The 72,089-nt window shown below is 39.8% G+C and overlaps 2 protein-coding genes across 16 annotated transcripts in view; one reads left to right on the forward strand and one right to left on the reverse strand.

Moving 5' to 3' along the window:
* MIER3 (MIER family member 3) overlaps window positions 1-12,764 on the reverse strand; it is a 29,061-nt gene extending 16,297 nt beyond the window's left edge. For 2 of the 8 annotated variants that reach the window (XM_014056142.2, XM_014056141.2), the window contains exons 1-3: window positions 12,695-12,764; window positions 1,003-1,148; window positions 301-435 (exon numbers count right to left, since the gene is read on the reverse strand). In XM_014056142.2, coding sequence (XP_013911617.2) covers window positions 301-435; window positions 1,003-1,148; window positions 12,695-12,746 — 333 coding nt within the window. In that variant the 5' untranslated portion in view covers window positions 12,747-12,764. Of the gene's footprint in view, window positions 1-300; window positions 436-1,002; window positions 1,149-2,995; window positions 3,209-4,562; window positions 4,748-5,108; window positions 5,262-5,494; window positions 5,523-12,694 lie in introns of those variants that run through there. The other 6 variants (XM_014056143.2, XM_087715522.1, XM_087715521.1 and 3 more) reach the window with 6 other exon arrangements.
* A 7,255-nt stretch (window positions 12,765-20,019) lies between these two features.
* Window positions 20,020-58,721, forward strand: GPBP1 (GC-rich promoter binding protein 1). 8 transcript variants are annotated; one of them, XM_087715523.1, is made up of 13 exons: window positions 20,020-20,169; window positions 21,186-22,091; window positions 23,394-23,456; window positions 45,968-46,084; window positions 47,575-47,698; window positions 48,123-48,346; window positions 49,231-49,297; window positions 51,128-51,315; window positions 52,550-52,687; window positions 52,838-52,996; window positions 54,790-54,977; window positions 56,309-56,411; window positions 57,853-58,721. In XM_087715523.1, the coding sequence occupies exons 4-13, from the start codon at window positions 46,022-46,024 to the stop codon at window positions 58,006-58,008; spliced, it is 1,410 nt and encodes a 469-aa protein (XP_087571649.1). In that variant the 5' UTR covers window positions 20,020-20,169; window positions 21,186-22,091; window positions 23,394-23,456; window positions 45,968-46,021; the 3' UTR covers window positions 58,009-58,721. The 8 variants fall into 8 exon arrangements, with proteins under 8 accessions (XP_087571649.1, XP_013911622.2, XP_087571655.1 ...); XM_014056147.2 differs by having other exon boundaries at window positions 54,808-54,977; XM_087715526.1 differs by having other exon boundaries at window positions 20,032-20,169; window positions 21,822-22,091.
* Window positions 58,722-72,089: the final 13,368 nt, after the last annotated feature.

The raw sequence follows: 72,089 nt of genomic DNA on the forward strand, positions 1-72,089 counted from the left end.
TAACTGTGCACTGGTAATACATTTTTAAAACTTTACAGTAATACAGATATATCCATTCTTCATTTTAAATTCTGCTATTCTACTTAAAACTAGGCTTGTTCACATACTTGTCCCACCGTTTTTGCGGAAATGGCAAAATTTCGACGGGTTGAATAACAACCCACTGAAATTTAAGGAATAATCAATGTCAGATTCATGGTCAGATAATAAAAGAATGTAATCTCTCAGTGAAATGAAGTCATGGTAATAATAGAAGCTAGGAATCTCCTGCATTTTAGGGCAACATATAAACTTACTTACTTTATCCAAAGTCATGTCTGGAAGCTCATCTGCAAGTTCGCTTGGGGAACTATCTGCGCTGGAACTTGCTATAACAGGAATGGTAGATTCATAGCCATAGAATGCTAGCAAATCTTCTAATGGCATGCTTCCTTCCTGAGTTTTTTAAAATAAATAAACAAAGAGAAAATAGATTGCCATTTGTAGAAGACAATATAATTTTGCACACATGTTGAGGAACAAAGTAGCTTAAATAATTAAAAAGAAATTATGCTATTGGTAAAAATATTTATTAACGCTTCATTGTTTATTGAAAGTGATAATCCCCTTAACAATTTGAACTATTAATTTACAATCTAGCGTGCATCATTAAAATTGAAATACAAAGTATTCTCTTAACAAACAAGAGAGCTGAAGGCAGTGCCACAAAGCAATCAATGTTTCATTACATGCAAATTATATAATAATTAGATTTATCTTTGGAGCTAATACTTCATTCCAAAAAGAAGTCGTACTAACATTACTTTCCCTCATTTATATTGCTAATGTAAATAGGTTTTCCAGTTATTTTTAAAATAGCATTTCCCAGAAATTATTTTTTGAACTGATTTATATCACTATAGTGGTGTACATAGTTGCCACAAAAGTTGTAGAATGCAGCACTCTCAAACGATGTTTAAGAACAAACCTCTAGATGCATTCTTTCGGGAGGGGGAGTCTTACCTTTTCTAAGTCTTCAATCTCAGAACTGAAATTTTTGCCTTCATCCATCATTTCTTCCTCTTCCAGAGTTCTTTCATCATCATAATCATGTACCAACATTTCAGCTGTAGGGTCAAAGTCATGATCCTCAGAAGATAAAGAGCCAACTATAAAAAGATAATTTGAATCTCTTTAGCAAAAGGTACCAATATCTTAAATTTTACATTACCAAAATTCAACAATTAAATGCCCCAAACAAGCATGTATCAACCATGGCATGAATTTTAAGCACGGCTGTAGATTCTGCAGAGTAAATCTAATACAATATTAGATTAATGCTTCTTATTTTAAAACAATTCTATAGGAGTAGGAAGGGAGTTCCTTGGAGCAAACACATTCAACGGGCATAGTAGAATGATTTCATTACAGCTTTTGTCAAAAGCACTAAAATTGAAATAATCATATTTGCACTTATACTGTACTAGTATTAGCTACACCAGTCCTAAACCCACTGTAGCTATACAATGTAGCTATTATTTTCATAGCTACTCGATTTTGATTTCATGGATTACTGAATGTGCTGAAACCGTTATAAGCATAATAGTTTGCATGTGAAAGCTCACAGAATCTGTTATCAGGAAAATAGCACTATTTCAGAATGCTAAAAAATGAAGAGATGGTTCAAATTCTAAAGCTAATACATTTTGAGGGAAGACCTAAAGCTACCTAAAAATTTTAGAACTGGTTTCTACAACTCATTGTGTTTATAGAACCGTCTCAGTACAAAGCATTATTTTTTAGACCCTGAATTGCTAGGAATTCTGGAAGATGTTGCTCCAATGGCTTCAGAATATCCCTTTGGGAAGATGGTTATAGACTGTTTTGCAGATTTAGAAAAACATATTTTGACAATGAATGGCAATTTTTAAATCATGCATATTGGCAGGTAGAAATACCTAGCTGATTATGGATGATTTTGACAAAGATAAGCAGAGTTTATACTTGGATGGGAAACCACCAAGAAAGCTCAAGACTGTAAGCTAGAGAAGAAGGTTGAAAAATGTCAGGAAAAAAGGCAATAGCAACCAAATTCCATCCTGTTGCCAGGAATGTAGCATGGATGGGCTCTTATAACCCTCAGGAGTCAGCTGGACTCGGGTGAATCTTTGATTTTTGTTTTTAGTACGTTGGAAGTTAACAGAATGCCTTCAAATTATACATTTCCATTAAAGAAAAGTATTTGCACTTGGACATAAAATGTATGTTATTTACCCGAAACTGTCAAAATTAACCATATAAACAAGCTGTAATTTTCAGTAATGTACATAAAATATAAAACAGCTTATTTTATTTTTGGAATGTTCTTTCTTTGAAAATGATTATGTATGGCACTTAACAGTTGTTTATTCAAATTAATAAAATATGTTCAATCATGATAGAAATGATTATGACAAAAATGTGACATTTAATAATCAAATTTCAAGAGTTTAAGCATTATAAAGTGCCTTTATTCTTGATTGAAAACATAAAATTAATGCAATCAATCATGCTTAACTTTAGCTGATTTTGCTCACTGTTTTTTTAAAATGATTCTTAGAATGAATATTAATCTTAAATAACATTTATACTGTAAATAAGATGGAAAAATCTTAAGTTACAATAAAATTGGATCATTATTATAAAGTTAATATAAACCTATGCCTGCCTTTATCAGAGCAAACCATAATGATTTCATGAAGCTTACTCCCTAAAAAAGTGATATTACAGTTCCAAAGATGAAATTTAAAGGAAGGGGAGTAAACATGGGTATCATGTGTCACTTCCTCAGTCTGCTAAATGGATGATAACAAGGCTACCGTCAAGCAGATGTAGCTGATTGGCTTGATCTACAGGGCCATTTTGGGAAATAAACCAGCTTTGGATTCAGAGAATCCAAGACTGATTTTAGACAAATGGCCAACATTTGGAACACAGCAACAGATCTATCACATTGTTTTTGCAAGGCTGTGCTTACTGTTGTGAGCCATCGTGGGGACCTTATCAATCCAATCAGGTGGATTTACTTCTGAAAAACATGGTGATCAAGTTAAAAAAGCTGGAATTTTCAACTCATTTCCCATAAAGAAAGTCCTATTGAACTGTAGTGAACTTACTTCCAAATAAGCATACTTAGTATCATACTTAGCAAGTGGAGGGAATCTTACCCATCCAAACTTGTGCCAGACATCAGATTTCTAGTGTAGCACTGCACTATAGTTACATTAGAAAGATGTTTTACCATTTTTTTAAAAAAATGTATTTGAGATACTTTTGAAATGGTTTTATATTTACATATTACATGTATTATTAAATATATATATTTAAGGAAGAAGACCTTGATAACATAGTTCTACTCAGAATTTATCCTAAATTCAAAGGGGCTAATTTCAAAATTATACCCAGAAACATTGTCAAATTAGTTAATATTTTAAAATATAATGTACTGTGTAACAAGTTGATCAAAAGCATGTTATAAGACGCTTCATACATTTTATATGTTGTAATTATCTGATAGTTTAATTTTGATTTTATTACAAGTTAATACATTGCACTTTATTTTCACTGACAAAAATAACTTCGCTTTTATTTCTCATAAAGTTATATTTCTATTTAGTTCATTAACATCCTGTAAAGAAAGACATTAATATTATTGCTTAAAACTAAAGAAGCATTATGATCAAGGATGAATGCTTCAAAATGCAATGGAACTTTCCTTAAGGCAATATACACAATTAAGGAATACATACAATCTATTCTAGCCAGGAATGGTTGGGTCCCATTATCATCAATGAAACTTACTTCCAAATACGATTATACTTGCTTTTATTTTCCTTTGAAGGAACAGCATATATTAGCTGAGCATCCCACTATTCCTGCAACTTTGTTCCCTAAACATACTCCAAAGAGTTGACAGAACTTCTGGAAGAGGATTGGGGAAGTATATAGGGTTGAAGGACACACAAAAATGACAAATTTCTACTAAGTGAACAGAAAACTGCTAATCAGTTCTCATTCCCTACTTTTATTGTATTATTTTTCTTTGTACCAATAAAATAATGCACTGTTAGAGGGTCTAAAGCCCATATTAACAATCTTATAGTAAGTCCAATTTACTTCTGAAAATATGGTAATCAAGACTGTGATTTTCACTTATGTTGCAAAATACAAATTAATGAAAATGGTTTACTTCCAAATAAGCATGCTTCATATCATGCTTAATAAAATAGCAGGAGGTCTGCAGATCACTGAAGCAACATACATTTTTATTCAGCAATTTTTTAAATTGAAGCTTCTTGCATATTCAATAAATGTTTGGAAAATCAAACAGAACAATTTGAAACTGATCACAAGAATTTCTATAGGGCAGAATGCCTCTGCAAAGAGCTTCATACTTTCAATAAGAACCAAACAGGTGATTTTAGGATAAAACAACTGAGCATGAACTACAGACAATGAAGAAGGAAGTAATCATTTTAACATCATCAAGAAAACACATAAAACATCTTTGATAGATGTGCCTGTACTCGGGCCCTTAGCCGTACCCAAAAGCTTCCCACTGCTGGAATCACAGAAGAAGGAACTGAACAGGACAAACCTGGGCTCGAACTCCCAAAGGAAGCCTGGAACAAGCAATGAGAGAGGGAGGGGGAAAAATAGATTACAAATAGCTTGGCCAGAGAGACTTGGAAAAAGTGGTCTTATAAAAGGGAAATGTTAAGGCAACCCCTCCTAATTATTCAATCTCTCTTTCTCTTAGACAAACACACTTCCCCATCTTTCCTCCCCCCCATTTCTCCCTCTAACTTCTTTCTTTCCCCTCCTTCGCCTCTCAGCATCCCTCCATCGCTTCCCCCCCCACCCGCACCCCCACCGCTCCCTCTTCTCGCCTCCCTTTTCCTCCGCATTCAGCCCCCAAGTTGTCTCTCTCCCTCCAACCTTCCTCTTTTCCCAACTCCTCCGCCTCGTCCCCGACGCGAGACCCGGGCCTTGACACTCGTCCCATCCCGGCAGGGCCCGCCCGAGAGGTGACAGGGGCAGCTTAAGAAGGAGAGACCAAAAGATCCGGGCTGCCCGTCGGAGAATCTCACCGCTCCGTCGCCTCCCTCCTCATCTCACCCCAGCCAAACCGTCTCCATCCCGGATTCCGACCCGCCGCGGAACCGGAGAAAAGAGACCTCTCCGCTCCCGGCCCCGGGACTGTGGGTGGAGACCGGTAGAGCGCTCAGCAGACAGCTATAGGCAGACGGACCGACGGACGGACGGAGGCAGCCGCGGCCTAGTCGCTTAGGCTGCGCTTCTCCGCTTCAAGTAGCCTGAGGAGCCCCCAGCCGCCCCCCAAGACCTCTTTGCTAGGGCTCCGACCCCCGGGAGGGAGTTATGGGGGTGCCGGAGCGGCCTGAAGGGGCCGCCCTGCCGCGAAATTCGACCAGGAACCGGCCGGACCCCAGCGCCCCTACCCGCTTTCCCCACTCACCTCCGCCATATTGGGAGCGCTCGGGCTGAGCAGCAGCGATGCGCCAAATGCCCGGATGGGGCCGCTAAGCCAATGGCAGCCCGGCCGGGACTGGGGCTACAGCCGGGTGGGGAAGGAGCGGGGAAGAAAGCGGCCTCTCTGCCTTGCCGGGCGGCGGGGTAGAGGCGGAGAAAAGGGCGCCGATGCTCCGTCCATCCTGCCGGAGACTTTGGCTACGCCGCAGCCCCGGAGGAACGCCGGGAGGAAGGAAAGGAAAGGGGAAGGTGGATGGGAACTCCCCGCTCGCAGTCCGGCCATGGGGATGAAGCCTTCGCCTCATTCGCGAAGTTTGATGGGACCTCTCTTAAGCGCCGGGATAAAAGAACCGCGGCAGCGGGAGGGAAGGGTTCCCACGGGACTAGTCCACCTGGTCGGGCAGGCACGGTAGTTCGAGCACCGCGCTAAAAACGCCTGGCCGCGATTTGCTTAGATAGCAGCACCGAGTAGCTGCAGCGACAACAGTTGGAAGGGGCCGTTTGGGCCGTCGCCACTAGCCGCCTGGCCACTGTGGGGTTCCCCACATTATAGGTCTCCGACAGACGCCTGAACGCCGCCTCTAGTTGAGGCGAGGATCTCTGGGAAAGCGGTGCTAACTCGCAATGTTTTCCAAGCATCTCCCGAGCCTACTGGTAACGCGTTCGTCCATCCCAGTGTCGCTACTAAACCAATCGCGCTGTGGCTGAGGATGATGCCAGACGCTCAGCCATTAATTCTTGGCTACAGACTTCGAGAAGAGAGAGGGTTTGGCCACAGGGATCCCTGGGTTCACCAATCTAACAAGTTTTTAAAAGTTAATTTCCAGCTTTTTTTTATTACGGTTGCTTCACTGATGGGACTTTTACCAGAAAAGTAGGGGTCATCATTTTCCACTTAGAACCCTCTTGTATTTTCCCCATTCGTATTTTTCCCCACAAAAAAATTATTAAGAAATAATAGAATAGATGCACACAATATATTCTGACAGATTGGGCTAAGAGCCTTCTTTGGCAGGCACCAATGAAAGTAGTGAGATTAATTAATCGTTTTATATGCCTCCAAACAACTTTGAACAAATAAGAGATGAGGAAGGAATTGCTGGTAAAAACTGTTTAAATACATAATAAAAGTGTTATCTAGAAATATCTTAAATTCTGCTGGATTAATACTTGTTGCCAAATGATGTAGCTAGGTTGTAGTGGGATGCATAAGTTATTTTCAAATAAATATGCATAAGACAGCTGGCTGATTTCCATATTCAATATACTCCATTTTCCCAGATGAAATATATGCATACATACATACTCATTAGACTATTCCATTTCAAGGTAAGCAACATTATATAGAGTGTGGGAAAAGAATATGAAAAGGAATGAAAATGTAGCCAATACAGTAGTAGTGTACACAAACACCATACTTATTTCTCCATACTTTTCAATACTTGCAAGTTATAATTAGTTTAACCTCATCCATATACTGCTTCATATATATTGGGTTTTTTTCACACTTAAAATCTCTTTTCTTTTTTGTGGGTGTCTTTGAATCAGTATCGACTATTTTCTTGGCAAGATTTCAGAAGTGTTTTGCCATTGCCTCCTTCTAGGGCTAAGAGAATGTGCCTGGCCCATAGCCATCCAAGGTTTGTGGCCTAGACCACGGTCCAGAGGTTTCTATTCTGATGCCTTAATTTCCACATCATTCTCTCTCTCTCTCTCTCTCCCCTCATCTCATCAAATCCATCAAAGGATGGCTTTCTCGTTATTCTTCTCATTTATTATTCCTCCATATATTTGTTCTACATTTCACTCCTCATTCTTTCTGTACGACCATACCCCTTCAGTATACTTCTTTCATATTGGTCATTCATGTCCTTCTGTACCGATCCACATTCAACTCAGAGTACTTAGTTATTTTTGACCCTTCTCTTTTTGTTTGCCTACTTATATTGAAGTATCCTATTTCCACTGAAATCAATGGATTGTTATGATTCTCTTAACATATCCACCTCATTTCCATTTAACAATCGATAGAAGCCACTCTATGAAGATATTTTTGCTTCTTTCAACAAATGTTCTTCACTGCCAACAGGCTGAATATTAACCACTATAATTCTTCCAGAATTTACACATTCAACATTTCTTCTTCCATTTCCTATTTTTTCTCAATATTTTTCCAAAATACACGAATTCATCTATTTACTCTACTTGTTTTACCATTTATATATAACTTGTAATAATGCTATTTTCCCTGTCAGGCACAGCTACCTATATTTTTGACAGTCATTTTCAGATCCTATTCCTTGCTGTGTCATACACTTCCTCTAATATTCATTGCAGGTCTTTCAGGTTCTCAGTCAACAATTCAGCATTATCTGTACACAAAAGCATATGTGAATTCCTGTTCCCAGCCAATACACTTCTGACATCATCACAAATATTCCTTATATATTTATCCATTAGCGTGTTAATCCAACCAAGGGGACATCACATATCCTTGTAGTTCTGCTCATTGAATATTCTGTTTATTCCCCTACATTTTTATTTTCACCAGAATATGGTATTTTTTTCTTTCCACAAAAATTGAGGAAAGACAAGACAGAATAGTTGCCTAATGTATTTTCACAGGAGCTCCTTGAAACCCCAGTCTAAAAGCACAATGGAAGTGATGGGAAACTACAGATTTTGGATCTCTATAATAAACATAACTTATTAAACAGATTACAATGCAATTGTGTATGTAAACATTTTGAACAATTTATTTTATTATTTTATTAAATTTTTAGGTTGCCCATTTCCCCTGTAATGTGATAACGCACTAGCTAATTAGAAGGTAAGGTAGTATTGATCCCAGACACACTGACTTTCCCTATGCAGTACTCAAAATTTTCATGTTGGGTGCTTCACTTGAGATCCTGGTTTCGTTTTACTAAATAATGATGCAATACAGCCATTCAGCTCAGAGTTCACCTGAATCCAATGCACTCTTCAAATTCCCAAAATAACTTTATGAAACATGAAAATCTTGACTTCGTAGTTTATCCAGATATGTCACTGGATCAAAATAATGTAGATAATGGGCATATGAAAGATAGTTCATATGTAGATAGTTGCATATGAAATTTTAGGCACCATTTTCAAATATGTGTGTTTTAATGAATCTGTAAATGAATGGATGTAGACACATCTACATGGTATAAAGTTATTTATACATTGCATATTTCTATAAATGTGAATAGTAGTTTACTCTATATGAGTAGTTGTTTACAGATTCAGAATTAGAAAACAGTGAATATGATAGGTACATATGCTTACATTCTCTCACTTTTTAATTCCTCCCTTGACAAAAATAAATCTTCCAAGTGTTTTCTGCTCCTGGTGATCAAGTCTTTCTATTGCTATATTTAGATTTTCTTCCTCTCTTGTTCTTGGTATAATTCTTCTGGCTCAGAGATATTAAGCCTTTTGCTTTTACTATATTTTTATTTATTTATTTATTGATCAATCAATCACATGTATACAGATGTCCATCTCACAAGAGGACTTTTTGTAATATTCTAGACTGGGAACTGTGGAGGCTATACTGCACCAAGACCATTATTTTTCTTTCTTGTAATTCGTGGTTGATTTGTTGACATTTGGAGTGTTACCGAAATATCTGCATCTTTTCAGCTCCAGTTTGTTCAATGAATATAGATCTTAGCTTCTAGGACATGCTGTCATTTAACTGAATCCATTCTTCCTACCATTTGTATAGTATCTTCTGTGCTGCCCTACAACCACAAAGAATAATAGAACCACTCTGGTGCTTGATGGTTGGCTTTTTTTCTCCAAATGTATGTGATTGTGGCCTATCTCTTTTAACTCATCAGTCCAAGCACTTTGTTCCAAACATTTCAGTTCTCTACTACATACTCTAGAGCCTAGACAATGAGTTTTGTGATACAATGGAAAGAGAGGAAGAAAGGTTTCCTTCTGAGAAACATTCAATGCAAATCATTGTTGTAAAAACATTGCTGTGCTGTAGACTTGCAGAAAACTACTCCACCGTCAGTTAAGCTTTTCAGTGGGTAGCTTGCAGTGATTTGTGAGTTCTGTTTTGCCAAACTGACTAGTTTTTAGGCAGTTCTAGCCAATTTTTCCTTCTTCTTGGGTCTTTCAGGTTTTGTCTTTGGCAGTTCCGTTTAACTTCCATTTCTCACTATGTTCTTCACAATAGAAATTGCTAGCTGAAATTGTTTCTGTATTTTATAGTTTTCCTACTATAGGAGTGAGCAATCTCCAAATGCTCTTAGAGAACCCCATGGCTGTTGAACATAGCACACAATCATATCCTAAAAGGCTAAAAAGATTATTTAGCCAATTTATCTGCCAATAACAGAAATGCGTATCACTAGCCAAGAGAGCAGAGGAGACAGCCAATTTGGCCTCTTTGGCAAGGAGATGCTTGGATACTGTCCAGAGAAGGTGTAGCTACTTAAGAATAAGAAAATCATAGTGAGACAATTACTTTCAAGCAAGAAAAGGGAAAGAAGAATGAGTTGGTACATTGCAATTGCCCATCAGGTTAATAGATGGATGGCAAACCAACCCTGCTAACAGGCCACCTCAAAACATTTTCATCTATCTTGGTAATATGTACTTTGCTTCTGAGTAAATAATAGTCATTATCTTTGAATGTGTATACACATATCAGCATAAACATATATAGTATATGGAATCCATTTGTTTATACATACATGTACTTCAGACTTATTTAAATCTGGGAAGAATTATAATTCATTTTCTTAATAGGGAGGAAGGTAGAAATAATCCTCCTGGGATTCCTAAGGTACAGCTGTAAAGAAAAACTTCTTGTCCTTGTCAAGTCTGTTCTCTGTCCATTACACATTCTAAGTTTCAAACCTTATGGTACAGCAGTTGCCTAACTCCTTTGCATTCCAGTTTAATGGAGTGTAAACACCTTCATTTGATATAGATGGAAATCATTTGAAACTTAAGAAGAGTTAACTTCCTATTCCTTCAGCAATGAGCTCCTGGTTCATGTAATAAAGATTTGTAGAAATGTCAATTATTCAGAATACTGGCCAATACAAAAAGAGGAAAGAGAGGAATAATGAGTTTGTGTTTTCGAACTCAATCCTTTTCATCATCTCTCCCTTTTCTGTCCAATAAGGGAAAAACACTTAGATGCATTAACTGAGCAGAAATATTTAAGCAAATGGAGGTTTATTAGTACTTGGACTAGAATTCTAATTTCTACCCTAAACCAAGAAGTCAAAAGAAATCCTAGAATAGGGAACTGCTTCCATACTTTAAGAAAACAACATAAATACATTAATCAAGTTACCAGTATTTGTGTTTAACTCAAAGGAGATTGTAGTGTTTAAGCCATCTTCTGAATTCAAGAACTAATGCAATTTAACATAGCTAAAATTAGTGTTTTTTTTAATTTTAAGAGCTTTCATTAATAACGGATTTCCATTTCCAAACATCTGTGGCTTCTCTGATGGATACTATAAATGTTATTACTTCAAATTCTCCATGAGAACAAAAACCTCACAAATAGTCATTATTAACCTCTCTATCCATATTGGGTTTAAGTTTGGATTACCATGGGATTGATGGAAAGGCCCTTTTAAATGCGTAACAACATCCTTTTAATTAGAATACATACAAGTCATGGCATAAGCATAACAAAACTGGTACTTGTTCATAGTAAGCTTACTAAACTGTTGACATAGGATGCAGAATATCAACAAGTATTGGGAGCTTGCGGTTACTTGTTTGACCTAGGTTAAACACTTCAAAATAATGTGAGTGAAATGTTTTCTGAGCTGCCTACACCTTGGCACATCAAGTTATTTGTCAGCTAACTGAAGTACTATGTTACAACATTAGTGTAGGTTGACATATAAAACTAATTCTTTGATACTCCAGTGCATAACATATTTTTGGATTAGAAAGACTCAGAAACCAGCAGAAAGTAGTGATTTAAATAAAGCACAAAAGCAGAGGGTACATTCCACATTATGGGAAATAAAATGCAACATCCAGGGAACAGCTAGTTTTAGACTTTCACTTAAGAAGTGCTGGAAGTTTTTAATCCCTGGTATTTCTAATCTCACAAGAATGGTTGAACTATAAATCCTCAGCAATTTTAAGATGCAGGGACTTCATGTCCCAGAATTCCATTGCATGCTGGCTGGAGGATTCTGTGAGTTTCAAGCCCACACATCTTTGTCGCAGAAGGTGAGAAACATCGGACTATAGTAAATGGTGGATTGTTAAATCCCATGTTACTTTCCAATAGGATGACTCTCTTAAAATAGGCAAGGACACCGGAAATGCGGGCTGTAAATGAAAAGCTTCGCCCACTGGATCGCAACCCTTTTTACAGGCGCCATTTACCAGCCCAGTTTTCGTCGCCAATATGAAAGTCAGCGGAAAAGTTTCATTCTGTCATTCTGTGCCAGATCCTCGGGTCCAAATAGAGACAATAAAGGCGCCCCCCCCCCCGCCCTCCTTTAAAACTAACCAACCAATCCCCAAAAGAAAATACCGTTTTAAAAGCTACTGGATGGAATGGAATGCTAGGTTACTAATCTGGCTTTCCAAACCCTAGCTAAATTGCGCAACCCCTTTTCCAAGTGCGTGCCCGCGACGGACACCATCTCTTCTCGGGTCCGGACGGCGCCCGATCCGAAGGACGCTCGAGACCTGCTTCCGGGGAGCGGGGGGAGGAAGGGGCCTTGGACCTGTCCATTCCGAACCATAAAGTTTAGAACAGGCCTCTCTCGCCTTCGTTCATTGAGAACAAACGCACTATATACTGTATATCTTTGGCGCGGCGCGTAAGATTCACCCGTTAACAATGGCTTGAAACCCTTCTGAGTGGTTGAAGTTTAGGACGGGGCTTCTTTGTTTCCCTCGCACCTTCTGACCCATCAAAAATAGGGGGGGGGAGGCGCCTTTTCTTGCGTCAGGGCTGGATCCGTCAGGTTCCGAATCTCCTTCCGCTCATCTCTAAAGACCCCTCCGGCGCCGTAACCTCTCCGAAACAAGAGGAAGGGGAGAGATCGGTGGGTTTTCTAAACCCACCCTTGATTCTCCTTCTGCTACAGCATTTAATCCCCCCCCCCCCGCAACCCCAGGTTTTGCTTCCACTTTCATACTTGGAGAAACTTACGGTCTTTTCCCCGCTTTCTCTTCTGCTTCTCTGCAGCGCCGCGGGTTTGCATCCTGGGAAATGAAAGCGAAAGTCCCCTGCCAGCTGGTTGCAAGGGGGAACGTGAAGGAACGCCCGGCAGAGCCGAGAAACTTCTGGGGAGGGAGGGGGGTGTCTTTTAACAGGAAGTTGCGCGCGTTTCTACAAAGAACTTGGTCGGCAGTGGGGAAAAGGGATTTTCTTGGGAAAATGTCTTGGAAAAAATGCATTCAAAGGTTGGAGGAAAATAAACCCCAACACCAATAAATCTGCGGGCTAAGCAGTTTGAAATGCTCTGCCTCTCTTTTTCGTTTGTGTGAATTTATCTGCTATCTAGCAAAAACTTTTATCACTAGTTGCAGGCAAAAAAAAAAAAAGTCAGCTAAACACATTTCACTTCCCACACATGATAAATATCAAGTTGCTGCTCTTTTCTGAACATCTTTCTATTATACGCAGAAAGAGAATACATCTTTCTAATGTATGCAGATACTCTCCTGGATTGGGTAGCAGGTGTACAAAATACAGCCAACATTCTTGAGGTAATGTATGAAACCCAAGGACCATATTTTTTCTTACAGGCAAAGCCACTGTCTGGAGAATCATGATGGGAAAATGCAAACCTACATTTAAGGAACTATGTTTTTGGTTAACCGAAGATTCACAAAAAAATTGGGAGTGATCAAGTTTCTAACAATACATCAGACATGAGAGTGAAAAGATGGTAGGAAAACAGGAGCAGACTAGGGAAGAAGACTATTTAATCATCATCAGTTACCTCCCTACTTTTCCACAGGTATTTAAAAATCCTTCTTGATGAGTTTGTAACTATTAGAACTATTAGTAAATAGGATGGTCTCCTTTTTTGGCTTGCATGCCATAAACAAGGAGAGCGCAGGGGGGCAGTGCGTGGGCGTGCCAGACTCATAATGCAATGTGTGAGCCCCCCAGCCCGCATGTGCGCATGACAGGCACTTCTCCCCCCCCCATTTTTTGCATGCTTTTTTCGCCTTCCCCAGGCTCCAGAAGCTTTATAGGAACCTGGGGAGGGCGAAAAATGGCCTGTGCGCTGGCCAGCTGACAGGGCAATGCCTTGCATGCCCTGAGAAATGGCTCTGCGTGCCACCTGTGGCACGCGTGCCATATGTTCACCATCCTGGCTCTAGGTTCTTGATTCTAGGTCAAAGTCTCCTGCTTCTGGTAATCCCCCTCCCCTCCCGATTCTTGATGTGGCAGAGACTTTTGGATTCTCCATCAGGAAGGTCCAGACCTGGTACATTTATGACATTATGGATGAGATGCCCATTTTGCTGCAGTATATATTACAACTGAAACATCCCAGCATCTTTCACACTATCTTTGAAGAAGGAATGTAACAAGAATGCTGCTGGATTATTCCAACCAACAAACTTGTTTAGTCCAGCATTGTGAACTAGATTGTACTTTGCATATACCAAGAGCTGTGGCGAAGCAGTGGTTAGAATGCAGTATTGCAGGCTACTTCTGCTGACTGCCAGCTGCCAGCAGTTCGATAGTTCAATTCTCAACATTTCAAGGTTGACTCAAGGTTCCTTCCTTCCAAGGTCATTAAAGGGAGGGCCCAGATTGTTGGGGCAATATGCTAACTCTGTACACCGCTTAGAGAGGGCTGTAAAGCACTGTGAAGTGGTATATAAGTGCTATCTATCATCTATCTATCTATCTATCTATCTATCTATCTATCTATCTATCTATCTATCTATCTATCTATACACATATATACACATATATACACATATATACACATATATACACATATATACACATATATATATACATACATACATACATACATACATACATACATACATACATACATACATACATATAACTATATATAGTTTCCATAATACTCAACAAGAAGATATCTCTGGGAGGTTGATAGTCCAGACAGAGTAACAATTCCCTTTCCACCAACTTACTTTCAAAACCAGGCTACTTTTGATCTGAAACACCAAAACTATCATAAGTAGTTATAGGAAAATGCAATTCATTTGATTAGTGGCACAAAAAATATTTTACAGTCTCTCAACTATTACATGAGAATAATGCATTTCTTATATCGAGATATTCTTTATCAATTATTTACCTGGTAGTCTAATAATCACTATGTATGGTGGTGTGAAGGTGTACCATGTTCTTGTTTATTTGAAGACCAACTGATAAGAATACAAATAACATTTTATGTAATAATAATATTGGACGGACAGACAATACTATATTGTTTTAGAAGTACATCAACATTCGCTTCTCTCAGTTGTCCGCTTATTTTCTTTCTAAGATATAACCTTTGGATTGCTTTAGGAGAATAAAGTCCTGTACTAAATTTAAGGCTTAACAGATCATACCCAACTAGACACATTTCACTATAGCAGATCCACTGCTGTGGACAGCAGGTGATGTAATGATTTGTATCTATATTTATCTCAGTAATATTTTTAAGTCTACCCAAGCAAATCATTTCAGTAGGATAGGACCTATAGGATTACCTGCGGTCTGCTCTATGCATTGCTAGAGCATTCCTTGGCTCTTCCTGTGTTCATGCCATTAGCCCCCTCCCAATAGGCGTTTTTGATAGGGAAAAAAAATAAATGTAGGATATTTCGACAGACTACATTAACTAATGCTTCTTTTTTTCTCCTCCGCCTTCTCAATCCATTTTGTCTTAGTTTAGGAATTATTATGAAGATTCTGCTGCAATCTAAATCTACAATCTAGAATCTCAAAGAGAGATGACTGAGACTTACTGCAACAATGTATCCAGATCCAACATTCCCTGGGAATGTTTTGACTTCCTGGGGCTTTTTAAAAGTATTCTCCACACTCCATTCCCATCTGTTCCAATTTACAGAGTGGGTTTATGCGTCATGCTGTGTTTTATTGAATTAATCACAACTGGTTAGGTACTCATATATAGCATCCTATTTAGTGTTAGCACTAAATGTTTTAAATATTTTTAGATATCATTTCTTACAATGAAATGTTATTTATATACTCTAAGGCTTTTTTTTGGAAAGCAGTAAATTGCATGTTAGAAATATGTTAAAAATATATAAAAAAACAATACAGGTAATCCTTGACCCACAACTATACAATATTTGTAACTGTTTAAAGTTATAACAGAATTTAAAAAATGACTTACAACCGATCCACATATTTTTAACCATGGCAGTATTCCCTCCTCCACCCGTGTAATCAAAATTCAGGGGCTTGGCAACTGGCATGTATTTATGATAGCTACAGTATCCTGTGATCACCATTTGTAGCCTCTCAGCCAGTTACCAACAAACAAAGTCAATCAGGGGAGCTGCAGTGATTCAAATTAACAGCTATGGCAAAAAAAAAGTAATAAAATCAGACACAGCCCATTTAACTACCTTGTTAGCAATGGGACATCTGGTCCCAGTTGTGGAACTACCTGTATTAAATAAAACATTCATTAAAAGGGGTAGAGAAAACGACCAACGTTCATACCAAGAAGGCCTGGTGTTCAGGTGAGTTTTCCGTGACCCGTCAAAACCGCGTTCCACAAAAGCGCGGTCGACGAAATCGCGTATGTGACGTCATCACAGCGCGATGAAAAAGATCGAAAAATTGAAATAAAAATTAAATTACAGCAAGCCGATTCACATAAAGGTAAGCGTTAGGTTAAGGGTTAGGGTTAGGGTTAGGTTAAGGGTTAGGGTTAGAGCATTAGCGTTACGTTTAGCATTAGGTTAAGGGTTAGCGTTAGGTTTTTCGTTAGGTTAAGGGTTAGGTTTAGGGTTAGGTTTAGGGTTAGGTTAAGGGTTAGGTTTAGGGTTAGGTTTAGGGTTAGGTTTGGGGGGGTTAGGGTAAGGTTTTCGCTTTATTTTTACATTTTTCGATCTTTTTCGTCGCGCTGTGATGATGTCACATACGCGCTTTCGTCGACCGTGATTTTGTCGTCCGCGGTTTTGTGGTGGAACCGAGTTTTCAGCTGGTGTCTACAGCAAGTGATGGTAGGAGCTTCCTGAGTTTACGGGTGTGGTTGAAAGGATTCCAGAGTTCCACTATCACTACAAAGGTGACTGCTGATGTGCAGCTGCTACAGGCATTCAGTGGGTTGGGTTTGTTTGTTTTTTAGTGGGACTTCCTGCTTGGGTTCTTACAGGTGGATCTATTATAACAAAAGCAAATGCATAACTATGACTTATAATCTTAAAACACAACATGATTTAGAAACCACAGCTGCTGGACTTACAAACATGCAAAGTCCAAACTAGATATCCCACATTTTTCCTGTGTGCTCACATACTTTAAGAAAGTGCTTTTGCTTTTGTTTTTAAAATGCAATGTTTAACAGGTAGTCCTTGCTTACCGATTGTTAGTTAGTTAGTTAGTTTATTGGATTTATATGATTATTCAGCAACAGTTCAAAATTACACCCATGCAGAAAGAGGTGATTTATGACTGGTCCTAGTGACAGAGTTGCCAGTCCCAACTGTGGTTAATAAACGAGGACCACCTCTTATGGTTAAGGGTAGGGCTAAGATGAAGACAGGGACGTGGAGGTTCAGTGGCTAAGACGTTGAGTTTGTTTATCAGAACGGTCGGCAATTCGGTGGTTCGAATTCCTAGCGCTGCGTAATGGAGTGAGCTCCTGTTACTTGTCCCAGCTTCTGCCAACCTAGCCATTCGAAAGCAAGTAAAAAATGCAAGTAGAAAATACAGGAACCACCTTTGGTGGGAAGATAACAGCATTCCATACACCTTCAGTATTTAGTCATGAAGGTGTTTAGTCATGCTGCCATATGACCATGGAGACGTCTTCGGACAGCGCAGGCTCTTCAGCTTTGAAAGTGAGATGAGCACCGCCACCTAGAGTCGGGAATGACTAGCACATATGTGCGAGAGGAACCTTTACCTTTTTAAAGATGAAGTCAATACAGGCTTAAGTCCATCTTAACTTTGCAAAGCAACTCTGTGTGGCTTACAAATTTAAAATTAGAGGAGGAAAAACCATGAAATGCTATCTTGAACTCCTGGAAATAGGGATGCAAATCTAGACAGTAGCTCCTAGTTTTAAAAGCATCTACTGCAGTAGTGGAATTTGGTTCCACCACAAAACCGCGTTCAACTAAAGGGCGCTCGACGAAACCGCGTAGCTGACGACATCACAGCGCGACAAGAGCACGGAGAAAAAAGCACGCTGTAAACGCTAAACCTAAAATTAACCCCTAAACCTAATCCTAAACCTAACCCTTAACCTAACCCTAAACCTAATCCTAACCCTTAACCTAACTCTAAACCTAACCCTTAACCTAACCCTAACCCTTAACCTAACCCTAACCCTAACTTGAATCGGATTGCTTTCAAAGCGCTATTTAAAGCGCCCTTCTTTCTCCGCGCTCGCTGTTGTCGCCCTGTTGATGATGTCAGCGACGCGGTTTAATCAGGCGCGCTTTAGTCGAGCGCGGTTTTGTCGTGCCACGGTGGAATTTGTATTTTTAAAATGCTGATTTGATGGCTGCTAAAACACTTAGCCTAAGTTTTGGAGTTCCTTGCTTTTTTGATCTTTGTCATGTACACCTCTTACAATTACACAAAATGCAAATCCATAATTTGTTACGGTAGAATAATCCAATTGCTTGGATTATTTATTAATTTATTTGTTAAATTTATTTGTTGCCTATCTCACTATGGGGCTACTCTAGGTGGTTTACAACAATAAAAAGAAATGAAGAGTGTTTGAACAAGTACATAGAACAATAAGCAATGAAAAATAAAACAAGAATACATTAATATGATAACAAAGGTGGGGGGTTGAAGAGCAGAGCGCAAAGGGTGGGGGGAGGTGGAGTCTCCCATCAACCCTAGAACTAATGGTAGACAATTGATAGAAGTCTTTATTGGCCAAGTGTGGTGTGATTGGACACACAAGGAATTTGTCTTTGGTGCATATGCTCTCAATGTTAATAAAGAAAAATAAAATAGAATACATTCATCAAGAAACATAAGATACAATACTTAGTGATAGCGATAGGTTACTAATACGCAATCAAATTGTACTAGGAAACAAATAAAACAATATAAATTGTAAAGATACAAGTAACATGGTTATAGTCATAAGTGGGAAGAGATAGGTAGTAGGAAGGAAGAGAAGAGTAATAGTAACACAGTCTTAGTAGATAATTTGACAGTGTTGTGGGAATTAGTTGTTCAGCAGAGTGATGGCATTCAGAAAAAAAAGTCCTTGTGTGTAGTTGTTCTGGTCTGCAGTGCCTTATAGTGGTAGAAGTTGACACAATTTATGTTCAAGATGTGTGGGGTCAGTAGATATTTTCACAGCCCTCTTTTTGACATGTACAGGCCCTCGATGGAAGTCAGGTTGGTAGCAATTATTTTTTCTGCAGTTCTAATTATTTGTTGAATGTCTGTCTTGTTTGGTTGAATTAAAATGAAATAAAAATAAATTGGCACAACTTGCTAAGAAACAGACTATCCAGCCACATTTAAGCTCGGCCTATCATTGGAACTCCAGAAGAATGAGCAAATCCATCTCATCTGCACAGGACGTTGGGGATCAGGAGCGTCCGTCCAGGAATTTAACGCTACAGAATTTCCCCTCTGCGTTGATGTGCTCCAGCGAGATGCGTTTCTTAAGCTGCAGGTAGGTATCATCTTGGAAATGATGGGTCCTTTATCTTGGAGATCTCATCAGCCGACGACACGTTTCTTTTTTTGCTCCTGCTTTCAGATCACACCTGATCGCTGGTTCTCCGGAGAACAGTTATACGGTGGCAGGATTCAATATTAGGCTATTGCGCTATTGCGAGAAGCAATCCAGGTCAAACGTATCCCGCGCAGGGAGAAGATGAGCGCATGGCTAATGTTGGCTTCGCTGATGGCATGGACTGGGGGAGGGGGAGGCGGGGATTCCCTCTTCCAGCTGGAGTAGCTCAGGAAAGGGGATTCCCCCTTTCAGAATGCTCGGAAGTTCGGGATTGTTCCGAGTGACGTCACAGGAGGGTGCTCGCGGGTTGGAGGATGAAGCGTTAGAAGCGCAGGGAAGATCCGCGAAATTACGTTCCGGGCCTCTTGAATCCAGCGGGCCTTCCTGCTCATCCCTCTCCGGGGGAATGCCCTCCGCCCTCTCTTCCTCCCGCTAGGCCGCTTTCAGACGGGAAACCCTCCAACGGTCCGTCTCCGTCCCTTCCCATCGCCTCTCCGGCTCGTGGTGCTGGTGGCGGCGGCGGCTGGTGTAAACTGAACTCTCGCGAGGTTTCAGCGCAGGACATCGCTTGCTGCGGCTCGGAGCGGCGCCATTTTGGGATGGACTGACTGGTGCGAGGTGAGCGAGAGAGAGAGAGATCTGTGCGCGCGGCGGGCGAGAAAAGGCGGCGGCAAAAAGGAGCTTTCAAATCCGGAGGTCCCGCTTTTGTCTGGGAACTTTGCCGGTAGGTTGGAGACACGCGCCCCCACTCCTTGCTCGGCAGGCCGAGGGAAAAAGTAGCGTTGAAACGATGTTTGCGTCGGGGGGGGGGAGGCGTCAGCGGCGGCGCTGAAAAGCGGTGGGGGGAAGAAAGGCGGGGGCGGAGAGCTGGGTCAAAGTCCAGCGGGAAGGCCGGAGCTTTTCTCCTGGGAGCTGTCGCCGTCCCAAAGGCTTCCTCTCCGCCCGCCCAAAGCCGGAGCGTGTGGCCTTTTTTCGCCCCCTTCAGCCTCTTCCGTCCGGGGCCCTCTGAACCCGAGGCGCGGCTCTCTTCGGCCTTACTTCAGTCTCGTTCCAAACGCATGTCCGAAAAGGACTTGCGAAGGAAGGGACTAGCGATTCCTCTTCGCCAGGTAAGGAAACAAGGACTTGTGCCCTACTTTAACCCCAGTCCAAATTTGGCGGGGGAGGGAGGAAGAGGAGGCAAAACCCGCGCGCTCTCCTGGGGTTCAGCAAGCGAAAGCAGCGGGCCCTGGGTTTTCCCCGACCTTTCTTCCTCCTGCTCGGCATTTTAACTTTCTTTTGGCTCGGTGGAGTTGCAACCTGAGCCTTTTGGACTTTTCTCACGAAAGTAATCTCGCGGAGGAAAGGTCTCGGGGCAAAAGCGTTGCAACCCCTCTTCTCCCCCCCCCTCACCCGAAGATCTTGCTATTGTTCACTCCGGTTCTGTACTTTATTGGGGTAAAAGAACTTGGATCCAAAGCCTCGTCCTTCCGGTTCTCCCGTGGCCTTCCTCCTCCCGTGGCGGTGCTGCGTCGGCTCTCCCCGTGAGTGTTTGTGTGTGTGTGAGAATCCTCCCCTAAACCTCCTTGGCTGCTGAATCCAGCAGGCATGGATCCGTCTTCGTGTGCCTAGTAGATCTATCTTGTTTGTGGGTGGGGGAAATTGTTTGGATGTATTTTGGAGCATCAATTCGATGTTATTTAGCGAGGAAACCTGACTTACAGCGTGTTTTGTCTCTTTCTTGTGCCTCTTCCATTTTAGGTAATTCTCTAGTTTTGAACGTCGGGGGTTATTTTACGTTGCTTCCGATTAAATGAGGAAAAGCTTTCTCAATTGAAAAGGACAATATTTTTCCACCATGGAGTCGATCTGTTCAACTGCTTTCCACTTCGTGTTTTTCTGAAATCTTCAGAATTTAAAGCTTTATGAACTTTTGAAAATTTTCTCCCCTTTTCCTTGAAGACACCTTGGACTAATTTTTGTCCCTATGGAATGGATAATTATATAAACTTCTTAGGCTCTGCATTTTTTTGAAAACTCTTATTTTTCAGTTCAGTGAATTCAGGAAAAATTGAGATTGACTTAATTTGCCAATTATATTTAGAAAATATATTAGCCGTGGCTTCTAGTTCTTCCCCTTTGGTTATAGTTGATGGCAACTATTTAAATTTTTAGGAGGAGTAATATTGCTGCTTGCAGTGAACCCTATTTCCTACATGAAGGCAATGGACTTTATTTTTCATTTGCATTTGCTTTTTATATAAAGAAGCATTATGGAAATATTGAGATAGCTGCTGTGTGCTCATGCCTGAATTAACTCTTAGAAATGCACCTCATTTTGGATGTGGAATTTGTTCTGTTCTTTATGTCTTAAAAGGGGTATTTATTTTTTTATAGAGCTGATGCTCATTATCGTGCAAAATACATGGAATAAGAAAGTGAAGAAAACTTTGTTTCTGAAAACAAGCTTCTAAAATCAGACTTGTTTGCTTCAAGAAATAACTTGGCAGAATCCTTATATATGAACAATGGGTAGCTGATTTTGGAGAGTCAGCTGTTTGCTACAGATGTAGTATCTTTAGGGAGCTCAGGATATTTCAAGGGAAGCAAAACTGGAAAACAAATTTTGGGAAGTCGATGCCAATCTCCGCAGTACTCTTGGATTTTGTAAGTATTCACCCAAATACTATTTTTGTAGACTTTTAAGAGCATTGAGGTTGCTTGTTTGTGCTACTACAGCAACTTCTCTTTCTAGGACAAATAGAAATATTTGATATTAAATTGAATATTTAAATATGCAGCTTGATTAATGCATAAATGTTTGAAATAACACTGAATTCAAGTTGAATTTCTTATATTTTAAATTTAAATAATGTTGGTGTTCAGAAATAAGGTGTTCATATTCATATGTTCTGATCCTGATCCTTGTCAACTTTTTTCAAATAGGAAACAGTTTTTCTTTCTATTCTCCTTCCAATTTTTCCTTACACACGCATTTATATTGTGGCATATTAAAGCCTATTATAGTGTCCTATAATGTCTAACCTGAGAAACCGGTTTAATAAAGCAAGTTATTGACATTGAAACTGGATGTTTGAAAGAGTGCAATTTTTTTAAAACTCAATTAAGCGTGGCTATTAAGGAAGTTATATTCCTAAGCTTTATGTGTGTCAAGACTGTGTCAAGGATGTAATAGTAATATTAGCATAGAAACAATTTTTATTAATCTGAAAAATTGAAGCAGTTGTTAGGAATTTTCCTGTTGCTATAACAGCTTTTGCCATTGCACTTGATCCACTAGGCTTTTCTATACCAATCTAAATGTATGTCTGAACTGTAGAAAAGCTTGTAGAGATCTGGAATCTTGAGAAGATGTTCATGACTATATATGAACATATGTCTGAAATATGCATTCAGGACATAGTTGCTGAACAGTTGTAAGTCATAGAAAAGAACTATTTTCTTGTTTATAGATATTAGCTAATATTTATTGCATTGCATTACAGTATTTTCTAGCATATTGTGTGAGTTGTAAGAGTTTACTCAACAAAGATTTGCTATTAAAACCTTTCTGCTACCTATTTTAGGTAGCACTGCTGAGCCAAAATGCGGACATTTGGTTTCCTCCATAATGTTAGTATTTCATAGTCTCTTCGCTATTTGGATTATATTAGTGATGGTTTCCAGAATCTGGAAATAAGGTTAATAATTGGTGTTGCAAAGGACTGAATGCAAGGTGTGGAATCTTCTTGTACAAAATAGAATTAGAATTGGTTCTAATTAGAAATAGAATTTTAACTGGGCTTTCAGAACATCTGTAGATTAATTTGATCTTGCTGAGAACTGATTAATAGTGATTGATAAATTTGTATTTGGTTTGTATTTCTATTAAACAAAAAAGCTACACATTTAATTAGGATAGAGAGCACACTTGTTTATTTAATGCTTTAATATTTTTAAATGTTGCAGGTTTATTTTCAACAGAATCCAGTGCTACCTCATATAAAATGGACACAGCAATCTAATTCAGAAGTAAGTACCATTTATTGCAGTTTGTATGGTTTTTCCTGTTTCTCAGTATAAATTACATATAATAAATAAAACATACTTTGGGCTACTTAAACAGTAGTTTTAAATAATTTCTTATAGTTGCCAATTTACCGTATTTTTCGGAGCATAAGGTTTCTCAAAAAAAAAAAGGCTGAAAATCTGGGTGCGTCTTATACACTGAATACAGCATTTTTTGCCTCCCCAAGCCCTGCCCCGTCACCAAAATGGCCGTGCAGAGCCTTATGGAGGCTTTCAGAGAGCTCCTGGGGGCTGGGGAGGACAGAAATGAGCAAAAAACGGACCTCCCCCCTCCCAGCTATAAGCCTTCATAAGGCTATGCATGCAAAAAACTGTTTTTTGTTTGTTTTCGGCCCCCCACCTTTCCCAAGAGCACTCTGCAAGCCCCCCCCCCCCCCAAGGCTATTCATGCCTTTAAAAAAAAACAGGCCCATTTTTGTGAAAAACGGGCTGTTTTTGGAAGGTTTGCAGAGTGCAAAAACTTTTTTCCTTTTGGAAAGCTAACTGAAGAGAATTACATTGATCAAGTGCTGTGCCAGCAGAAACACTTACCTATCTATTGTATTTCTCTCTCTCTCTCTATTTTCTCTCTCTCTCTATTTCTTTGAGCTTTGGCGGCGCAGTGGTTAAATGCAGCACTGCAGGCTACTGCTAGATCAGCAGGTCAGCGGTTCAAATCTCACCGGCTCAGGGTTGACTCAGCCTTCCATCCTTCCGAGGTGGGTAAAATGAGGACCCAGATTGTTGGGGGCAATATGCTGACTCTCTGTAAACCGCTTAGAGAGGCCTGAAAGGCCTATGAAGCGGTATATAAGTCTACTGCTATTGCTATTGCTATTGCTATTCTCCCTCTCTATCCCTTTTTCTACCTACCTACCTAACTCTCTCTCCCTACCTATCTACTGTATTTCTCTCTATTTTTCTCTCTCTATCCTTCTACCTACCAACTTATCTACTCTCTCTCTCTCTCTTTCCCTACCTATCTACTGTGTTTCTCTCTCTCTCTCTACCTACTTACTGTATTTCTCTCTCTTTCTCTCCCTCTCTATCCCTCTATCTATTTTTTTTAAAATTTGCCTCTTCAAAGGTGCGTCTTATACTCCGAAAAATATGGTAATTACTTTAAAGCCTTAAATGTTCAACAAATAACTTTGTTTAGTGAGTACATGACATTTTTACAGTGAAAGATAAATGGAATTTAAGTTGGAATGTTCTTTTTTCAATTTTCATGTATCTATTGCTCAAAGCATACCTTTCCCTATATTTCTACTCCCTGACAAATAGACAATCTATTTTGTGGATCTTTGGGTTGGGTATTATTTAGGCTATCAAAAGGTTAGGGCATGTATTCATAATATTTAAATGACTATGCTTTGCATTTGATTCCAAGGAAGCATTTCAGAGTATTCATGTAATGCTCTGAAACATTTAAAGCAGTTGTGTCTTTTCCCAGAGTTATGAAATAGCTTTGATGGGGAAAAAGAGTAGTTGCTGGGGTGTTGCAGAAAGGTATATTCATGCTTCTGAAGCTTGTTTTTCAGAGGACCAAGTGACCTTGGTTTTAATTAGAAGAAAATTACATGCATTTAGTTTTATGTGCAACTTAATAAATTAACCAAGTATATTTGGGACCATGATCCAAAGAGATATGTATGCCATTTTACTCTTGAGGCATACTTGAAAATGCATCTCAAAATTTCAAACTGCATATTACATTTTTAAAAAAAATATATATATCAAATTCTTAGTGGGGCATTCAGAAGAAAAAATATTTGTCATAGATTATGATAAATTGTGGTATTTCTAAGTTCTATTTTTCATTGTTCTAGAATCGACACATTTCTATGTAAAATTTGTGGCATGCTATCTTATTAATTGCAGACAGTTTTTTCTTAACAATGTTAATTGGTATCAGAAACTGGCATTAAGAAATGCAGTCATAAATCGAAAAATCATATTTGTGACTTGCAACTTCCTGCCAGTTTCCCCATTGACTTTGCTTGTGGGAAGCCAGCCGGGAAGGTTGCAAATCATATTCATATGACTACATGCAACAACAATACAATAAATGGTTGTAACTGTCATTGGTTCAGCGCTATTGTAGGTTTGAATGGTTGCTGAGTGTTTGATAAATGAGGACCACCTGTATCTGTCTCACAACTTCAGCAAATGTAAACAAAAATGTATACAAATGTATATAAAATCTTATCAGGATCTTTTTAGTTTAATTCTGTTAGGATTCATGTTTATAAAGTTTTGTGGTAGCTAAGCAAGAAGTTGAGGGCAAGACAGAACAGAGCATGTGATAACACTAATTTTTCAGATATATATGCTGTTGAAATTAAGAATAGAAAAATGGTAGAAATGAGTTCCAGTTCTTGTTGGTTGCAAACACAGAAACTTTTAATTCCATTAAAAAGATTCTTTATGCACACATTTTCCAGACCAAATCCTTTCTTGTGCATGAATTCATTGCATAACCTTAGGCAAACTATTCGTTCTGCCATCCCATCTGCAGCACTAGGGATAAGTCTCATCATTTTTTCTAAAATAGCTATGAGGATTATTAAGATAAATAAATACTTTAAAAATGCATAAAAACTTAAAAACATCAATATTTAACATTTGCATGACAATTGTATTCTATATTTTCTCCAGCCCTGTTAATAGAGTAGGAAACATGTTTTATCTGAAGTTTTATATACTAACCTTAATTGCTTAGTAAGGATTTCAACTTGAGTTGCTTGTTCAAAAGTGGATTCTTACTACTTTGTTGTTGGGTGTTTAGGTAACTTATGTCTCTATTGAAGTTTATCTGTAGGCAATATAGCCACTTTTAAAGGAGGCTTTGTATGTGTAGGAGTGGGGATTGGATTGTGAAGGACTAATTAGACATAAAGTAAAGAAGATTCTTTTATTTTTTTAACAGCATAAACTGATTTCAACAGATGGGTTTTTTTGTACTTTTGAGTGACAATCTGCATTTATGAGACTATTCAACAGTATAGGCATGCTAAATTAATGAAGAGGAAAAATGGTCCCCTGATGTACCAAGCTGTATGAAGCACACTTTTTGTAACTTATATTCTTTATCACAATTGCCAAAAATGTTTTTTTTAAATTATGAAGTGAAAAACATGAAAATATTGTCCTAGATAGTCTTCATGTTGTAAGATTATAAATTATAAGATTAACAAATCCTCCAATTTAAGAAATTGGTGGAGGAAATCTGCATTCAATACTTTATTTTTCAAGTTCTGTTAAGTCCATGTCTTGGCTACCACAAGATAATGTGCTTTTACTTAGGTGATGTTTTTGGTGTGTGTGTTATTTATTTATTAAATTTATTTGCTACCTGTGGGGTTATTCTGTATATATGCAAACACAACTGTAAACTGATAAACAATACAAATAATAAAACCTTACCTAATCCCTAATGAGTTTAACATGAAATAAATATTACTTTGATGCTTGTAATTGTTAATTGTGAAAAAACTAAAATAAATTGACAATTGGGCTGCTCTGGTCAACATCTGGGCAGTGATTGTACCATCCAACCTGGGTCGATCACCAGGACCAGAGGTTTAGTCTTCCGAGCTTTCGGACTTGTGCTGGAGCCTATTGTCAGGGGAACTTCTGTCTATCAGAATATGTGCTTTGGGTTTGCATCATGTTTATGTGGTGCTGTCCTATTGTGTTGTGCTTCCAAGTCATCAGGCTCCTAAATACCTGATAAGCTGGTAGTAAATCATTCCTGTTGACTGGCAAGGGGCCTGCTTCTCAGGTTTCAATCATTTCCCTGGCTGTCTTTTTATCTGCATGGCCAACAACTTTTAGTAGCTGTGAAATTGAATGCATGTCCTTATTCATTGCAATGAGAGGCTGCCAATGAGTTTGGGCCTTTTCATCTGACTGCTCCCTTGTATTCATGCAATCTGGTGGTTAGCTTCCTCCCTGTCTTCCTACATAGTGATAGGGGCAATCCATGCAAGGGATCCGGTAGATTTCATTAGCAGTATCTTCCACCTCCAAGTCATCTTTGCAGTGCATGATTTGCCTTGTATGATAGCCTCTGGACAGTGTGCAATGCCCTCTTGCAGATGTCGGAAGCTGTATTGCACTGCTTTGTAAATGTTTTTGATGTATGGCAGGATGTGTCATATAGTTGGTCTTATACCTTCTTCATTTCTCTTCCTTGCATGTTGCACAGGTATCTTGTAATAAATGCTTGTGGGTACCCATTCAGCCTGAATCATTCATGTGGATAGGTATCTTCTCTCCAGTTGTGTAACTTGCTGGTACTACAGTGGGTTTGCACCCTGCCATATAATGTTCTGATGCAACTCCTTTTGTGTGACAGTGGATGATTACTATTGAAACTAAGAATGCATGGAATGTTGGTAATCTTGTGATAAACTGTGTTTTCAATAGTTTGTTTCATTAATTTTCCATTAAAAAGAAATGATTTATATAGAAATATCATCTTAGGTTACATGTAAAGAACCTGATAGATTTGAATAGAATGAGATCTTCAGCTTCATAAGAGTCTAATTAAAATATTAAAATAGACACGCAAACAATAGTCTATTGGGTAAACTGATATACATAAATGATGTGAGGTTTTATAACTAATTTAAAGGGTATCATTGAATTATTGGCATTTCTCACTGGCCTTTCTCTCTGTTAAGTATAATCTTTATTGTCATTGTACTTAAATACAATGAAATTGGTTCTGCCCAATCTATTGCATTTAGGTTGTAAATGGTACCACTATATTGTCCATTTCCTGAGTTAGCAACCTATGGTGTTTGATACATGTGTATATGTACTATATTCATTTAAATGTGCTTCTAATGCTCAACTTACTTTCTGGATAATATGTATTAATACCTAGTAATATATTAATTAACTGATGCTATGCGCTTAAAGATGCTGAACTTGTTAGCTGGAGAACTGACAGCCTGGATTCGAGGCCCAAGCTCTGCGCAACAGCATGAGCTCTTTTACTTGCCCCAGATCCTGCCCACTTAACAGTTCCAAAACCTGCAAATGCAAATATATTAATAAGTAGAACTTTGGTGGGAAGATAGCCCATGCTGGCCACATGACCATGGAAATGGTCTTCAGATAACGCTGTCTCTCTCAGCCAAGAAATGGAGATGTGCACCATGCCCTGGAGTCAGTCATGTTTGACAGGGAAACCTTTATCTTAGCAATGCGCACATACTATTGTTGGAAGCACCAAAATGTTTGGCTTATTTTTCTGGACTGTGCTGATTTGGCTTATCTTTTGGAGGGTTGTTCCAATAATTACATAATAATAAATATTCTTGGACAGGAAACAGTGTACAGATAGTTCTTGGTTAGCAATTTATTCACTGACCATTTAAAGTTACAGTGGTGTTGAACAAATGGTAGCCAGGCCTGGTCAATGAACTTATGATTGTGGCAACATTCCCACAGTCATACAATCAACATTTGGGTGCTTCCACTTGCACTTATGCACTTCAGCTCCTCTTACCCACCTATCTCTTCCCCATTTCCCTTTGTTACTTTCTTTCTCCCAGCTGAAAGCGTGCCCAGCCTGGCCCTTTGTGAGGCAAACTATTATGACATAATGGCTGCAAGAATCTACTTATTGCAAGCATTAATATAGTGTGTTCCACTATTAGAATTCAGCATGGATTTATCAAGAATAATTTATCTAGATATATTAGATTGTATAAGGCATTGTACCTTCAAGAATACTGTAATGTACAGTGGATAAGACATAATAAAGTGTACCACATTAAAGTGGTACAAAATGAGTTTTGTGCTGAATTTGAACTTGAATAGGTCTTATTGGTCTTCTTTAGAGAGGTAGTTTGGTAGTGGTTAAGACAGCAGGCTAAAAAGTAAGAGGCAGTGAATTCTAGTCCTACCTTAGCCATGAAAGCCAGCTGGGTGACTTTGGCCCAGTCACTCTCTCAGCCCAATCCACCTCACAGGTTTGTTGCGGGGGAAATAGGAGGAGAAAGGTGCGTTGAATATGTTTGCTGCCTTGAGTCATTTGTGAAAATAATAAAGGCAGGATGCATAAATAAATAAATAAATAAATAACTACCATAATTACTGCATTAAGCTGATAGGTTTTTTTAATCTCAAAGGCTGACAAGCTGTATGAGGGGAGCAGCCACTCCTGCTGAGTGCTTTGCAGGAGTGGCTGTGAAACTAGTCTGTCCAATTATTATGCAAATATGCCATCTGTATCTGGAGGAGGGATGCCTTGGCTAGGAAGATTCTGGCTTACTTGGGCAGGAAAGTGTGGGTAGTAACATCCTAGTGATAAATCTGGAGAGGAAAATACATTGGGTGATGGAGGGTGGACCACTCTCAGAAAAGACAGTGTTGGTGTCTTAAATTGATATGTGTTCCAGTCTCCTGGATTCGAATATCTAGTCATGAGACCACCTGTGCCCAACTGATGTCTTGCTATTTAAGGCCTGGTTGGTTTGTATTAAAGTTCACCTCATGTAGGAGTTAATAATGAAACAGAGAGCTGTCCTGGTGTGTATAAATAAAGCATGGCTGGATATGGAAAAGACATAGCCCAGCCAGGTTTCAGGTGTGGCAGTGTATTGGTGTGACCACACATGATGTGGATAGGTCAGGTTATTCCTCATGATCTGATAATTCTGTAAACACTTGGAAATTTTTTGTGACTGTTATTTAATACAGGAAAGTTTGATTTGATTTGTCTATCTCAGGCATCTTATTGATCAGACTGGATTTCAAAGGGAACATTTGGAATGTCTGTAGACTTTGATAAATAGTTTATCTGAGGCTTCAATTGCTGTTTGATATGTGAGGTCAACTATAATCTTAGACCAGATTGCATCTTTGCAACCCCTTCCTATTACACATAGACCTTGACGTATGACCCAAATTCAGCCCGGTTCAGGCTGAACAAAGTGATTGTTAAGTGAGTTTTGCCCTTTTTTACGACATTTTTTGCCACTGTTGTTAAATGAATGATATAGTTGTTAAGTTAATCCAGCTTCCTCCCATTGACTTTGCTTGTTGGAAGCCAGCTGGGAAGGTTACAAATGGTGATCGTATGACCCAGGGACAGTGCAACTGTTATAAATACATGCCAGTTGCCCGGTGCCAGAATTTTGATCATGTGACCAAGGGGATACTGCAACAGATGTAAGTGTGGAAAAATAAATTACTTTCTTCAGCGCTGTTGTATCTTTGAATGCTCACTAAACGAATGGTTGTTAAGTTGGGGACTACCAGCACTGACCTTGGAGCACCTCCTGATTTTTAAGAGGAGTCCGGAGATGGTGAGATAAGAGGTACCTTGAGTGCACCTGGTGGAAAGCAAAGAGCAAATCTGACTTAATACAGGTAAAAGCATTTATTAGGGATTACTTTGTGGTGTTAGAATGTTATTTTTCTGGTCACTTCATCAGTGGATAGCCAGCCAATGACGTGCTTAGATCTATCTAGATCCTCTTGGGCAGGGACCCTCAACCACTCCAAGGCCCATTTGGAATCAGGCTGTGGAAGTGGTGGGCAAGCACAAGCGGGATGCTGCGTTGTAAAAGTGATGTATGTGCACGAAACCATCCCTTCTCTCCCTTGCTGCCACTGCCTCTGCGAGTCTGCCGAGCTGGAAAGATTGTGGAACCCCAACACCTTGGGGAAGGAGAGTCTAGAAGATGTTTGCAGGTCTATTGTGAGCAGTATTCTAACATCTAGCAAATAGGGTTGCTTGCATCTGCTCTAAATGGATCTGGGTGTACAGATCCTACAGAATTGATTAATTACTGTCTGTCCGGGAAGATTTGGAGTCTGTCTTGTCAGAGTCCTCAGAATTTTGTACTAGTCACATCAGGGGTGGGTTTCAACCGGTTCGCACCGGTCCCTGCGATCCGGTTGGTCGCCGAACCCGGAAGTAAGTAACTTCCGGGAATGGCGAAGCCCCCCCCCCCGCACCCGCGCGCGCCCGCACACCCGCGCCCGCTCCTTACCCGGTTTTTACGAATTCTGCGCTTCCACGCATGCGCAGAACGCATACAGCGCCTGCGCGATCCTCCAGGAGCAGCTGGAGCATCGCGCAGACGCTAGTACGCATGCGTGCGCGAGGACGCCGCACACGTGCGCGAGGATGCCGCCGGCCTCGTTCCAACCGAACCGGTTGGAACGGGGCGAGAAACCCACCCCTGAGTCACATGTTTGTTACATCCATGTCCCTCTTAACTCATCAAGGCCATAATGAAAAGTGGAAGTGAATGTAGTTGGAATGAGATAATGGTTAATTAATATGAAGGGGCAATCTTCTGAATAAAACATTGCTTGACCAAACTCGACAATTTACATCCAGTTTCCAACCTTTGATTTTTAGGGAATACTATAAAGAAGGTGGTCAGGCTGCAACTTCCAAGGGCTCTGAAGGATACAGAGTGTGTACCCAGGCATAGTCATAGAATGGAGACAGCATTGAGTTCCCTTGTCGATAACTTCTAAAGGCCTTGGGATGTATAGCTCAGTACTGGCCTTCTTGGTGGCTTTTAATATGATTGATGATGGTATCTGGCTTAGGTAGGCTCATTTTTATGAGCATTTTAATGTTGAATTCTCAGTTCAATCTCCAATATTTTATTACATTGTATTAAATTTTACTAAACAATATAGTCTTCAGAGTGTAGAGAGTTAACTTTAAACTGTAAATGTTAAGGATGTAATATATTTTTTGGAGTATAAGATGCTCCGAAGTATAAGATACACCTAGCTTTTGGGGAGGAAAACAAGAAAAAAAGGAGGCAAATTGCTGGGAGGCAGAGGCCAGAGGGTTGGGCCGGCGAGTGGGCAGAACTACATTCAGTGTATAAGACGCACCCAGATTTTCACCCTCTTTTAGGGGAAGAAAAAGTGCATCTTATACTCCGAAAAATACGGTATGCTTCTTACCAGAAAGACGTTTCAATTCCTTTCTTGGAAGGCTAGTTTTCCAAATTGTGGGAATATGTTTTGATGTCCAGATTAACTCTACCTTAAAAGTAAATCTAATACGTAATTTAGTTCTGATTAGAAACCATTTTCTGGATTTAATATAGACTTTCCCCTTTTCTATATATGAGGTCTGAATTTTAACTACATAAAGGTAAAGCTAAAGGTTCCCCTTGCACATATGTGCTAGTTGTTCCTGACTCTAGGAGATGGTGCTCATCTCCATTTCTAAGCCGAAGAGCCAACGCTGTCCGAAGATACTGTTACCTTCCCACCAAAGGTGGTTCCTATTTTTCTATTTGCATTTTTATGTCCTTTCGAACTGCTAGGTTGATAGAAGCTGGGACAAGTAACAGGAGCTCACTCACTAGGCACTAGGGATTCGAACTGCCGACCTTTCTGATCGACATGCTTAGCCACTGCGTCCCCTTTTTAACTACATAGGATATTCTAATTTCAATAGATTCCTAGTATTGAATCAACTTACTGTAGCTTATAATTTTGGTCAATTTATAATGCATTTAATATGGTTCCTAATATATATTCTTTGCTTAAAGCTTAATAGTGAGTCCTAGTTTTTTAAAAGTGACTTTTATAATTAATACATAATTGAAGCTATAGTGGAAAACTGTAATCACCATGACAGTCTAGATCAGGGGTGTCAAACTCAAGGCCCACGGGCTGGATCTGGCCTGTGGGGTGCTTAGATCCTCCTGCGGGGCTGCCCTGGAAACAGCACAGGACCAGCCTGTGGTGCCTCTGGCAGCAAAAATGGAGCATGGGAGGCCCACGCACGGTCCCCCGACTTTCATTTTCCTGGGCCCAGTAGGGCCACATACTACCCTCCTGAGCTCTGTTTTCTCCATAGTGAGGGGAGGAGTATCCAGGATGGGTTGACTTTGTCCTCTCTTGATTGGACTAAGTCAGATAAGCTCTTTTAGCCACGCCTTGGTCACCAAGCTCCACCCAGTTATCGACTCAGTCCATCAACGGACGGCTGTGTTCATCCTGGGATCCTGAAGAAACTTAAAGGAAAATTTTTAAATTGCTGCAAAAGTGATCGAAATTGCCTCCACGCTGCCTGATCAATCACTAGAGGCTGAGGAAACCCCCAATGGGGGTAGAAAGCCTGCGCAGCAACCGCTAAGATGGCACGCAGCCCAGGTCACAGAACGAGACCCAGGGTGCTAAGTGAGGACTTTCACCAAAGATAGGCAAGCGAGCTCCGCAAAGGCCCCTGCAGCATGGGCAATGCCCAAGGAGGCTCTAATGGCGCTGGAGCGCTCCCCTGCTCCCCTCAGGGGTTGAGCGATGAACCACGGTGTTTAAAAATGCCTCGGAGTGCCTGCGCTGGCAGCGATCACCAGAGAACAAGAGGAGAGCCGGAGAGGCTCAGAAAGAGCAGGGGGAGGTGAGAGAGAGAGCCCCCAGTGGCAGTGGAAGCCGCGCAGCAGCCTGCAAAGGCACAAGCCGTTTCCATGTGCTCCAGCAAAGTGGAGCTTTTTGAATTTGGAGCTGGGAGGCATTTTTGAAACCACGTGGTCCAAGATGGTGGCCCCCAGCAGCTCAGAGGAGGCCGGCAGGAGCCAAGCACTCAGCCCTGCAGCCAGCAACCACGAGGCACTGAGGAGCCCTTAAAAAGATTAGAAACCATCACAGAGGCATCAGCCAAGGGCGGGGGAGGGAAGCAAAGGCCAAAAGGAGGCATATCTCCATCAAGGGGGCTAAAGAGGCAGGCTGTGGATCAATCCCCCCCCCAAGCCTAGCTCCAACTATGAAAGGCAGAGGCATCTGCCACAAGGCCAGCAGCAGGAAGAACCCCCCCTCTCCGCCTGGAACCCGAGGAAAGATTACCAGGTTTCTCTTCACCTGGCAGGGCTGCAGAAGGGGACCCCTCCCTCGAGGTGAGGATTCCCTTGGACACTTCGGGCTTTGTCATCCTGTGTTCCAGCAACCTTGCTATCACGATTTATGCAAGCCATATTCAATCCTTTTCTGAGTTCCTGACTAGCCAGAGAAGCCCAGACAGGGCAATGAGGCTCAGATCGTTCCTGAGGCTTCCCCTTTAAAGAAGGTCTTCCCTTTAAGGAAAAACTTCCCCTTTAAGGAAGAGAAAGGATTGCTAACAGCAGGAGGCCACAGGTGAAAGCACAGCAGCTCTTAGTAGCACAAGCTGTTTTTTTTTCAAAGCCCTGAGAGGCAGGGCTCTTGTATTTGCCCTGCAGAGCCTGCAAGAAGGGTGAGGAGAGGCCCCATATGGCCCAAGATGGTGGCCTCCTGCAGCTCAGAGGACACAGGCAGGAATCAAGTCCTCACTTCTAAAGCCGACAGCCCCACTGGAGGGGCAAAAGAGCCTCCAATCAGGTTAGAGATTACCCCTGAAGGTCCATCCAAGGGTGGGGGTGACTAGGCAAAGAGCAGAATTCAACACAATAGCAGAGTTGGAAGGAACCTTGGAGGTCTTCTAGTCCAACCCCCTGCCTAGGCAAGAAACCCTATACCGTTTCAGACAAATGGCTATCTAACATCTTCTTAGAGACTTCCAGTGTTGGGGCAGCCCTAACTTCTGGAGGCAAGCTGTTAACACTGATTAATTGTTCTAACTGTCAGGAAATTCCTCCTCAGTTCTAAGTTGCTTCTCTCCTTGATTAGTTTCCACTCATTGCTTCTTGTTCTGTCCTCAGGTGTTTTGGAGAATGGCTTGACTCCCTCTTCTTTGGGGCAGCCCCTGAGATATTGGAACACTGCTATCATGTCTCCCCTAGTCCTTCTCTTCATCAGACTAGACATACCCAGTACCTGCAACCGTTCTTCATATGTTTTAGCCTCCAGTCCCCTAATCCTCTTTGTTGCTCTTCTCTGCACTCTTTCTTGAGTCTCCGCATCTTTTCTACATCGTGGTGACCAAAGCTGAATGCAAATATTCCAGGTGTGGCCTTGCCAAGGAATTATAGAGTGATATTAACACTTCATGTGATCTTGATTCTATCCCTCTGTTTATGCAGCCTAGAACTGTATTGGTTTTTTGGCAGCTGCTGCACACTGCTGGCTCATATTTAAATGGTTGTCCACTAGGACTCCAAGATCCCTTTCACAGTTACTACTGTTGAGCAAGGTACCACCTATACTGTACCTGTGCATTTTGTTTTTCTTGCCTAAATGTAGAACCTTACTCTTTTCATCATTGAATTTCATTTTATTAGATAGTGCCTAATGTTCAAGTTTGTCTATCTTAAGCCTATCCTCTGGAGTGTTGGCTATTCATGCCAGCTTGGTGTCATCTGCAGATTTGATGAGTTCCCCATTTATTCCCTCATCCAAATCATTGACGAAGTTGTTGAAGAGTATTGGGCCTAGAACAGAGCCTTGGGGTACTCCACTGCATACTTCCCTCCATGAAGATGCAGTTCCGCTGAGGACTGCACGTTGAGTACGGTTGGTCAGCCAGTCACACATCCATCTGGTGGTGATGCTGTCTAACCCACATTCTTCTACTTTATCTGGTAGTAGGTTATGGTCTACCTTATCAAATACCTTACTGAAGTCCAAGTAAACTATATCGACGGCATTCCTCTGGTCCACTACTTTTGTCACATTATCAAAGAATGCAATAAGATTACTCTGGCATGATCTGTTTTTGACAAACCCATGTTGGTTTTTAGCTATTACTTTGTTTGCTTCTAGGTGTTCGCTAATTCGTTGCTTGATTATCTTTTTTCAGAATCTTTCCTGGTATTGAGGTCAGGCTGATAGGTCTATAGTTTCCTGGATTGTTCCCCCCCCTTTTTTTTTGAAGATTGGAACCACATCAGCTCTTTTCCAGTCATCTGGTAGTTCCCTGGTGCTCCAGGATCTCTGAAAGATATAGTTCAGTGGTTCTGAGATCACGTCTGCTAGTTCCTTCAGAACCCTGGGGTGTAATCTATCTGGTCCTGGTGATTTGAACTCGTCTAGGGTAGACAGGTGCTCACTTACCATTTTCTTCCCTATTTCAACTTGTGTTCCTAATCTGATTTTTGTGGTGCTGTTTTTGATAGGTTGGACTGTTTTATCCCTTTGGGTAAAGACATGCAAAACATGAGTTAAATAGTTCTGCTTTCTCCTTCTTGCCACTTTCTCCCAGCAATGGACCAATTGTTTCCTTAACTTTTTTCTTGTTTTTAACATGTTGGAAGAAGCTTTCTTTGTTATTTTTTACTTTTGTGGCAAGCCTTTCTTCATTGTGAGCCTTAGCTTTCCTCACTTCATCTTTACACGCATTCTGGTGGCTGACCAGTGAACTGTGTGTGCATCTACAAAGTTTTGCAATGCACTCTAGTGGCTGACACGTGAACTGCGCCTGCATCTACAAAGTTTTGCAATGCACTCTAGTGGCTGACACGTGAACTGCGCCTGCATCTACAAATTTTGGCAACGCACCCTAGAGTCCGACAAGTGAATTGAACTCAAAGAATTCATAATACACTCAAGAAAATTTTTGAGCTAATCCTAGTCATAGAATCATAGCACCCTTCTAGCCATGGCAAAAGGGTCAGACAGGCCAGTCCCCATGCCGGAACTCACCACAAACTCAGAATTGCATGTCCGACTATGAGAAATCGCAGAAGCACCTTGGATAGCCTATGACCTTAGGCAGCATTCGCTGAGGGCAGAACATATAGCATGGGTGGAGAACATCAGAGCTGACTGGCTCAGCCGGACCGAGGTGGACAATTAAGAGTGGAAGCTGCAGCCAGCAATCTTTGAGGAGCTGGCAGAGCACTTCGGATGCCGAGAGGTTTACCTATTCGCCACCCCTCTCAATGCCCAGTTCCCGAGGTTTTACTCCAGGTACCGGACACGGGGGGCTCCTCTATGCCTATCCACCCTTACCCCTGATTCCCAGGGTCATACAAAAAATCTTGCAGAAGGGGGCAGAGGTGGTACTGATTGCCCCACATTGGCCCCGAAGACCTTGGTTTGCCATCTCCAATTCCTCTTGGTGGACAGGCCCTGGAGAACCCCCCAGGAGAGGATCCCCCTCAGTCAGGGATCACTGGAACACCCTGACCCTCAGTGGCTCCAGTTGACTGCTTGGCGTTTGAGTGGAGCATCCTGAGGGAAGATCTCTCCTCCCCCAGGGTTATACAGACTATCCAGGCAGCTCGCAGACCCTCCACGGAGCGCATTTATGGTGCTACATGGTGGGCCTTTTCAACATGGTGCATCTCTAGGGGCCTCGATCCGGTCAGGGCCACTTGCACAAGTTCTGGACTTCCTTCAGGCGAGGCTGGACAGACGGTTGGCTCCCAACACGATTAGGAGACAGGTCTTGGCCATTTCATCGGTACTCCTGGGTGGAAGATCTCAGACACTGACTCACCATCCGATGATCAGGTGGTTCCTCAAGGGGGCCTCCAATCTTAAACCACACATGGTGCACAGGTACCCTTCCTGGGACACAAGGTGTTGGACGCTCTGACAGGCCCTCTGTTTGATCCATTACGTACTGTCTCTCTGAAGTTCCTGACACTTCTGAACTGCAGGCACTGTCTACAGGGAAGATCTCTGCGTGTTCCACCAGGACAGGGTAGTGCTAAGGTTGGACCCCTCCTTCATACCCAAGGTGTGCTCTTGTTTCCATCGCTCGCAGGAGCTGATATTGCCCATTTCTGCCCGGACCCTTCTCACCCATTAGAGAGAAAGAGGCACACCTTGGACACGAAGAGGGTCCTGAGGATTTACCTCAGAAGAACCAGGGCGAACAGGAAGTCGGAAGCCCCATTTGTTTCCTTCCAGCCAGGGTCCCTGGAAACAAGGTGATCTCCACCATGAAAGGCAGATGGTTAAGAATCTGTATGGCTTCTGAAGGAAGGATATTATAATGAGATAGGAATGGTCTGAGGGGAAGTCTGCCTTAGCACTTGGCCACCACAGGTGCCCCTGACATGAGTGATGTCGAGCTGGCCACCCCTATCCTGCCACCCCCCCCTCCGAAAGTCAGACATCACTCTGATGCGGCCCTCAATGAAATTGAGTTTGACACCCCTGGCCTAAATCTTTTAATTATTTGTACTTCACTTTTTTATAATTAATTCTGGGGTCCTTGGTGTTCTCTGCTCTGAGTCCTTTTCATCAAATAATACCATTGATGGGACCCAGAAAGCTGGCATCTGTGATGTGACACTTTTCTTTGTGGAAGAGCCCCTCCCCCATTTGGCATTTGTAAGAAACTTGAACTATCTGTTTCCTCAGTCAAGGATGAAAAGAAACACAGTAATATATCGGTTAACGGTTTACAATTTGCTATTATGCTTTGCTTGGTTTTTAATAATTTTACTCATATTGAAATTAGTTCCCTTTATTAGATTTGGCCTGCATGCTAATCTTTTTCAGTTGGCATCAAGGTAGGTCAAAAGCTGAACGTATATTTGCAGTTTTAACACAACTAGAACAGGGTCCAGATAATAGAATATAGTCAACTTACATGTAATATATTGGTCCTTTGAAGGAACTCTTAACAGAAGTGTGTGAGAATTTATATTAACAAGATTGATAATAAAGATGGGGAGAAACTAGAGTTGGCTTTACAGTGCATGGTTGAAAGAGTTTGGTGTATTTAACCTGGTTAAGATAAGTTTAATGGAATGCACGTAATGCTTTTAAAAAGTCTTGGGTATATAATATGGACAATAACAAAAAAGCTAAAGCAACATAATCAGTGATACAGTTTTTTATATTCCCATATTTAAGGTCAGAAACTTTTTGCTAGTCACAGGAAACTATATCAAAAAATATTGGAAGAAACTTCATTATCTAAAAAATGGAAAATAATAATGAAAATAAGATATGTTTTGCCAAACACACAGTATTGTAAACATTAAAATATTATTTGGCTCTTTTTTAACAGGTTGTCTCTTTAAGAAATATATGAGATAATAATGGTGGGAATGTTGATTTAAATTCAACATTCTGAAGCTAACTATCCGATAGACTAGATAATACTACCTTTCTCCACTACCTGAGAAATTTTTTTATAACTTTCTCCAAGTCTTTTTAGAAGATATCTTCTAGATATTCCACCAGCTAACAGAATAATAACAAGGAGATCTCTTTGTAAAACATTTTCATGGCACCAATGTTGTTCACTTGGAACTCTTTGTTTCCAAGTGAAGCTGTTTTTCCCCATGCATTTAATACATTACTTTTTTTAAAAAAAATATCTTGATTTATCTGGAAGCACTGCTGAGAGATAGTTTGTAAAGAAAGTAACATAAAAATGGACTTCCATGTAAAGATTAGAATGTGGTTTACAGAACAGAGTTCCATGAATAACTGCCTCTCATCCTAATGAATAAACATATAGAACTTGTATGTGTTAACATCTTCATGTCTTCCCAATTCCCCCCCCCCAATTACAATACCTATTTTTTAACATTATACATAATAGGAATTGTAAACTAATAGTAAGGTATTGTAATAGTAAGGTATTGTAATTATAATAGTAAGGTATTGTAATAGTAAGGTACTAATAGTAGGATTGCATTAATTCAAAGTATGAGAGCATTCTTAATTGTGTGATGGTATGTCATCAAACTTAAAGACATTCTTCTTTGGAAATGAGATACATTTCTCTGTAAAGGTAATTTTCTCCATATAGATGTAATATATTTTCTGTTTAGTTAAATTATCTTTGTAGTCTATTATTCTGAGTTATTCAGGATACATGGCATTTGCAAGAAGCATCCTTAGGTGTTCAGAGATGAAATCTGCTTAGATTGAGTGACAAAATTCTACTATGTGAATTTAGATAATTCTTATAATTATCTAATGCAATTTTTAAAATTAATTTATAATATAAAATATAAAAAAACAAAAACAAATAATAGGAAAAATAGAGGGAAAAAGGAAAGGAAAAGTATAGAAAAGAAGGGAAAAAGAAAGATAAGGAGTTGACTTCCAAATGGCTAACTTGACTGCTTTGATAAAAGAAAAAAACACAATTATTTTTGTTTCTACTTGGAAACAGCTTTTGGACTTTGTGCTTGAGGTGGAAAAATGAAACTTTGATTTTGGGTTTTACTGATTAGATAGATTTCTTTTGATAGAAATGGCTAGTTTATACTATTATGTGAAAGTAAAAAGTTGAGGTTCAATGTTACTATCTTATTCTACTGCATCAAATGGAGTTGGAAGCCAACACATTATCTAAATACTAAGATAATTTATATGAAGACCCTGGATTCAGAAGTAATAGTTTACAGGGAGCCATTTAAAAAAAATGGATGTAAAATGTTTTACCATATATGACTTCTTTAATAAATATGATTGTATTGCTGCTACGATGGGGATGGGGATTATGATTTTTATATTGTGAGTTTTTGATGTAAGCCACCCAGAGTGACCTGTGTGTGAGTTGGGAAGCCATATAAATTTATTTATTTTTAATATATAAAAATAAAATAAGCAAATGTAACATTACTTGTAGAAAAAATGCTCCTTGGCTTTTTCAATATGTGGAATCCATATCAATCTGCGTAAGCTAGTGGTTATGAACATTGAGCATTCCTGCAGTTTCTGTTAATTGCTCTTGGTAAACAGTTGCTTCATTTTTTCTTTTTTCATAGCTTTTTAAAGTGCTTTGTGAGAAACCTCTTTTTTGCTAAGAGTTGTCCCTTCATGGATGGAGTCATTCCCCCTAGTGCTAACCAAACCATTCTGTGCATGGAGAAAAGAACATCTTTTTGTTCATACATAGAAAAGCAGAAGTGATCTGGCATTGAAGAGAATTCCTCTCTTTCACCATGCTCAGGTCACTGAATCTGAAGGGGAGTTTGCTTGGCCGACTCCCCCCACCCCCTCCTTGCAAGAAAAGAAAAATCACTTAATTCCAAATCATTGCACCTTTTATATATTACAAAGGTTGCAAGAGAAGATGAAAACTGATTTGGTACTGGCCACAATTTTTTATTTATTTCATGGTTATTTCTGAACACTGCTAAATTATTAACAAATTTGATTGTCAAAACATTGGCTCTTATCTTTTTGTGTGGAATTATGAATAGGATTGATGTATTTTGACAGCTTTGGAGATCATTCCATTAGTTTCCCCTAACCTAATGTTAGAAATTCAGCACATTGTTGGAAAGAAAGCTATTCTGTGTTCTCTTGGTTGGGAGCAACATATACCTAGTTGGGGAGTTGGCATGTCAACCAATTAGGAAGTGCTAAGAAATTTGCTTAGGACCCTATCAGAAAGGGAAAGAAGGAATAGGGCAAGCACACAGAAAAAACAAAAACAAAAATGCCTCCAACTTTCTTCTAGTTCAGAAGTTGCAGTTTGTTTTGCCTTTCTGTTTATGTTTAGCCAGCATAGAGCTGAAAGAAATAACATGCTTTTGCCAATTGTTAGAGCAAGGAGAAAAGCATACCCATTTTGCAGCTTGGTTGGCTTGTAAACAAGCTGGGGTTATGAAACAAATTATATGCATTATCTTTAGTAGAATTTTATCTGTCTGTCCAATATCCTTGAACTTTGAACTTTAATAAAATTTGTATGCTGCCCACTCCCTTGGGACTCTGGGCGGCTCACAACAAAGTAAAACATTTAAAATATTTAAAAATACAATATTAAAAATTAATACAACATTCATTCTATCAGGTGGGGCTGGAAATTAATCAACAGCCCCAGGCCTGCAGGAACAGCCAGATCTTGGTCGCTTTACGGAAGGCCGGGAGAGTGGTGAGGGTCCGGATCTCTGCGGGTAGCTCGTTCCACAAGGCCGGTGCAGCTACAGAGAAGGCCCTCCCTCGGGGAGCCGCCAGCCGGCATTGTCTGGTCGATGGCACCCGGAGGAGGCCCAACCTGTGTGATCTTATTGGTCGTTGGGAGGTGAATGGCAGGAGGCGGTCTCTCAGGTAGCCAGGTCCAATACCATGTAGGGCTTTAAAAGTAACGACTAGCACCTTGAAGCGGGTCCGGAGACCTATGAGAAGCTAGTGCAGCTCGCGGAGGATAGGTGTAACATGGTTGTATCTAGGTACACCCATTATCGCTCGCACGGCTGCATTCTGGACCAGCTGTAGTCTTCGGACACTCTTCAGGGGCAGCCCCATGCTTTGCAGTTTCTCTCTTCATTCTTTTAAAATTACTTAACGATATTTTATAATAGCCTTCTATCTTTTCAGCTTTGTTGGAAAATATTCTTGAGGAGGGGGAATCTCTTTCATGGTTGCCATAGGTGTGTGTCAAATGAAGAACAAGTGCTGAAACAATAAAAGTAGACCTGTATTGTATCATTGCTTGATGTTTCATGCCACTCTTTTATGTCAGCATTATTCTTGTGTATATTTCAATAAGCAGAAGAGGGCATTGTAATATAAATAATCCTGGCAGTTTTCTATAGCTGAAAGAAGGAAAGGAATGAAGGAGGGAGGGAAGGAAAAAGAAGGGAAGGAAAAAGGGGGAAAAGTAGTGTGATGGAAAATGTGCTGCAGAATAAATATTGTGAATCTGATTGGATCTATTTTGTATTTGGTGTGTATGCCTATGAAACTATTCTTACCGAAAACCTGGATGAAAGTCTGGGCAGAATAAGAGATAACTGTTTTTTTAGAAAAGTGTTTGACTGAAGGCTTTTTTCCTTGACAAATATTTCTCTTCTTAAGGTTGCTGGGCTAGTTTTCTTAAATTAGATCTGTAAAGGTTAGGGTTATTGATTTAAGAAAAAATATAATATTTACTTCAGTTTAATGTTATAATTAAATAATATTAATATTAATAAGCCTGCCTGTGCTTTGAAGTCCATATACACTGCATAATTGATGAGATAATTTGAATGTATTTTTATGAATCCTTCAACAATACCTTATTACTTGTTTTGGGTAGGATTTGCAATACTTTTTAAAGTACCCACATGTAAATATAATCAGAACTGATTTTTAACTTGAGTGGGGGAGGATAAATAAGTGATTCATTTACTGTATGGCATTATTTTTATCTCTTCTGTGATCAGAATTTTGAACTTTAGTTATGCCCAAGTTAAGATAGACTGTTGAGTTGATTTCAAATCTGTGGGCACAGATTTCAAATCTTTGGGCATATGATTTTCTTGTTAAAATATGGAAGTGGTTTGGTTATTTTTTTAAAAAAAAAATTATCTCACCTTTTCTGCAGGAGTTCAAGATGGATATTTTTGTATTTTACTCACTCAATTTATAGCGCCAGGATTACCTTACATTTATTTTATTAATTGTGAATAGCCTTGCTTTATTTATTTATTAAATTTATTTGCTGCCTATCTTGTCACAGGCTATGCAAATAACGTGGTCTCTATATGATTCAAAGTACCGTATTTTTCAGAGTATAAGACACACCAAGTTTTGTAGAGGCAAATTAAAAAAAAAGTAGGTAGGTAGATAGAGGGATAGACAAGGAGAGAAAGAGAGAGAAATACAGTAGTAGGTAGGGAGAGAGTGAGTAGTTAGGTAGGTAGATAAAGGGATAGAGAGAGAAATAGAGAGAGATAGAGAAAGAGTGTAGGTAGGTAGAGGGATAAAGAGAGAGAAATAGAGATAGGTTTAGGTTTTATTTGACTTGTATGCCGCCCTATTCCCGAAAGACTCAGGGCGGCTAACAAACAGAAGGGGAGGGGGTACAAAAATAAAAATAGAAAACAGAAATTTAAAATACAACAACAGTCATAACCTCGAAGGGGGCTGGATAGTTCAACAGCCCCAGGCCTGCTGGAACAGCCAGGTCTTAGCTGCTTTGCGGAAGGCCGGAAGGGTGGTAAGGGTCCGGATCTCAATGGGGAGATCGTTCCAGAGGGCCGGCGCAGCCACAGAGAATGCCCTCCCCCGGGGAGTCGCCAGCCAACATTGGCCGGCAGATGGAATTTGGAGGAGGCTAGTCTGTGGGATCTAATAGGTCTTTGGGAGGTGACTGGCAGGAGACGGTCTCTCAAGTAACCAGGTCCGATACCATGTAGGGCTTTAAAAGTAACGAGTAGCACCTTGAAATGTGTCCGGAGACCAATGGGCAGCCAGTGCAGCTCGTGGAGGATAGGTGTAACGTGGGTGTACCGAGGTGCACCCACAATCGCTCGCGCGGCTGCATTCTGGACAAGCTGAAGTCTTCGAACACTCTTCAAGGGCAGCCCCATGTAGAGCGTGTTATAGTAGTCCAGGAGAGAGAGAGAGAGAGAGAGAGAGAGATAGGTAGAGAGAGAGGTAGGTAGGTAGGTAGGTAGGTAGGTAGGTAGGTAGGTAGAGGGATAGAGAAATAGAAATAGAGTAGGTAGGGAGAGAGAGAGTAGTTATGTAGGTAGATAAAGGGATAGAGAGAAATAGAGAGAGAAATATGGTAGGGAGGGAGAGAGTGTGTGTAGGTAAGTAGGTAGAGGGATAGAGAAGTAGAGAGAGAGAAATGCAGTAGATAGGGAGAGGGAGAGAGTGTGTGTAGTAGGTAGGTAGGTAGGTAGGTAGGTAGGTAGAGGGATAGAGAGAGAAATAGAGAGAGAAACACAGTAGATAAGTAGGTGTTTCTGCTGGTACAGCACTTGATCAATGTAATTCTCATCAATCAGTTAAAGAGCTTTCCAAAAGAGAAAAAAAAAGTTTTTTGAACTCTGCAAACCTCCCAAAAATGGCCCGTTTTCCCCAAAACTCGTTTTTTTTTAAAGGCATGAATAGCCTTGGGGGGGCTTGCAGAGTGCTCCTGGCCCAGGGAAGGGGGGGGGGCAAAAATGAACAAAAAACCTGCCCGTTTTTGGCAAAAACAGGCCCATTTCTGTCAAAAAAAATTGCATGCATAGCCTTATGGAGACTTATAGAGTGCTGCTGGGGGTGGGTGCGTGGGGGGCAGTTTTTTGCTCATTTCTGCCCTTCCCAGCCCCCAGGAGCTCTCTGAAAGCCTCCATAAGGGCATGCACAGCCATTTTGGTGAAGGGGCGGGGCTTTAGAAGGCAAAAAAAATGTTGTATTTGGTGTATAAGACACCCAGATTTTCAACCTTTTTGTTTTTGAGAAAAAAAGGTGCGTCTTATACTCCGAAAAATACAGTATGTCTCATTTTATTTGGTGAGACTTAACTGGGTGGGGTGAAAATAATTGTATAGAAAAAACTTGTCTCCAGTTTTTAAAATCCTTCTGCAGTATGAATTAAAGATGTAAGGTCCTTCTCTCCTTCACTTGCAGATGGGAGGTTTTGATTAAAGGGTTTATACAGGAAACATTTTCACATCCAAACATCATCTTAAAATGCTAATATATATCTTTTTTAATTAGATAAAATGTAAATTTTGATGACAGCATTAAAATTGTTGACATTTAAAATTCTTGGTTCAAAATATGAGATCTCTCTGTGTTGTCCATTTAACATTCTTTTCCAAATAGGCTTTGCAAAGCTATTATGTATTGGTGTTATTTAGTTGTATTTAGTTGTTAATTGACCCAGGATTAAAGTATATCATACTTAAAAACTTATGACATTTGTTTGACAGGTATTGTCATGAGGTGTTGAAGCCTTGTTTCACTGATTGGAAGACTGGACCTAAATGGCGCAGCATGACTTTGCTCCAGCCTGGCTTAATTTTCCTACTCCACCACCATCACAAAAGGTTATTTGTACTACTTATTAAATTACTAATGCAGGCAATTTTCCCTTTCCCGTTTACCATGCAATAGTAGGTGTTGCAGTCATCCAGAAGAGGTTTTCAAGGAAGTACTAAGGAGCTGGGTAAAGAAGGAATTTTTAACCCAGATTTTTGTGCACTGAATCCTACCCATTGTATTTTTTTTTTAAACGTCCCCTCAGGAAAACACCATAAAAACCTGCAATTAAAATGTTTTGGTGTTTTTTCAAATATTTATCCTTACTTTTTTTCTATTATTTGATATACATTTCAAATTAGGAAACTAAACTTCAATTCTTAATTTTTAATAATATATATTTTAACTACTGTTTTGAATTTGGCTTTTTAGCATCACTTTCGTGGTTAACTGTATTCTTATTATAATTGAAATATAATTTAAAAATGCTTCATATTTATTGTTAATATTTCTTATAAGTGCTGCAAAAGTTTACTGGGTATGGAGGAATAAAAGAAAAAAATGGAAATAAAGTTGAAAGACAATTTACATTATATTTTGATTTTTAATTTTATGAATGTGGTTTATTTTTTACATTCTATCTTGATTTTATTAACAAAATAGAATACATGGGTACTTCCATTCCAAGTATCAAGTTTTTCCCACCTCACAATAGTCCGGAGATCTACAGTTTGAAGCATAATAAATCAATAAAACTAGCAACTTTCTTTGATTGCAGTATTCCGATTAATAGAACGCTAGCTCCACCATGTGCTGAAAAGGTAGATTGTATGTAGTATCAACATTTTTAGAAATTTTGAATAATTTCATATCCTTGACTATCTAAATGTCCTACAAAGGATTTAAGCAGAAAAATCTAGGAAGAGTGATGAATGAGTTAGTTTTCTGTATAGGTTTCAGTATTTCAGTGTGCATATTCATAACACTAGAAGATCTCCAAGGTCCCTTTCAGTGCTGTTATTCTGAATATTTGAATGGATGTAGTATATATAGTATAATTTACCTTTCTTCTTTAATGTGACAATGTTTCAGTGGTGGGTTCTGGATTCTGTTCCAACCGGTACGGTTGGAATGGGCCCGGTTGCGTCCACATGGCGTCCACAGTGCGCGCATGTGTCTTAGCGCCTCCGTGAGCCTCCTTGATGCTTCAGCTGCTCAGTGGAGCATTGCGCAGGCGCTTTACGTGTCGTGCATGTGCGCGGAAGCGCCAAAGACTTAAAATACCAGTAAGGAGCTCGGTCGGGTGGGTGGGCCCTCCGGAGCACTGTAACGGAACGGTATCTGGTGCTCCGGGCAGGCTCCAGTATGCCCGTACTGGGGTGTACTGCCTGTAACCCACCACTGGAATGTTTAAACGGTAAGGATAAGATTGCATTAGAGTGTAGTAGTTGGGTATTAAAACAAGATTATACTCCTCAGCAAATTTACATAATAATGTGTTGATTAATTTGTGCTTCTGATACAAACAACATAAAATAATGTTTGTTTTCATCTTTAGTCATCACTGAATTTTGAGAAACATTCCAGCACCTTTTCATGGACAGAAAATCGTTATGAAGTTAATCGTAGACGGCATAACTCTTCTGATGGATTGGATCCTAGTTGTGGCTATTCAAATGGAGGTTTGTTTGTAATTTTTTGTCTTTGAATAAGACATCAAAGTGTTTATTTACATAGAATCATGATATTTTCAATTACAGCGGGATTATACAGGTTCTGAAAAAAATGGTATATAACTTTTAATTTATAGGTAGAATGAATAAAAAATAGTTGTTAGCATAGTTCTGAGTCCTCTGCAATACCTTAAAACCACTAGATACATTATGCTTATTATAGTAAGAGTGGTATAAATGTTTTTACTATTTCTTGCTCCTTTCTGGAAACTTGCATGTCATTGGAGAAATTATATATATTGTCCAAAGACTCTTCATACTTGTAAAGTAGAATCGGTTATTAAATTGAACTGTTTCATTTACATTTTCCTATAATAAATTTTGTGCAACACGGCATGTAATTTTGATTGTAATCTTTTAAATCTTATTCAAGGGCATTCAGGAAGAAAAGAAAGAAATGGTTGGCGTTCACAAGGCAGAAATGGAACAGAAAACTCAAACTATAGAGCAGGATATCATAATGGAAGTTCACGTGCTCGCACCAGGAGCTTTCAGTCTGGAAAAAGCCAAGGATCACAAGAAAACAAAGCATCTGAATGTGAGACACTGAAAAAGACACGCAAGGAAGAACCCAAACAATTTGAAGCTGAAGATTTTGTAAGTTTATCATAGTGCATTCAGGTACTTGCAGAAGGAAACTATTCAGAACGTTTCATGAAATTATTGTTGGTTTTTGATATTGGAAAGATATTACAGGTAGTCCTTGACTTATGACAGGTCACTTAGTGACCATTTGAATTTATGACAGACTCCCCAAAAACTACTTACAGCCTGGTTTCAAAGTTAAGATTCAGTAGCACCTCCGTAGTCATTCACCCTTATGACCAAACTGTAAGGATGCTACGGTGCTCAACACCCACCATCCAGAGTTCCTGCAGCTACTCATTCACTCAGGCGGACGTAGCTTGGATGAAACAACTGGGGCTTGCAACTCCATCTTCCTTCCCATTCAGCAAGCAACAGGAGATTAGGCCAACAGTTTGCAAGCCTGCAAGTTTCTTCCTGCCCAAGGACTTTCAGGACTCAACGTGCAAGTCCAGAAACACCCAACTTTCCTTTCTGTAGCTGCCTTTCCTTAAACGCAAGGTGTCTTCATTTTAAGAGAGTTCCAAAAAATAATCTTGAAAGTTGTGTCTCGTCATCCAACCTCATTTTCAAGGAAATATTCTCCAATGGTAACCATGTTACCACTAATGATACTAGACCAAATGTTATTAAATTACTAAGTTCAGTGTGGTAAACCCATCCTGTTCTCATGTTTGATGTTTATCTTGCAGGCCAATATAAACCATTTAGATTATAGCCTTGTTAAGATTACCTTTCCATCCGACTAGTATGGCTAGTTTACCAATTTCATTATCGCTTCTTACTGATTCAGAGCTCTTTGATAATGCTTCTTTCAATCTAGAAAATGATATTTCAATTACAAGACAGTTTCTAATGGAACTTAAACTAATCAAGCTGTTGATTTGTTATTTTAGCCATCCCTGAATCCTGAACATGAGAGGGAACCAAACCAGAATAAATCATTAGCGGAAGGTGTTTGGGGTAAGAACATTAGGATTATTATTATATATTACACAAACCATATTAATTGATTTTTCAGCAAGTGCCTCTGAAGTAACATTTGTAACTTGGGATTTTGGATTGTAGTACTGCCTTAAAAGTTAAATCTATTTGGGGCTTATACTTTTTTTTGTCTTAATAACTGGTAATTTATATTGCTGGTTTTCCACAGTAATGTTTTAGAGGCTTCGTGTTAAAAAAAAAGGTAGTATCTATATGTGTGGGTTACAAGTTGCCCCCTCCCCAAAATTTTGGTATATCTTGATTTTTCTAATAGTTTTTAGTGTGCTATATATCAGTTAGTGTATAGATGCTATTCATATAGAATTAGGCTTATATATGTTTGTCCTTCTTTGGCCTATTCATGTATTTGCATGCTAAGAGACAAGATAGATACTGAAAATAAGTATGTGAGATTTGCAACAAAATGCAGCATTATATCATCATCACCTAGATGTTCATTCTGTTCTTCCTTATTTTATTTTGCATTGATTTCAGATTGTATTGCAGGACTGCTGTCCATGCTAATTCTCATTAATGGTTTGGATACCCTGTTTCCCTGAAAATAAGACCTCCCCGGATAATAAACCCAATCGGGCTTTTGAGCTCATGTGCTAAAATAAGCCCTCCCTGAAAATATTGCAACACAGCAGCAGCCATGGGATGACCATGCTCGCCGCCTCCTGCATCTCAAAAAATAGTAAGACCTCCCCGAAAATAAGGTCAAGTGCTTATTTCGGGGAGGTCAAAAGAAAATAAGACCCTGTCTTATTTTGGGGGGAACACGTTATTAAGTTTTTTTTTCTTTTGAATGTTTCTTCACACATCGATTTCCAAGATTGTTGAGATCTTCCTCTTGTTTCTGAGTAATCATTTTGGTTCCTGATCTGTTGGGACTCAAAATTGGAGGAGAATTAGTACGTTCTGTGTTTTTAGACATAGCGTTACTGTGTCTAAGTCTAAACAGTGTATCACGAGTATCAGTGAATGCAAATACCTCATCTAGAAAACATTTCAACAACTGTATACAAATAGTCCTCTATTTACAACCATTCATTTAGTGACTGCAAAGTTACAACAGCACTGAAAAAAGTAATGTATGACCATTTTTCACACTTAAAACCATTGCACTATCCCCATGGTCACATAATCAAAATTAAGTTGCTATGCAGCTGGCATGTATTTATATGATTGCAGTACAGTGGTGGGATTCAAAGTTTTTACTACCGGTTCTATGGATGTGGCTCGTTGGGCATGGCAGGGGAAGGATACTGTAAAATCTCTATTCTCACCCCACTCCAAGGGAAGGATATGTAAAATCTCCATTCCCTCCACACTCCAGGGGAAATTTACTGCAAAATCCCCATTTCTTCCTGATCAGCTGGGACTCGGGGGGGGGGGGGGGGGCAGAGAATAGATGAGGGCAGGGCCAGTCAGGTGATATTTACCGGTTCTCCGAACTACTCAAATTTTACGCTACCGGTTATTCAGAACTGGTCAGAACTGCTGAATACTACCTCTGTTGCAGTATCCCAGGGTCATGAGATCACCTTCTGACAAGCAAAGTAAATGGGGAAGTCAGACTCATTTAACAACTGTTTACTAATTTAACAACTGCAGGATTCACTTAAAAGCTGTGGCAGGAAAGATTGTAAAATGGGGCAAAACTGACTTAACTGTCTTGCTTAGCAATGGAAATTTTGTTCTTAATTGTGATTGTATGTTGAGAACTACCTATATATGAGGACTACTGTATTTCTGGTTTAAATGTAGCCATAATCTAGAATGACATATATTTTTGTGTCTTTGCAGAATACCCTCTAAATCCTAAATCTAGATCTCCACGAATGCTGATTATTAAAAAAGGCAATACAAAAGATTTGCAGATATCTGGATTCCCTGTGGGAGGAAATATTCATTCATCACAATTGGTTGGGAATGGAACTGGCCTGAATGTCTATAAAGGTTTAGTTCCTAAACCTATTATTCCACCAGCAAAGGTAAGATTTGAAAACATCGTACTTACTGAAAATAAAAAGCAGATACAACTACAGCTTCTCCAACTTTTTAAACTAGAGCTGTCATTTCAATTACAGAGAAGAGGAATTCATTCTCTTACCTGTGGAAATCATTCTGACTTGCATGAACAGCAAAGAAGGGGAGGGGAGCCAAATGGTAATGGAGTAGAGAAAAAATGGTTGTGCTAGAAAGTTTTCCTTTCTAGAATAAATCTGGATGGAAAAATAACAGATGAGGAGAGGGAGAGAAGCCCTGTTTAAATATTGCAAAATGCATTTAGTTCACCAGGTAAATGTTCCCTGCGCACTCATGCAATGGGTAAATGTGATGCTAAGCTTCAAAGGCATCTGTACTTTTCCATCTCTGGTACTGTATGATTAGTCCTTGGCTTATGACTATAATTGAGCCCACAATTTAGTTCATAAGTCTTGATAGTTGTAAAGCAGGTCATGATGTGACAGACCCAATTTTATTATCTTTTGAGTCAGTTGTTAAGAAAATGTGATAGTTGTTAAGTGAACCCACTGTTCGCAATGGGGCAGTTTTTGTGAGAAAATGGAACTAAAGGCCAATTTGTGGGAACAAAATCGCAGACCCATGTTTGTGGGTCAACTGCAAATGTGGGTCAATAGCTGAGTGCCCAAAATGCAGTCATGTGACCCTGGGGGGAAAAAGTGAATTTTGTAACTTCAAATTTGGATCATAGATTCCATTTTCAAGGTCTGTTGTAACATCGAATGTTTGCTAGGCAGCTGGACATAAGTTGACGACCATCTTTAAGCCATTTCTACTTTTGCCCATCCACTGTAGCCATTTCTATCATCCATTTCTACTTTTGCCAATCCAGTGAATGTAAGAAGACATGCATACTTCACAAGCAGTGGGGAAAATACAGTAAAGCTTGAAAAATGGATATTTTAGGGACTTTTCTGGCAATTTTTATCTTACTTTGTAACAGTACTGTAATATGAAATTGTATGTATTCATCAACTTAATTTTACTAAGTTCTGGACATTACGGGGATGTCTACAATTCATTGTTGGCTCTTCCTTTTATTTCTTCCTCATTATAGAGACTTCCCTCGTCTTTGCTATTTTAAGATACCAGCATATTATGTTGTTAAGGAAAATAAATGTAAAGGACGAGTTTTGTTGGACACTTTAAGTTGTTTATCAATCTGAGTACAAAAACATTCTACTATTTTGATATGTTTAGATCACACAGTGGAAAAGCCAAACAAAAGAGAACAAAACTGGGCCTTCATTTCCTCATGACTCTGCATATGGTAGTGGAAATTTTAGTGCTTTAAAACCTACTGCCAAGCCTATTGGATCACAAAAGTCAATGAAAGAGGTACCTTTTTTTGTCAAAATATGTCTCTATGACAATTTTGAAAAATTAAATGGAAGATCTGAAACAATCAATGCTCCCTATAATTCTGTTGATGAAACAATAGCAAGAACTTTTTTGCCACTCATTACACACGTTTCTTCTTCTTTTTAGTGTAATCGGTCAAATTCCTTATCTCCAGTTGATAAACTTGGCCAGCCTCGTTTAACCAAATTAACACGAACACGCACTGATAAGAAGAGTGAATTTTTGAAGATGTTAAAACGGGATCCAGTGGAAGAACATGATGAAAACTCTGTTGAGCAAGAGAAGGTACAGCAAGTTGTGCAGGGAATAATATGCCTGTTTATCCATTACTTATTTTTCGGTCATTCCTAAGGAACTTAGCAAACACCTAACAGTGTTTATTACATTATAAGCATTTATTGCTTTTTTACATAATAAAATGTTAAACCAGAATACAAACCAAAGATAATAACATCTATAATTTTAAAAAAAACAGTTAAATGTTAGGGAATAAAAAGATAATGTGTGCATAATATCAGTAATTAATACGAAACTTTACAAGTCCTTTGCACAACTTTGTGGTAGTGAGCCCAAGTTGAACTTGGTGAGACTTCTGAATAAATAACATGCGTAACATGTTAAACAACATACGTACTATAATAATGGGCATGTTAATTTAGCAGCATATATGTGATTTTTACTAAATCAGTTAATCTAGCCTTTAGCTCAGCAACCCTTGAATTTCTTAAGGTATATTTTTGACAGCACATTATGTGTATTCATAAGGGTTGGGGAAAACAAGCAGCAGTACTGCTTAGTTTTGTCTTTTTTTCTGTGCTGATAAGCATACTTCTGAGAAAGCTTATGTGATCAGAGTCATTTTGTACATAAAAAACAATGAAAAATGTAAAGAACTAAAGAGAAACAAATGGAAAAATAAAAGCAAATAGGTTAGCACATGCACTTGCTATGTTGCTGATCCTACATCATACTTTTGCGATACTGAAGAGTTTTGTTTTTTTTTAAAAAAAGGAGGCTCCGTTTGCTCATGCACTTTATGGAGCCTCCTTAAAAAATAGAGGGTCCTTTAAAAAAAAAACTCTTCAGTATCACCAGAATTGAACCTGTTGCAAAATAGGAGGAGCTTGCCAGGAGGCTGACTGTGTAAGAAACTGATCCATTCGGGGCCTAGTTGCTTCCCTTAGCAGCTGAAAAAACAGAAAAGTAAGTTGTGAACTGCTGTGCCTTAAGCACGCTTGAGTCCTGCAAGTCCCTTGGATGGGATGTCCTCTCCCTTGCCAGAGTTTGCAAACTCCGTGTGCTCTGCTTTCCCCTTCCTTGCCAGAGTTTCCACACTCTGTTTGCCCTGATCTCCCTTTGCTTGCTGGGTGGGAAAGGAGGCTAAAAGACTGTAGGGACCCCAGTGTGAAGCGGAGCACACGATGCCTTAGGATGGGGGTAACATTGTGAGGACTGAGACAGGCAAGCATGGGCCTGTGCAGACTTCTCAGGGCCTTCCCCACCACCGAGTCACCCTGTGCTTCATTTAATGACTCCTGTTTGTTTAGCGCTTGCAACAACAAGAGCATGAAATGGGGTCATTATGTGCAGCTATTTCATTTAACAACGGTTGCGACATGCAACCATAATGGGCAGTTTTTCAAGGAATACCTGTAACCAAGCTTTTGAATATGTGTGTAAAAACAGTTAAAACAATTAGGAACTACTTTGCTATACATTCAGCATTGGGATTGTTTAGCAGAAAGCTCTTTTAAAGATAAATTACATTCACCTGTAAAGTGGGAAGGTGCTTTTGACCTGGTATGGGTCCGATTCATTAATGTTTATTCAACACATATTTTCCTGGAACCGCAATTGTGCAAGACCACAAATGCTGCTGTTAGGTACAACAAGGACACATGTTGGGTCTAAAGCACTTTCCCAGGTCCATTTCAAATATCTGCACATTCCTGGGGACAAAGTTTAGCCTTTCCTAATTTTGGCATTTTCCAAATGTATAAACTTGTCTACAACTTACTGTTTGTAAATCTTTTTTTTTTCTTTTTGGAATTTACTCAGATATGTGACTTCTTTAACAGGATGATGATGATGATGATGATGATGATGATGATGATGAAGATGAATTTAATTTACATAACAGCAACAATGGCCACCAAGGGAGGGACGTAAACAGGAATTTTGAAAATGAGAATCCTCAGCAAATGATCCAGTCTTCAGCATTTCCACAGACTGATGTCCTTTCGAGTTCACTTGAAGCAGAACATCGGTTAGTATTTTGGTTATATCAAAATAATTTAATTCATTAGCAGAAGAAAAAGCTATATGTGGACCATTTAGTGGAATAATTTATCTTTACATTGTTATTTTAATTAGTTAATTCATTTAATGAGCCGAGGTGGCGCAGTGGTTAGGGTGCAGTACTGAAGGCCACTACAGCTGACTGTTATCTGCAGTTCAGCGGTTCTAATCTCACTGGCTCAAGGTTAACTCAGCCTTCCGAGGTAGGTGAAATGACCCAGACTGTGGGGGCGATATGCTGACTCTGTAAACCGCTTAGAGAGGGCTGAAAGCCCTATGAAGCGGTATATAAGTCTAACTGCTATTGCTATTGCTATTAAAAAAAACAATTCAAGATAAACAAATTATATGATCAAAATAGGAGCAAGAATCTGAGCATAATGTAATTATTCATAAAATAATTTATAAGAATACTTTAAAGAACTAAATCCCTGATGTGCAGTTCAATTTACTGATGGACTGCTCTGTCCCAAAGGTGCATTTTCAAGAGGCAACTAAATTTTGTTTTTCTTTGAAGACGTTTCGCATCTCATCCAAGAAGCTTCTTTAGCTCTGACTGGATGATGGAGAATGGAAGGATTTAAATTCCTTGCAGACAGCTGGTGATTTTCATTCTTTTAGAGAGTTGGGGTTTATCTGTGTCCTCAGGGTCACCTGAGTAGTGCAAATGGGTATGGAGCCTTCTTGAAACTGCTGAAAGGGTTGAAGACTGGAGATAGATGATGTCGTATCCCTCCCCCTTCCATTCCTTCCCCACCATCTGGTCAGAAGAAGTTTCTTGGATGAGAAGTGAAAAGAAAAAAGAAAGTCCAAAGAAAGCCTCTTGAAAAAGCACCTTTGGGACAACCATAATCTGGATGTCTGAGAATCTCCATAGATGGATTGCTCTGTAGAAATAGAGCCAGGAGTAAGAGAGGTTTCCTGCCATTGGAAAAAAACCTGGTGAAATTGTTATAAAAGTGTAAATATTTATGAACCTTGTATTTAACATGAGGGGGAAAATATCAAGCCAAAAAGGGAGATGCATTTTTTCTACTGGTTCATGAATTTCTGAGAATTTTTTCCAAGTAGAAAAGTCTTGCAAAAACATGTTGTAAATGTCCCTCTTTCAGGTATCTTAATTGTGTCTGAGGATCATTGTGGAGTCTATATTAGCTTCCTATGCCTATATGTGTGTGTGTATATGTACATACATATATACATACATACATACATACATACATACAACCTTGAGCTGCTTGCTAAAAGGCAGGATATAAATCTAATAAAAAATATTGTCCCTTCTCCCTTTTTTAAAAGGTTGTTAAAGGAAATGGGTTGGCAGGAAGACAGTGAAAACGATGACACTTGTGCTCCACTAACGGAAGATGAAATGAGAGAATTTCAGATCATTAGTGAACAGGTAAGATAAATTAGCACAAAATGTGTTCTGAGTGAAATGTTTTATAGAGCAAAGTATGGATCAGGATACCTATTTAATATTTCCTAAAGTAATTTCTGTATCCTATTGTTGGGGTGATATTTGAAGATTTCAAAAGCCAACGAAGTCTGATCTATTTAATTTTCCAATGCTCTTTGTGAAATTCTGGAAGGGTTTACACATGTGCTGAGTTATATTTTGGCATCTATGGGCAAGCAGAAAACCCGCTGAGAAAGTTGTTGACTTGCCCTTTCTTTGAAAGAAACCAGGATTTTAGATCTCATTCTGCTTATGCCTTGGTATATGGATCAGGATAACTAATTTTAAATAAATTCTAGTTAATTGCTAAATAAACCAATTTCAGACCATGAGAGAGGGAGAAACAAGTTTCCTATTACAGCAAATCAATAATAGACAATATTTTAGTACCCTGAGGATTCTTCCTAAATGCATAGAAGTCTTAATAGAAGAGTGCAATGGTTTTTCAAGATGCGAATTATTTTTTTAAGTGTTCACAATCCTTTTACAAGGAAATACAATCATTGTTTTGAAATGCAAAATAGTAATTGAGCCTCTCAAACTATTCAGTATGATGGTTAATATTCCATTTTTTCTTACTCTACCATTCTTCATCCCTCCCCCAAGTTTTGTAGCAGTTAACTGGCCTATCCCACTAGGCTTTCTTTAGTACCTGTTACATGTAAATAATATCAATGGACATCATTGTGTTTGTGATGATAAACATAGAAATGAAAATGAAAATCCATCTACGTTTTACTGCCACATTGCAGGTTCAAAACAAGCTTGCATAGCTGCCTGTCCTCCAACATAACCAAGCCTTTTTACCTATAGGTTGTTCATTTAATGATGATTCACCAAGTAAAATGGTCATTAAATTGGGTCTGGTCCCATGTCTCACTTTATGACCTCAACAGAAAATTCAGTCCTAATTGTAGTCTTAAGTTGAGGACTACTTATACTGAGATAGGTCATTTACCATCTACTCCCATTTTTCTTCCATCTGGTCTGATTGGGACAGTCAGAACTTACGTCTACTCTTGTGAGTTTTGGTTCATTAAGCCTGAGGTTGCTTGTGTTTCAACTCTTCCTCTTCCTATAAGATTGGAAGAAGATTAGTGATTATCATTTGTTACTTGAAGGGTTTTTTTGTTTTTTTTTTGCACGCTAGACAATTATTTTAATTATTATTTTCAGCTTTTAGGTGAAATAATTGTCCCTAAATCCTGGCTTACTGTGCAATAATCAACCAAAAGAGTCACAGATGCTCAAAATTAAAAACAGAAACGGTGTGCTGTGCTATTAAAAATATATAAAGCTATGTTTTGTTGACAAGTATAAAACCCAAAAAGTCAAGATCCTTTGGCATTTTAAGAGTTCTAATTCTGTTTGTTTTCTATTCCAGTTGCAAAAAAATGGCCTCAGAAAAAATTGCATTCTAAAAAATGGTCTCATCTGTGACTTCAAGTCCAATCCCTGGAAAAACAGCACTTTCAAAGCAATGCTTGAGAATGAAGACACCGAGACAAGCAGCAGCGACACATCAGATGATGATGCGTGAAGAGTTGAAGATTTGTACTGTGCATCTCATGCAATTTAAGAAATGTTGAAAAAGGAGAACGATACTCTTATGGTAGCGATATGCACCAGTAGAAGGAGGATCTTTGGGGACTCCTCATGAAGGAACCTAAGATTGTTATGCTAATGAGCTGTGTTGAACCTGATTTTTAATTTCTTTGTAAATGGATGTTGTAGAAATGAGAACTTTTTTCCACATTGCCTTTCTTCATCACTGCAGCATTTCTCTGACTAGCAATGTGATAATGTAAGAGAATGATTTTTTCATTTAATAATAATAAAAAAGATTATGTAATATTTGGCAAAGTTTTGTCTTAAAACTGTGCAGGTGTAAGGGATAAAATGGCAGCTTGACTCAGTATGTTGCTCACTGAGGCAGATTTATTTTAGAATGGAAATTTTGAGTGTTCACTTGGTATAGTGAACAGACAGTATACCGAGAAGCATGTCTGCCAACAAGAGTGCACTAAAACATCTATTTCCTGAACTGTTACAGTTCTACTTCTTGAAACAAAGCGGTAATTCTCTAGCAGTTTATTCTATACAGTAATTATGAAAAGACTTGCTTCAGTTCCAAATTTTATGGAAGTGGTGTAAATCAAAAGCTTTATTTGGATGCTGCAAGACCCAGGAATCTGGATCCTACAAAATTGATTCTGATCCTTGTGGGAAAATAAATATTATTTTGATAAATTATTCAGATGCAGAAAGTTTATTTCGTGGGCTGGATCTATCCAACATGTACAAAATAAAAACTCTTAGAATCTTGAAACATTCCACTGAATCTACTCATCTAAAATTGTCCTTTATTCAAGATAATTTTCATTTCAGAATTAATCTTGACTGCTTTGTGTTGTGTACAACATATTGGTTTGTTTTGCATCTAAAATAGAACACTAGCTTCCAGATTAGTTATATAGAATTCAAGAGTAAAAATGGATATAGTATACTCTATAAATTTTATATAATACCTAGTTTATTGTTTGCTATCTAGTCTCCGCTTTAAAATGGAAAACAGTTTGTAGAAACTATAAAAGTCAATAAGTTGCCTGTAAACCCTTGCACCATTTAGATTTTTTATAAATGAATTCTCTGATTCAGCTATGCAAAGGAAAAGTTACACAGCAATCAGCATTTTCTCTTGAAAGAGCTGTTCTTTTAAGGCAGGGGTCCCAACCCTTAGGCCGTGACCCGCTACCGGGCCTTGGGCTGTTTGGAACCAGGCTGTGGAAGTGGTGGGGTGCATGTGTACATCCCCTCTTGCGTAAGCAGCGGACAAGTGTGAATGGTGGGTATGCATGCCCACTGCTTGTGCAAGTGGAGCTGTCCGTGTGAGTCCTCCCCTGCTGCTCATGCGGACCCCCCCCACCTGCCATTCCACAAAGCTGCAAATGTTGGGGAGCTCTGCTTTAAAGGATACTTAATGGCATGATGAAGTAGAAGAGACTCTGGATGAGAAATGCAGAATATAGGTAGTCTTCGACATACAATTGGGACCAGAATTTCCATTGCTAAGCAAGTTAGTTATTCAGTGAGCTGCATCTTACTTTGTTACCATTTTTGTCATGGTTGTTAAGCAATTCACTGAAGTTGTTAAGTGAATTCGGTGGGTTGTTAAGCCAATCTGGCTTCCTTCATTGACTTGTTTGTTGGAAGCCATTGGGAAGATTGCAAACGATGATCACGTGACCCTGGGGCACTGCAGCAGTCATAAATAACATGCTGATTGTCCAGCACCTTAATTTTGATGACATGACTTGGTGATGCTATGTGAGTATGAGGATCAGTTTCAAGTCACTTTTTCAGTGCTGTTGTGACTTTGAAGACTCACTAAATGAATGGTTGTAAGTCCAGGATTACCTGTAATGCCTGCAAAAAAATGAGGATGAGAGGATGATGGTGCACAATATGGCTAGAAAGAAAAAGGTGCAAAGAATTAAGTCAAGGAGACCAAGGAAGAGTCAAGATTAAAATAAAGGAACTCCTGAGCAATTTTGAGGGAAATAAAACATTGTTAGGAATTGAATGAAGAGGAGCCTTTAGTGAAATTAATGGAAACAAAAACTGAAATGTTTTGGCATAAGTAAATGAAGGAATGTTCGAAGAAGTACTTTTAGAAATGTATATTTGATCCAAATGATGTAAATGTTAGAATCCAAGATTATTATTTATTTTTTTGAAAAAGAAGCATAAATGCTAGTGAGAGAAGTCTGCAAGTGTAGCTTGTGTAAGCAGAAAAATATACCTGGTTTATTTATGGAATGGTTGTGTGTACGAGAGGCAACTGTATCCATGCTTTATCATTGAAAGAAGGCAGTGACAAGACAGGAAAAGATCGGAATAAAGAAAAAACCCAGGCCGTTAGTTTGTCAATGGGAAGCTGCTTGGCAAAATCCTCCAAGAGATAATAAGTGACAATGAGCCAAATTACAAAAGGTAGCACAGTGTGGTTATAGCCAGGCAAGGATGTGTGAAGAATTCAACAGGATATTAGCATTCTTCTTCCAACATCCCTGCAAATTCTTGCACAATAATGTTTATTGTATATTTGTTAAATGTAGAAAAATATATATAAAAAGTCAAGCTTGAATTATGGAATACTTTGTGAATAAGGAGCTTGCTTACTGAAGGACAACAGTGGTTTATAGAGTATAGAAAAATAGGGCTGGAAGGGACTCTCAGGTCTGCTAGTCCAACCTTCTGTTCGAGGCAGGAGATCTTATACATCCCAGCCAAATGGTTGCCTATTTGATTTATTTTGAAAAGTAAGTTTTAAAAGTTTATTTTTTAAAGCTTTCACTATTGAACCATTCACAACTCTTGGAGGCAAGCTATTATGACAGAAGTAAAGCATATTTGATAATGCTTAAGAGAGTGTTTAATGCTGAGAATGTTTAACAGACCAGTGTATAAGGAATGCTTTTGATAATAGAGGTAATTTGGTTGGGGACATAAGCATACAGATAATGGGTGACCAGTTGGCCAAGAACCCAAATGATTTTCAGCAAGTGTTAAATTGTATGATGTATTGTGGAATATGCATCACAAATATGATAAATAGCATAACAGCTTTGGGCAAAGCTTTAATAGAGGCCACTGAAACAATCAGTTTTAACAGTTAATGCAACCCCCCCTCGAACATTCCATTGATCTGAAGAAATGGTCCATTGACATCTGAAGTTGTAATGAAGGTTGTACCGTACAAAGTCTGCACCTCCAGTGGATTCTGAAAATTAATTTATCAAATACCAAGGTCATTCTACATGGCTGGGTAAATGGATCAATTGCAAATCATAAAAAAATGCTAAAAAAACTATAGCAAGTAAACAATAGTACGTATTTTCGTAAGGCATGCATAATGGTATGTTGCTACAGATAGTTCTCAATAATGGTACCAGAATTTCTATTGTTAATGCAGTCATAAAGTTTGATATCATATGACCTCACTGTTTAGCAAAGGACATTCCAGCACTTCCAGTTTGCCATTAAGCAAATCCCCCCCCCCCCCAGGTCATTAAGTGAAGACATCAGAGGTTGCCAGGTTTCTCGCTGCCTTTAGGAAGCTTAACCATGGGATGCCATGACATTGTAATTGGAAGCTGGTTGCCAAATGCCCAGACTATGATCACATAACCATGGAGATCATACGGCCATAGTATGAGGACGGGTTTTATGTACCACTGATTCAAGGCTGTTGCAAGTTCAAAAGGTCATGGAATGAATGCATTCCATGACCTTTTGGAATTAAACCTGCATGAGGAATAGATATAAATGTCTACAACTGATCATGATTAAAAGGAATACACATATGGATTTTCTCAAGACTGAAGGACACAAAGCAGAAACTAGAACACACGGCAGCTTACAGAAACAACGTATAATAAATGCAAAAATATTTGAATAATTTATATACAACCTACAAAAAAAAAGCAAGTAGCTCTTTAGAAGTGGGGTATATTTCAAAACGGCATTTACATCTTTAATGTGACAATATTGCCAACTCACATGTGTTTGTTTATTTAATACATTCATTTGCAACTCCGGACAGCTTACAACATTACAAACCCCAAAATCTTAAAAATATAAATATTTCCAAAACAATAAGAATGGGAATTACAATGAAAAATAGAAATGTTGTTAAAAGATGGGGAAGGAGGGAGCAGGATGCCTCGGAGGGTAGGTGGGTCGGTTAGGATTGCCTCATAATGCATCAACCACCTCTACTGTGATGTTCCCGTCAGGTCTCCAAGCTATCTGGCAGAGACATGACTTAACATATTCTCAAATGTATTATTTATGTGTTAAGAAAATTTATATGAGCACCCAAATCAGTGATGGTGACTGGGCAGCTTACAAAGATCAAAAACCCAGTTTAAAAAACCCAATAAAGCCCCATTCCTCTAGTGATACCAATCAGATAAACCACTTGTTAGGTTCCCCCTGGCCCATTGGTAGAACCAATCCCATGTCTGGGATTCCCTGGACCATTGGCAGAACCATGTCTCCAGAGCTTGTGAAAGAGTGTCAATATTACATCATTTTACACCATGAATAAACAGTATCTACATTAGATACATCTACCTTTCTGATAAATTCTTTGGGGCACACAATAAACTCAAAATATTTTGATAATTTCAACCTTGGGTCCAAAGAATGAATTTAATATTTCTTAAGACAAGTATCTTCTGATGTCCAATTACAAATTGCAATTCAAATTGGATTACAAATTGCAATTCTTCTGTTAAACATCAACAATTCCATTTTTAAAATTTAGTTTCTGATAAAGATGAAGTCAATTTCAAAACATAAATGAGAATATCTCAGATTAGGGGATCTGATCTAAATTGAACTATCAAACATTTGAGTCAATTATATTGCTGCTGTTGTGAATTAGGGAAATAAATTTGTAGACATTGAAATTCCTTAAAATAATCATTCAAGACTAATTGATTTCAAATTACCATTCCAGACTCTCTATTTTTTTAAACAAAACATTTTAGCACCTATTTTTCAAGTAAAAAAAATTAAAGTACAAGAGTTTTAAGTTAACTAATCATGAAATTTCTCATCGAAATCTAATCTACACCTATATTTTTAGGGCCCAAGTGAGTATATGACCTCAAACCAGGGAAGAAAAGCTCCTTTTTGCTTTATGATCCAAGTAATTACCAAGATCTTAATGGAAATAAGTAATAATTTTCCAAGTCAGCCTTAATTCAGTTAACTCATCTCACATAAATACGGATGATAATGTAAAATTTATAAAAGTCTAATAAATGGAAAAAACCTTTAACAATTTTTTCAGTTTAGAAAATTAAATTTTTGGTGACCTATCTTCCCATATATACATGTATATGTAGCTATTGTATCTATATTTTCTAGATTAGTGGCTTTTGCTTTAGGAATTATTTTCTGGTATTAATAAGAAAGTTTTTGAGTTTTTTGAACTGATGATCTTTGGCCATTTGGCACTATTTTATTTTATTGGGGAATAAAGATCCAGTTAGCCACCAGGTGGAGCTAAAGCTATAGTTTTGTAAAATACATAGTGCCTTGTAAGTTTTATTTTACTCTGCAATTCCTGCTATCCTGATCAAAGCATGGATCAGATCATTTAGTTAACTATTTGTTGTTTAGAATGAGTGGCTATTTGTATGGCTAAGTGAGGGTTATGGAAACGGTTTTATATGGTTTTAATTCCCAGATCAATAAAAATCTGGTAAACAATGGATTATCAACGTCAGAAAATGTTACAGCCCTGGTTCCTGCTACCTAGACCCGTTCTTTGCATCTCTGAATAACATGTTAAAGTAAGCATTCATACTGATAGCTATGAAGTTGTTCGAAGAAAAATCCATCTAGTTCAGTTCCAAGCTTGGAGAAAGGCACTGGAGATAAAATGGAGTCTGGAGGCTGATTGAACAGAAAGATTCTCTTTATTGATAAAGCAGAACCAGCATGTGATTCTGGGCAGCTGACAAAATGGAGTTGAGAATGGGTGGGTTTTTTAGATTAGATTTAGATGTTAGATTTATTTATTTATAGGCCGCCCTTTTCCCTGAGGGGACTCAGGGCGGCTTACAATCAAAAAAGGAAGGGGAGTGTAGGACAATACCAAAAAGAAATGTGCACAAAGTAAATTAGACAATAAAACTCAACATTCACTCAGCATTCGGGAGGGGCGAAAATAAGATTATCCCCAGGCCTGACGGGCTAGCCAGTTCTTGAGGGCTGTGCGGAAGGCCTGGACGGTGGTGAGGGTACGAATCTCCACGGGGAGATTGTTCCATAGTGTCGGAGCCGCAACAGAGAAGGCTCTCCTCCGAGTAGTCGCCAGTCGGCACTGACTGGCGGATGGAATACGGAGGAGGCCAACTCTATGCGATCTGATGGGATGCAGGGAGGTAATTGGCAGAAGGCGGTCTCTCAAATAGCCAGATCCACTACCATGGAGCGCTTTATAGGTGGTGAGTAGGACCTTGAAGTGCACCCGGAGATCGACAGGTAGCCAGTGCAGCTCACGGAGGATCGGTGTTATGTGGGCGAACCGTGGTGCGCCCACGATCACTCGCGCGGCCGCATTCTGGACTAGCTGAAGTCTTCGGATGCTCTTCAAGGGCAGCCCCATGTAGAGCACATTACAGTATTCCAGCCTAGAGATCACAAGGGCTCGAGTGACTGTTGTGAGGGCCTCCCGATTCAGGTAGGGCCGCAACTGGCGCACCAGGCGAACCTGGGCAAATGCCCCCCTGGTCACAGCTGAGAGATGGTGGTCAAAAGTTAGCTGTGAATCCAGGAGGACTCCCAAGTTGCGGGCCCTTTCTGAGGGGTATAAATTTTGTCCCCCCAGTCTGAGTGATGGTATGTTGGTCAAATTTTTGGGAGGGAAACACAACAGCCACTCGGTCTTGTCTGGGTTGAGTATCAGCTTGTTTGCTCTCATCCAGTCTTTAACGGCTTCCAGTCCCCGGTTCATCACGTCCACCGCTTCATTGAGTTGGCACGGGGCGGACAGATACAACTGTGTATCGTCCGCATATTGGTGGTATTTTATCCCGTGCCTTCGGATGATCTTGCCCAGCGGTTTCATGTAAATGTTAAATAGTAGGGGGGATAGGACCGACCCCTGCGGCACCCCATAGGTTAGGGGCCTCAGGGACGATCTCTGCCCCCCCACTAACACCGACTGCGACCTGTCCGAGAGATAGGAGGAGAACCACTGCAAGACAGTGCCGCCCACCCCTATCTCCCGCAGTCGTCGCAGAAGGATACCATGGTCGATGGTATCGAAAGCCGCTGAGAGGTCCAGGAGAACTAGGATGGAAGCATGGCCTCCATCCCTAGCTCTCCAGAGATCATCAGTCAATGCGACCAAAGCGGTTTCTGTGCTGTAACCGGGTCTGAAGCCAGACTGGAAGGGGTCAAGATAGTTAGCTTCCTCCAAGGTACGCTGAAGCTGGAGAGCCACCACCTTCTCAACAACCTTCCCTACAAAGGTTTATACCTTCTTTGGGCTTTGTATTTGAACTTCCTGTTCCTGTGCAAGAACATGTCCTTTAATATTCTATTGGCTGTTGTCAGATTCCTATGGCGTCATGGCTGACTATATAGGCAAAAGGGGAAGTGCAAATCCTTAGGAGCCGAGGTGGCGCAGTGGTTAAATGCAGCACTGCAGGCTACTTCAGCTGACTGCAGTTCGGCTGTTCAAATCTCACTGGCTCAGGGTTGACTCAGCCTTCCATCCTTCCGAGGTGGGTAAAATGAGGACCCGGATTGTTGTTGGGGGCAATATGCTGACTCTGTAAACCGCTTAGAGAGGGCTGAAAGCCCTATGAAGCGGTATATAAGTCTAACTGCTATTGCTATTGCTTAGTACTTGTTGGAGTTAATTTTGTCAACCTTTTGTTTGTTGCTTATCTGAGTTTCTGTCTTGATCCAGTCTTTCCAAATGGATTACCAAATCTGCATTTCTAAAAGCTGGCCTCCTCAGTTTCTGCTTGGGGCAAGGAAACTGGTTTTTGCCTCCCATAAGATTTTTTAAAATTACTCCTTTAGGGAAAATATTTTATCCCGCCTTTTTAATATTACCCAAAATATTTCATTCTTCTAAGAGGGGGCTTCCCACAAAGTCTCATTCCAAAGAATGATTAAATAACAGCCTTCATAGCATTTTGGTCTGGTAATGCATATATCTTAACTTTTGAAATGCATTATCAGCAATGTTGGAGTGAACTGGTTCCTCTCTTGTCTGGTGTCTTGAGGGCAGTTCTGCAACCTTGCTCCATCACCACATTAACCATGATTGCTGACCGCTAGATATATTACTATGGTTATTGGGGGAATTTTTCTACCCCAGTTTTGTCTTTTAAGAAATATGGCATTTTCTTCTTTATCAAATTTTGTGCATTTGATAATGCAAAATATGATAGGCAGTACATACCATATTTTTCAGAGTATAAGACGCTCCAGACTATAAGATGCACCTACCTTTTTGGGGGAGGTAAAAAAATCTACTTCTGCCTACCAGCATCCATCGATATTTGTTGTGGCCCAGCAGGAGCCGTTGGAACTGCCACCAGACTCCGACAGTGAGGGGCCCTATGAGTTGGCTCTGGAGGATGTGGATGACCCTGGACAGGGTTCCAACTCCAAGCAGGGCACAGAGAGGCTGGTTGGCCACCAGGAGGCACCTGAACCTTGACCAGTGGGGAGGAGACAAGGGAGTGTGTTCCTGACATTAGCAGTGAGTTGTTCCTGGATGCCCAGCACCGAAGAGCTAATAGGCGTCAGGAACAGTTGCGCAAGTACAGGAGGTAATTGCACTCAGCTGGTGGTAATTAGGCTCTCTCCAGACTATAAAAAGACTGCTTGTGCACATGCCCTTTCGCAGAAGTCAACGCAGGAACTAATATTGGAGAACATTATTGTGAGCTTGGTAGACTGGATTGCTGCCATGGCTTATCTATGCCGGTTTGCTGCCAAGGACCTGTCTTTCTGTTAATTAAATGCCGTAACTTATCTTTGGCTCGGAGTGTGTGTTGGTGTGGGACGAGGGGGGTCAGAACAGGTATTCATCTGGCTAGAGTCCTTGCAGCAAATAACAAACAGCCTGGTCAGCTTCAGCACGTTATCGCAGCCTGATTTAGCACAAACAGCTGATTGGCAGTTGGATCGGCCTCCCGGAATACCTCCAATCAGTTGTTCCAGGCTGCGGGGATTGCCAGAGCTCATTGCCGCCTCTGCGTGTTGCGTTTTTGGCGACCACACATCGTGTTTTTGGCCTCTGCACACTCCGTTTTAGATCCGTTCCAAGCTGATCACCACAGCACATTGCTGCTGATTGCCGCCTCTGGACATCACATTTTTGGCCTCTGCATGCTCCATTTTTGGCCTCTGTGCATCACATTTTCGACCAGTTTCAGGCAGCGGGGATTGAAAATGTGATGCACGGAGGAAAAAAATGGGATGTGCAGAGGCCAAAAATGCAATGTGCAGGCTGAAAATATAACATGTGGAGGTGGCGATTGGCAGCGATGTGCTATGACGATCCCCGCAGCCTGGAACATGTGTAAAATGGGCCATGCGGAGGCAAAAAACACGGCGCGTGGTGGCCAAAAATGGCTGAAGAGGGGGCAGTGGATGGGTGTGGCTTCAGCAACATTCGGTGTATAAGACGCACTGCAATTTTCACTGACTTTTAGGGGGGGTTGCGTCTTATACTCCAAAAAGTATGGTAAATGCCAGGTTGAATTGGAACCCTGGTCCTCAGGGCAGTTAATATTCTTTGCAAAGAGGTGGGTCTTTTTTCAGCTTGTTTTGCAGTGGAAGCATACATTCCAGAGATAATTTATTATCCTTGAATAATCTCCAATTGATTAGTGATTCTAAATGTTTTTTCTAAAATTCCAAAAGAGCCCTGCGCACATTTCATTAGGAGACTAGCCATCTTAAATATTTTATTTCATTTTCATTTTCATTTTCATTTTGTACAATCACTTATATACTGTGCAAAGAAAAAAGGAAAAAAAAAAAAACCCCCCAACATAACACTTCATTCCCCCATACACCCTCTCTTCTCCCCCTCCAACTTTCCTTTCACCCCTCCAACATTCCCCTCTTCTACTTCCCTTCCCCCTCAGACATCTCCCCCTCCCTCCATTTACCCTCCTTACATTCCCTCTCACTCCCTCTTTACTTCTCCCTTCTCTTCCCCTCTTCTCCCCACTTTGGTGTATCCATACAATTCAATTTGTTTTTTACAATAAAAGTAGAAAAAGAAAAAAAGAAAAAGAAAAAAAAAAACGGCAGTACACAAGTGAATTCTTATTGTTCTAAGGATTGAAACTGTAATTCCACCCTCCCCCCTCCCCCCTATAATCCCCCCTCCCTAACCCCCTTACGGCTTCGCAGGTCCCATGCCCGGCATAATTCTTTAACAAGCATTTAAGTATAATAAGGCCAACTAACTTTAAAATTTAAAAAAAGTAAGATAAAAGTATAGCCAAAAAGAAAAAGGAAAAATAGTAGAAAATAAGAAATAAAAAAAAAAACACCCACACTCACACACAAAAAGGAGAAAGAAACAAAAAGGGTCATAAGCCCACTACATTACCACAGCTTCCCATTATCTATAAATCTTAATCAATGTGACTCATTCCAAATTTCGATTATTTTACTACTTGCAGGGTTTCAAACTATATTTGAGCCAGGTAAGTTGATCAATTAGAATTCCCCAACTAAAAATCTCCTTGCTTTGTCTATCTATTCAAACCTTTAATTTATCTCCTTTTTTATCCAAGTATCCAAACCTTTCTATAACACCATTAACTCAAATACTTCTTTCATTTTTCATTTCCAACACCTCCCTTTCTATCCTTACCCACCTCCACATATAAATTTTTTACCTTCCACCCTGCCTTTATCCATATCCACATAAGTATTTTATCCATATTCGTTGCTCCTCCCATATTTACTCCACTTTCCTGAAGATTCTCCGACCAAACTTTCTTAACCTTATATTGATATAGCAACTCAAACAAACATCAGCTTACGTTCTAGCCCCATGTAATCTAATTAAACTTTCGCTGCCCTTCCCTCTCCCACGCACCTCCCAACTCCGTTTGTCCCAAACCACAACTCAAAAAGATCACAATTTCCGCTCTCTTCACCTAAAAGAATAGTTCATGCACAATTAAAGTTAGAGTTCAAACAAAATTTCTGTACAATATATGTCCCCAATCAGCAACGCTTCTTTCAGTCTCCATGTCTCATCATCGATATGCCACTTCTCCATTTTATCCCAGACGGAAATCATAAAGCTTTAAAAACATCGCTAGTCTTTATTCTTTAGTCTTCTGCCCTTCCGGAAGAGAAAAGCAACACGCTCCACCTTGTAGCCACGTGTCTCGCTGTTTGTCTTCTCCTTCTCCCTGTCTCTCCCCAGATCCGGATGAATCAGGAAGTCCCGCCTTCAGGGTCTCGTAGTAAAATTTTCGGGCTTCACAGACAGAGTTAATGCGGTGTTTTTGGTCGCCAAATGTAACTGTAATACCAGCTGGGACTTCCCATCTATATGAAATCTGAGAGTTTCTGAGTTCTTCGGTTAAGAAAGCATACTGTCTCCTTGTTCTTAACATTTGAAATGGTATCTCCTTAAAAACAATCAAGTCGTCCCCGTCAATTCTCAACCTCTTTCCGTAGAGCCTCTGTGTTATCTCATTTCTAGATTCCCTTGTAGTAAAGTATATTATTATGTCCCTCGGAAGCTGTCGCTGTTTTGCTACCCAGGAATTCTGGCGGTAAATTCTTTGAATCTGCCAATCAAAGTTAAGTCCCGGACTTCCCACCAAGCGGCTGAAAGCCTCAAAGAATGTCTGTTTCAGATTCTCCTGTTGGTTTTCACGCAGCCCTCTAACACGTATAGCAAAGGCAGACTTGTTATAATTTAATTTGACAAGTTCTTTTTGTGCAGATTCAATTTCCTGTTCTAACGTTTGAATTTTTGATATCAGATTAAGGTTACTTTCTTCCAAAAGTTCCAATTTGTCCTCCGTTTCAGCAATATAATCTGTCATTACTGTCATTACTCCGATTATATCCTGCTTTGCCTGAGCAATTTTAGCATCAAATTCATCAGATAAATCCGAAATCAGTTGATTAATCTCCTGTCTGAAATCATTAAGCGTTTTAAGAAGGAATTCTTGTGTTAGCAAATCTCCCGTGGAGGGTGTAGGAGGCGAGGGTAGCGACTTCCTGGCAGTTTTTGGAGATATATTATTAAGGAGGCGCTTCTGTTTAAGTTTGGGAGCCATTCCAGAATAAAAATAAAAGACAAGCAATCCAGCGAGCCAAAAATCAAAGTCTGTGCTCCCCTCAGATAATCTTTTAGCAATTAGTACGGAGAAGCCTTCAGGAGGGTAGGGTCAGCTAGCTGCGTCAGATCAAGCACAAAAGCTACGAGATCGCCATCTTGTGACGCAGTTAAAAAAAGAAGAAAGGGAGCCTTTTGGGAGATTGAAGCTGGTATTTTAAATAGTAATAGAGAAAGTTCCTCGGGAATGTTCCCCGCCCGAATTGGCTTTTAAATAGCTTAGTTTTGTCCTGGGGGGGAGGCAATCTGCCTAGGCTGCAAAAAAAAAGCAGCGCGGAAAACTGGCCGGAGTAAAGGCTCAGCTAATGTTGAACCTCTTCTCCATTCACAGCAAAAAAAAAGCTATGAATTACAAAGAGATCCTAACGACTGACCTTCTCCCTGCCCCTTTCTGCCAGAAAGGGGAGATATCTATAGATCTTATAAGATATACGAACCAGAGTCCTGGCAGGAGCTTTACTTAGCTCCCGACGGCGGCAGCCCCTCCCCTCGAAGCCCCCTGCGCACATTTCAATGGGTAAAAAAAAAAAATGTCATTGTCAGCCTTCAAGATAATCCAGGTCAGGAAACAGACTCCAGAAGTTTGAACTCGACTTAATGGAGATAAGCTGTAGTAACAGAATCCTAAAAGCTTGACTGTGTTTTCTCTTTCCTTCCTCTTATACCCCGGGGAGCTAGACAAAAACCAGTTTGAGTTTCTTTCCTATGTGTTCCTAGTTCCCTCGTCTTAAAACATGTTTTTGTTTTTGTAATTGTTTCTGCATTGATTCCCCAGGGTCCTATCTAATGGCTCTCTATAGTTATTCATCTTTTTTATATGTACTCTGAACTGCAATGATGCACAGGCAGATGATCATCAAAAGAAGAAAAATGGCTATGGCATATACTTAAAACATCATGAAAGGATTGTTGGAAGAAATGTCCTTCTGGGTTCGGCTCCAAGTGGGGAAAAAGACACTGGGGGCATGGAGGCTGCTTAGAAAGATGGTTTAATGTTTAATGGTGGACAGGACCGCATGGCTTCAGGTCCTGGGGAAAAAGGTGATCACATGCTTCCTGGTCTTGGGTGAAGAAGAAGAAGGGTCAAGGGAGGGGCTTGCAGGGCTTTTTATAATCTGTTCGGTCCCACCTATCTGCCTCCTGCTCCTGTGCAAGAAACATATTCTGATTGGTTGTCAGACTCACATGGGGCCATGCAGGGGCAACTCTCTAGGCTGAGTTTTGAATCCAGATTTGGTTGAGTTCTGAGATGAGTGGGTAAGGTGAGTGGGTAAAGGCTAGTTATGCCTTAATCCCACCTCCCTGGAGCTGAAGGGGAGAACTCTTTATTATGTAAAGTGGACTAGCTTAGGCTTTAATGGCTCGTTGACAAAAGGAGGGGTGGATGGTCAGGAAGCTGCAGGAATTTACTTTGTGTTTAAAACATGTTTCTCCCTCTTTCACATCCAGGAAAATATAATATTCTGCCTTTTCAATATTTCCTAGGGTATTTCATTTTTCTGGGAGAGGGCTGGATGATAACTTCCTACAGGATTGTTGGGTTAAAAGATCAGACTTAGCACTAACCAGCATATGAATCTGGGGAAGGGATAAAGGACTCTGGAAATTAAACTATAAATAAAGCAAGACGAGAAAGTTGGTCACCAAACCTACATAGAATGTTGACTTTAAGCTGGTTTTCTCGCAATATTCTT

This window comes from Thamnophis sirtalis, unplaced genomic scaffold (assembly GCF_051295495.1).
Source record: "Thamnophis sirtalis isolate CommonGarterSnake01/CBP01778 unplaced genomic scaffold, rThaSir2_p1.2 scaffold_5, whole genome shotgun sequence".
Lineage (NCBI taxonomy): Eukaryota > Metazoa > Chordata > Lepidosauria > Squamata > Natricidae > Thamnophis > Thamnophis sirtalis.

Bases quoted from the DNA above. Each gene is read 5' to 3' on its own strand.
- GPBP1 (XM_087715523.1), top strand. From the start codon at position 46,022: ATGGCGCAGCATGACTTTGCTCCAGCCTGGCTTAATTTTCCTACTCCA. The intron at 47,699-48,122 runs GTTTGTTTGTAA...ATCTTATTCAAG, and splicing joins TTGTGGCTATTCAAATGGAG to GGCATTCAGGAAGAAAAGAA. The intron at 52,688-52,837 runs GTACCTTTTTTT...TCTTCTTTTTAG, and splicing joins CACAAAAGTCAATGAAAGAG to TGTAATCGGTCAAATTCCTT.